Below are 72,089 nucleotides of genomic sequence, written 5' to 3' on the forward strand. Positions count from 1 at the left end.
GATCCCAGAGGCACTTGGCCTCATCCTTTACTGTTGTGCTAGCTAGAAAATCATCTCTGTGTCTCTCTATTTAGATTCTGTTCACATTTTAATCTTTGTTTCTGTAGTCTTTATATTGTCATATTCCCTAGCCATGGCTTGAGCTTGACGAGGGAGTCTGGTATTTACTCCATCTTAAAATGGCATAATCTCTTTCATTGTGGTTTGGTGCTCAGCTGGAATAAGATTGGCTGAGACAGGCATGCCTCACATGATGTGTGTGTGCGTGTAAATGTGTGTGCGTGTGTGTGTGTGTGTTGTGCTACCCACATCCACCCAGCTCTTCTTCGCACAGATGGCACAAATATGGACGCCAGCGAGATGATTCTTTCAACCCAACAGGCGGAAGAGGCTGGAAGACAAAGCGATTAAACAAATTAGACCTCTTAACGAAGGACAATGAGCATGAGACAGCTGTCTAAACCCATCTCCCTAAAGCATGTGTAATACAGAAATGTTGCGGAGATACATGTACAACAGAGGAGGCTGGTTGGAGGAGCTATAAGAGGACGGGCTCAATGTAATGGCTCGAATCAGTGTAACGGAGTCAAACACGTTGTTTCCATGTGTTTGATGTGTTTGGTACCGTTCCATTGATGCCATTCCAGCCATTACAATGAGCCCATCCTCCTATAGATCCTCCCACCAGCTTCCTCTGATATACAGATCCAACCATGACCATGTGGAAATGTACACCTCCAATGTGCTCCTGCTCTAAGCTTGCTATGCGAAGAAACGTAGTCACGTACTCAGTGGAATTCATATGTTTGTGTATAGAGCAATAGCATACTCTGTACTGACAAAATAAATAATACTGAAAGTTGATCTAGTGAATCAAAAGACCTGTGCTGGTGTTTATCATGTAATGGCTGCACTTAACTCTGTTTTATCTGGCCCATAGACACCTTCACATTTGATTAATGTCGCTGGATGTGCTGGCTCTTCTATGAAAGTCGCCTGCCAAAGCTACCAGCCATAGCCATATCACTTTGCATATCTCACACACACACACACACACACACACACGCGCACACACAAACAGTTAGAACAATGGCCCGCTCCATGACAGCTCTGCCAAAGCCATGGCGATATCACTAAGCTTTTTCAGCTTTTTGTTGTTGCTGGCCCTACCATACTGCTGACACGTCCCTCTCTCTTGGTGTCAGCAGTACGGCAGGGCCAGAAATCAGGCAAATAGGGAGGAAATCTAATGTTATTTTTCAGATGAAACCGTTTTTTAAACTGTATGAATTACAGTATGTTCCTGAGTTTAAAAAAAAAATATTCGAATCAAATGTATTTGTCAGATACACATGGCTAGCAGGTGTTAATGCAAGTGTAGCGAAATGCTTGTGCTTCTAGTTCCGACCATGCAGTAATATCTAACAAGTAATATAACCTAACAATTCCACAACAACTACCTTGTACACACAAGTGTAAAGGAATGAATACGAATATGTACATAAAAATATATAAATGAGTGATGGCCGAACGGCATAGGCAAGATGCAGTAGATGGTATGGAGTACAGTATAAACATATGAGATGAGTAATGTAGTGTATGAAAACATATAAAGCGGCATTGTTTAAGGTGGCTAGTGATACATTACATCAGGATGGCATGATGCAGTAGATGGTATAGAGTACAGTATATACATATGAGATGAGTAATGTAGGTTATGAAAACATTATATAAAGTGGCATTGTTTAAATTGGCTAGTGATACATTTAATTACATCAAGATGGCAAGATGCAGTAGATGGTATAGTGTACAGTATATACATATGAGATGAATAATGTAGGTTATGTAAACATTATATAATATAAATAATATAAAGTGGCTAGTGATTACATCAATTTTCCCATTATTAAAGTGGCTTGAGTTGAGTCAGTATGTTGACAGCAGCCACTCAATGTTAGTGATGGCTGTTTAACAGTCTGATGGCCTTGAGATAGAAGCTGTTTTTCAGTCTCTCGGTTCCAGCTTTGATGCACCTGTATTGACCTCGCCTTCTGGATGATAGCGGGGTGAACAGGCAGTGGCTCGGGTGGTTGCTGTCCTTGATGATCTTTTTGACCTTCCTGTGACATCGGGTGGTGTAGGTGTCCTGGAGGGCAGGTAGTTTGCACCCGGTGATGCGTTGTGCAGACCTCACTACGCTCTGGAGAGCCTTCTGGTTATGGGCAGAGCAGCTGCCGTACCAGGCGGTGATACAGCCCGACAGAATGCTCTCGATTGTGCATCTGTAAAAGTTTGTGAGTGTTTTTGGTGACAAGCCGAATTTCTTCAGCCTCCTGAGGTTGAAGAGGCGCTGCTGTTCGCAAGATAAACTGTTAGAACCTTTTTTTAAATGTTGTCAATCATATGAGTTACATCCCACTCACCCTTTGCTCCTCGGGGGAATCCACCCCCCACTGATGTGGTTGAAACTTGTTGTTTGATGAATCTGGACGACAACAGTACAGAGTTTGCTTCGTCTAATACAGAAATTCAAAGAGCATAAAGTCTGAATAAAAGGAAAAGCCTAATAATGAATGGGAGGGCTAATGAGTTGGTACACATTGCATTTGATTGTCTTCCCCGCATTGGTTCATTAGCCCAAGTCCCACATCGTTTTACACCATTGGTAGCTTCATTATAGCTAAAAATACAAGTCAAGCACATTTTAGGGCTCATTTGAACAGTACGTGAAGGATCTGAACCAAACGTTAGCATTTTAATGATACACGCCTGGCTCCGTTTTATTCTCTATGGCTGTGGATAACTTAAACATAATCCCATTTATATGTTCATAAATATATTTATATTGTAGCTATCTTTTCTCAAGTGCTGATTGTCTGTGATATTCTAAGTCTCGGATTTTACACTCACACACAAACACACACTCACGCATGCGTGCACACACAGGCCATTCAAACAATTGCCATTGTTTATTTTTTAGAGAGGAGCCTGGGACTGAGTATCGCCTGGTTTTAGAAAGGTGCAAATTGAAGCAGCAGTCTCTTCCTGCTCCGGTGGAGCACTCAGTTTGTTCTAATGAGGGAGAGGAGAGACAGAACTGTGTGAGCCTGCTCAAGTCTGGCCCTGGGATCAGAGCTGACCCCACAGTCTCCTGTCACATTTAATTAAAGCTGTGATTCAGCAAGCTAGACAACCTGGCTGCCTCACTGGGCCAGTGGTTTGCCGTTTACTATAGAGTTAGCAAGGAGCACTAGGTTTTTAAAGATAGCTGCCTCACGGCAGCTCTGGGTTTTGGACCAACTGTCTTTCTTGGCCCATGTGATGGAGGCCCATAATATTCAGCACATTTTCTACACGGCTAATATCTGCTGGACAGCCTCGGAGCCAGAAAAAAATACATTAATTTCCAGCCCTCAGTGCTGCTTAGCATCCAGCTCTCACTGACAATTTATGGAAAATTATAGGAGGAGGGAAGGGAAAAGATTTCATTCCTTTACTAAGTCTGACGTTCATTTGAATCCCGCATCAAGACACCATACAGCTTTTCAGTGTCATAAATCACAGGGAAGATGAGTAAAATGGCCAGAATCAAATTTATGCCTTTTTCCAACATCTTAGGGTCTGCTACCACTTAGAGACCCATATCAATCATTGATAAAGTCTTTAGCTGAAAGAAAACACGCACATATATTGTCTTTGCGAGATAAACTGGCTCCACTGAGCAATACGTGCTGAAATATATAAAACAAATCAAACCTTTTGGTATGTTGGCTGGATGTTCTGTTGTCCCGGTTTCGCCGCCCTGACCTAGATATGAATACAATAACGCCTAGATGTGTGGGCTGCACTGTGCTTAGAATCTTCAGTTCAATTCCTCTCTGGATACAATATTGAATATGAGCAAACAATCAAAATTGACAATTTAACCTCTGGTCTTCTAATAGATGCTGGATAACAATGTGACCTTTGTACCTATGGTCCTCTCTGTGTCAATACACCAATGTAGGCTGTAACAGTGAGTGTGGGCTTTTCCTTTGTTATCTTTTGCCCAAATATGTTTAATAACTATAAACTTTTGAGTGGAGCACGCCAATTCCTCATTCTATGAATACACCAATGTAGATACTTTTTTTTCACAAAATATTAATTTCTCACATACATGTATAAAACTGTAACCATGTTGGTTTTGTGGTAATATGTGATGTGTATCTGGTAGTTACCATGTGTGTTGAACTCTTTAAAGTAATTACTAGAAACTATATTTCATTTTTTATTTATTTTATTTCAGGTAACCAGGTAGGCCAGTTGAGAATAAGTTCTCATTTACAACTGCGACCTGGCCAAGATAAAGCAAAGCAGTGCCACAAAAACAACAACAGAGTTACACAAACAAATGTACAGTTAATAACAAAAAAGAAAAATAGAAAAATGTAAGTACAGTGTGTGCAAATGTAGAAGAGTAGGGAGTTAGGCAATAAATAGGCCCTAGAGGCAAAAATAATTACAATTTAGCATTAATACTGGAGTGATAGATGTGCTGATGATGATGTGCAAGTAGAGATACTGGGGTGCAAAAGAGCAAGAGGGTAAGTAATAATATGGGGATGAGGTAGTCGGGTGTGCTATTTATAGATTGGCTGTGTACAGGTACAGTGATCGGTAAGCTGCTGAGACAGCTGATGCTTAAAGTTAGAGAGGGAAAAATAAGACTCCAGCTTCAGATATTTTTGCAATTCGTTCAAGTTATTGGCAGCAGAGAACTGGAAGGAAAGGCGGACAAAGGAAGTGTTGGCTTTGGGGGTGACCAGTGCAATATACCTTCTGGAGCACGTGCTACGGGTGGGTGTTGCTATGGTGACCAGTGAGCTGAGATAAGGCGGGGCTTTACATAGCAAAGACTTATAGAGGACCTGGAGCGGTCACGACTTCCACCGAAGTCGGCTCCTCTCCTTGTTCGGGTGGCGTTCAGCAATCGACATCACTGGCTTTCTAGCCATCGCCGCTCCATTTCTCATATTCCATTGGTTTTGTCTTGTTCCATTACACACCTGGTTTTCATTCCATAATTACTGCATGTATTTAGTCCTCTGTTCCCCTCCATGTCTTTGTGTGTAATTGTTTGTTTGTTATGTGGATTATTGTCGGGTGCTTTACTTTTGCTATGTTCCGTGTTTTTGGCACGTTATTGTTTTTATGTGCTGTCATTTGTGGAACGGAATTATTAAAGTGCGCCTGTTCACTACACTCTGCTCTCCTGCACCTGACTTCGCCTCCCGTACACACCCTTGACAGGAGCCAGTGGGTTTGGCGACGGATAAGTAGTGAGGGCCAACCAACGAGAGCATACAGGTCGCAGTGGTGGGTATATGGGGCTTTGGTGACAAAACGGATGGCACTGTGATAGACTGCATCCAGTTTGCTGTGTAGAGTGTTGGGGGCTATTTTGTAAATTACATCGCCAAAGTCAAGGATCGGTAGGATAGTCAGTTTTACAAGGGTATGTTTGGCGGCATGAGTGAAGGAGGCTTTGTTGCGAAATAGGAAGCAGATTCTAGATTTAATTTTGGATTGGAGATGCTCAATGTGAGCACACAATGTCTGGGAAATGCCTGATATATCCCTGATGAAGCTGAAACAGGTATGTATAATAAACCGGTACCTATAATTTTCCTTCTTTTCATCAGATGGATGTGTTCTGAGGCGTGGCCTGACTCCCAGGCCCATTGGTAGGCCTGCTCTGTCTCAGTGTCCATTTTACCTCAAGTTGCTGGAAATCCCCCTGAAAGTCATCCTTCACTGGCAGTCAGCAGCCATTTCACAGAGACACCCGAGACTGAACACAAAATATGTCTCAATCTTTCAGGTGCTATAAAATGACTAGAATTTTTCTGGGATGGAAATACTCAGACAGGGAAAAAAAATGATGACGAGACTCAGGAAAGTGTAGTTGTGTATTAGAGCCATTGGGTTGTCAATATTTGTCCAAGCTGGAGTCAACGGGACTATAGCCCTAATCTTAAACCTTATCCTCACCTCACCACTATAAAACACTATAAATAATAAACAAGTGCACAATACAATCTCCATGAATCCTCTTCTGTCAACTTGTACTTCGGGACATACTGCCAGATTACTTTAGTTCTTGAGACACACACAGAGAGGGCGTTGTACAGTATTTTTCCTCATAATGATATCGATCTACTTGAGTGTGATGGAGTATGTAATAATGTGCTTGTGGGTTTTGGAATAATTCATTGGTAATACATCTCTTGGACTCCTTTACACTCATACTTGTATATGGATTGAAAATGGCAGATTTGGGCACTGATAAGCACCTAAATTGGAACGCAGTAGCTGTACAGTAACAGGCTATACATTAACGTCAGAGCTCAGGGTCTCTGCTTCATGTATGGGTTTTTATGGGTTTTGGGTTTTGACTGCAGCCGTTCTGAACTTGAGCACCACGTGCGACCAGAAGTTACCCCCATCCCTCCTCTAATTGGGATGGGGGGTAACACATTTTTTTGTTTTCCAACTGATGGATATGCTGTAAATTATGAGGACTTGATGTATTTTGAAAGATAAAACACTGAGGATTATAATAAATACCACTTTGATGATGTCATACAAGCAAGACAAACACGTGAGTCCAAATATGCACTTCCATATCATAAAACTTGTCATATACAGAGTCAATGTTTATTATCACTATGATTGACGTACAGTTACAATATGATGTGGCATTATACCCTGGGTTGTCCTGAACAGAATGAGTATTGTTTGTTCTATTGTGAAGAAAATTTGCAGCGGACCACACATCTGAATGAACTCATAACTCCATTCTATGTGCACCGAAATTACGATGTACTTCTCTGAATTGTCTTGTAATTTTATAGTTTAGCTAGTCATGTTGACAATAGAACAGGCTTTCAAATGATGCCCACCTGACCCAGATTGCTATTTATAATGGATCGTATTTGGATTGCATAAACAACAGTAAAGGCGGGAGGCAGGGGTGTGATCCAAAGAAAACAACTGCAAGTGTGTTTTCTCTAGTTCCTCAACGGCACAGCTAGGAGAGCTCAAAAAAGCACTTCATGGTTGACTTTTCTATGAGTCATAAAAGTGCATTGAAGTTACTTAGGAAACTGTGCACACTTTGGAGAGGTGTGGCCACTTGGAAACACCAGTTAGACCTCTCACTCAAACCCTTGTAATTTATCTTATGTTGCACCTACCCAAAATGTTTCAAGAAAATTCTTATCATGTTGCTGAATGTTTCCAGAGTATTTTCAGATTTCCTTATCAGCAAATGCAGCGAATAGTTCAGTAAGTGTAAAATGCACATAAAATCAACAGTGTAATGTTAGGATTCACTCATGTCATCTGAACTGTTCTGTCCTCACCTTTAGTCTAATCATTTTTCCATAATCTCCTAAATGTCCCCTTTAAATTGCTACCATTAGTTATACATACTGAAGAAATATGGAAAAAGTGTAAGAAATATATCAATTTAGCCTAATGCAAATAGGCCAATTCCCACGAGTGTAAGGGGTTAACATTTCGAAATGTCATTGCTACCTGTTGGTGATGGGCTTTCATAAATAGTATTGCATGGTGATAATACATTTTTTTGTCTCCCTACCCTTTCACAGTTGCCCTCACTGCACAACTATCCAAAAGTGACAGGATCGGATTTGCATAGTATGGTTTACATGAATAATCATAAGGTAGCATTGTTGATATAGGAAACATGCTAATTACCTTAGCGGATTAAAGATACAAATATGTACTTAGTTATTCTTACAGCAGAATGGTCATCTTTCCACTCTTAAAAACATGGTTGTGATTCATACACACTTTCAAACCCCACAATTTGTGTCTATCACTGTTTCACTTCTTACCACAGCATGGCAGGAGTGGGATGTGTCATATTTTAGCAATAAGGCACGAGGTGTGCGGTATATGGCCTATGTACCACAGCTAAGTGCTGTTCTTATGCACAACGCATCGCGGAGTGCCTGGACACAGCCCTTAGCCGTGGTATATTGGCCATACACCACAAACCCCCGAGGCGTCTTATTGCTATTATAAACTGGTTACCAATGTAATTAGAGCAGTAAAAATAAATGCTTTGTCACACTCGTGGTACACGGTCTGATATACCACGGCTGTCAGCCAATCAGCATTTAGGGCTCAAACCACCGAGTTGATAATATCTTCTAAATCAGTCCTGAAAGCTAACTTCCTGTGGCTACCTGACATAGTTTAAAACCACTCAAACACACAAGTACACGCACACCTCTGCTCACTATCAGAGATATCATGTGACAGTGCTACAGCTCCGTGTCACACACTGAAACTGTGAAATGTTATTTTTTAGTTCCTTACCAGTGGGCTGTAACGGTATGAAGGACGATGGGGCAAAACTTACACTGGGTTTCTATTACTGTTGTGTTGACCAATGCTAAAAAGCACTTTCATTGTATACACACACAAGAAAAATTCTGTTTTTCAAACAATGCTATGGCATTGATGCCACTTGTGCCACAATGGCTGATGCTGAAAATCTTTAACATATTTTTGTTTCTATTTTCTGTGTGATTTTCCAAATGAAAGCCACATTAGCATTTACCTGTGATCTTGTTAATGGTTACTTCCATACATGGCTATGAGCAACATCTGTTTTGAAGGAGTTACATGCCCCTGACTGACTGTGTCTATCTGAAGTTATGGACTGTATGCCCTGAGGATAGGCCCTGTGTAATGTCTGTGGAAGTAAAAACACACTGGCACAATTACTTAAAGGCCCAGTGCAGTCAATTTTTTTCCCCTGTGTTTTATATCATATTGTACAACAGCTTATGAAATGAACACTGTACAAGGGTTAGTATTTTTTAAATCAGTGTTATTTCTTGATAGTTGCTGGTTGAACATACATTCTACACAGGACCTCCTAATCAGCAGGTTTGACTGAGTGGGAACTTTGGCCTTCCATGGTGACATCACCATGCGGTAAATTGGTTAATAGACCAATAACAAAGAGAGTTCCAAACCTCTCGGCCTATAACAGCTAGTTTTCAGTTGTCCCCTCCCCACTCCCAAACAGTCGTAACAAAATTCTTGCTTGAGAAATAGGTTTTAATGTTTTAATGTGAATCTGCTACAGTAATGGACTTGATTCTTACCCAGAAATTATTTGATATTGATATAAAAACGTCTTCATTGGGCCTTTAAACGATTAAGGTTGGTTTCATCTTACACTACAACAGTGATTGAATGAATGGGCAGGAAAGGCGGAGAGGTGGGGTTAAAGGGCTAACAGGCAGTTACACTAACCCCAAACCACCGTCCAGCATTACCTAATGACTAGTTGCAAATTAGGGAACAAAGAGAAAGAAAGAGGGGACACATCAAAGCCATTACATTTTGTGTGGAAAAAAATGTGCATTCTGAAAATGCAAATTGATACCTGTTGGGAATTTTATGGCATTCTTATAGGAAATTGCTCCCAATGACATGTGGACAACACACAAACACAATATGGTGTTCATTATACATAATAGGTCTCATTCTTAACTGCACACCGTATGAAGCAGCAAGATGGCCTCAGCTTGTGCTCTGGTACTCACACGGATATGGCTTCGCATTCACAGTAATGGAAACAGGGTGCTAGTTGCAGGAGACATTTTAAGTGCACAATTTGAACCTATGTAACTGGATCCAGGGGAATGTACAGCAAGGAACTACCGCGCTTAAGCATCTACTGCAGAGCCTACTGAAATAGAACCGTGAAAACCTCTCATTTATATTAGCACACGTTATTTGTCAAACTTATTTTTGCTTTGTTTAGGGCTTTGACAATAACTTGTAAAATTGTGATCCGTTGGCGGAAAGAAGAAAATAGAACAGGTGAGTATTTTTTCACTACATCATTATAAGTAATGAGGAAAGAAAGATCACAATACCATACAACAGCAAACAACAAAGCTTTTCTCACAGTAAGTAATTGCCCTGTGATTAAATATATCTCTAACTGTGTCTCTTACAGTCGACTTTCCACCTTCCCTTTGGCTCTGTGGATGTGCGGAGCTCAGGTTTGATTTTGGGGGGGAAGGAGGCACAGTGAAATTCATTAAGTGGTCACCGTCTCCTGTTACAGTTAGCAGCTCTGGAATTAGAGAGCAGTTAGTGATCTGTTAACCAGGCCTACTGCAATCTGTTATCTGCTGCCTGCTGTATGCCTGCCCTAGCAAACTGCAGCCATAGGCACTATCAAAGCCCATGGCTGCTGAGACAAGGAGGGAGAGAAAGTGGAAGAGAAAGAGAATGAGAGAGAATGGCAGATGAAACGTGGCAATAGGAAAGCAAGCATTCCATCTACTTCTACCCTAGCTTCATGAGGGCATAACAGACCAAATTGACTATCCCACACGAAGGGTTCATATTTGGGTTGCGTGCAACTAGAAGTATCCAATGTAAATCAATCCATGTTTCCCACAAAAGTCTGAGATGTGTATGTATCTCAAGAAGAACAGAGGGGTGAAACAGAATATATATATATATTATTTTTTTAAGTTGCAAAACATTGACAAATATGTATTTCAATGCCAAAGCGTATCTGTTTCTAGTTGCAACACATAGACATGTGGCAAAGTCAAGTTAGGATTTGGCCCATAACCCATAAATGTGGAAAGCTCTACATGAGCCATAACTGAGGGTAAAGTACATTTTCATGCCTACACAGAACAGGTGTGTTAACTTCTTTGGGCTAGGGGGCAGTATTTTCACATCCGGATAAAAAACGTACCCGATTTAATCTGGTTACGACTCCTGCCCACTAACTAGAATATGCATATAATTATTGGCTTTGGATAGAAAACACCCTAAAGTTTCTAAAACTGTTTGAATGTTGTCTGTGAGTATAACAGAACTCCTATGGCAGGCAAAAACCTGAGAAGGTTTCATGCAGGAAGTGGCCTGTCTGACAAGGTGTTGTTGTTCTTGCTTCTGTGTATTGAAGAGTCAGGATCTTAGCTGTAACGTGACATTTCCTAGGGCTCCAATAGGCTCTCAGAGCCCGGGAAAAACCTGAACGATGACGAGGCAGCCTCAGGCTGAAACACATTATCGCCTTTTCCAAGTGGCCCATCAGAGGACAATGGAATTAGGCGCGTGCCCGATTCGACCCCGTGGAGTATTTTCCTTCGGCTGTTTAGCTAATTGCAGATTCCCGGACGGAATATTATCGCTTTTTTACGAGAATAATGGCATAAAAATTGATTTTAAACAGCGGTTGACATGCTTCGAAGTACGGTAATGGAATATTTAGAATTTTTTTGTCACGAAATGCGCCATGCGCACGACCGTTATTTACCATTTCGGATAGTGTCTGGGACGCACGAACAAAACGACGCTGTTTGGATATAACGATGGATTATTTGGGACCAAACCAACATTTGTTATTGAAGTAGAAGTCCTGGGAGTGCATTGTGACGAAGAACAGGAAAGGTAAGACCATTTTTGTTATAGTAAATGGGATTTTGGTGAAGGCTAAACTTGCCGGGTGTCTAAATAGCTAGCCCTGTGATGCCGGGCTATGTACTTAGAATATTGCAAAATGTGCTTCATCCGAAAAGCTATTTTAAAATCGGACATATCGAGTGCATAGAGGAGGTAATGTATCTATAATTCTTAAAATAATTGTTATGCTTTTTGTGAACGTTTATCGTGAGTAATTTAGTAAATTGTTAGTAAATTCCCCGGAAGTTTGCGGGGGGTATGCTAGTTCTGAACGTCACATGCTAATGTAAAAAGCTGGTTTTTGATATAAATATGAACTTGATTGAACAAAACATGCATGTATTGTATAACATAATGTCCTAGGGGTGTCATCTGATGAAGATCATCAAAGGTGAGTGCTGCATTTAGCTGTCTTCTGGGTTTTGGTGACATTATATGCTGGCTTGAAAAATGGGTGTCTGATTATTTCTGGCTTGGTACTCTGCTGACATAATCTAATGTTTTGCTTTCGTTGTAAAGCCTTTTTGAAATCGGACAGTGTGGTTAGATTAACGAGAGTCTTGTCTTTAAATGGCTGTAAAATAGTCATATGTTTGAGAAATTGAAGTAATAGGATTTTTAAGGTTTTGAAAATCGCGCCACAGGATAGCAGTGGCTGTTACGTAGGTGGGACGAATTCGTCCCGCCTAGCCTAGAGAGGATAAAGGAGAGTCTTGTCTTTAAAATGCTGTGAAATAGTCATATGTTTGAAAAATTGAAGTTTTTGTATTTTTGAGGAATTTGTAATTCGCGCCACGCCTATCATTGGATATTGGAGCAGGTGTTCCGCTAGCGGAACGTCTAGATGTAAGAGGTTAACCTCCCTGGGCAAGGTGGGACTTTTGCGTCAACAGCCAGTGGAATCGTGTGGCGCGAAATACAAATACCTCATAAATGCTGTAACTTCAATTTCTCAAACATATGACTATTTTACACCATTTTAAAGACAAGACTCTCGTTAATCTAACCACACTGTCCGATTTCAAAAAGGCTTTACAACGAAAGCAAAACATTAGATTATGTCAGCAGAGTACCAAGCCAGAAATAATCAGACACCCATTTTTCAAGCCAGCATATAATGTCACCAAAACCCAGAAGACAGCTAAATGCAGCACTCACCTTTGATGATCTTCATCAGATGACAACCCTAGGACATTATGTTATACAATACATGCATGTTTTGTTCAATCAAGTTCATATTTATATCAAAAACCAGCTTTTTACATTAGCATGTGACGTTCAGAACTAGCATACCCCCGCAAACTTCCGGGGAATTCGCTAACATTTTACTAAATTACTCACGATAAACGTTCACAAAAAGCATAACAATTATTGTAAGAATTATAGATACAGACCTCCTCTATGCACTCGATATGTCCGATTTTAAAATAGCTTTTTGGTGAAAGCACATTTTGCAATATTCTAAGTACATAGCCCAGGCATCACGGGCTCGCTATTTAGACACCCGGCAAGTTTAGCACTCACCATAATCATATTTACTATTATAAAAGTTTCATTACCTTTGTTGTCTTCGTCAGAATACACACCCAGGACTGCTACTTCAATAACAAATGTTGGTTTGGTCCAAAATAATCCATCGTTATATCCGAATAGCGGCGTTTTGTTCGTGCGTTCCAGACACTATTCGAAATAGTAAAGAAGTGTCGCACGCATGGCGCAATTCGTGACAATAAAATTCTAAGTATTCCATTACCGTACATCGAAGCATGTCAACCGCTGTTTAAAATCAATTTTTACGACATTTTTCTCGTAGAAAAGCGATAATATTCCGACAGGGAATCTCCTTTTCGGCAAACAGAGGAAAAAATCCCAAAGGCGGGGGCGGTCGGGGTCACGCGCATAAGCCAGTGTCCCTTGATCGGCCACTTGAGAAAGGCAATAATGTGTTTCAGCCTGGGGCTGGAATGACGACATTCTGTTTTTTCCCGGGCTCTGAGCGCCTATGGACGACGTGGGAAGTGTCACGTTAGAGCAGAGATCCTTAGTAAATGATAGAGATGGAAAAGAAGTTCAACAAATGGTCAGACAGGCCACTTCCTGTAAAGGAATCTCTCAGGTTTTGACCTGCCATTTGAGTTCTGTTATACTCACAGACACCATTCAAACAGTTTTAGAAAATTTAGGGTGTTTTCTATCCATATGTAATAAGTATATGCATATTCTAGTTACTGGGTAGGAGTGGTAACCAGATTAAATCGGGTATGTTTTTTATCCAGCCGTGTCAATACTGCCCCCTAGCCCTAACAGGTTAACCTCTATGGGCTAGGCGGGACGTAGTCGTCCCACCTACGTAACAGCCAGTGTAATCCAGTGGCGCGATTTTCAAATACCTTAAAAATCCTATTACTTCAATTTCTCAAACATATGACTATTTTACAGCTATTTAAAGACAAGACTCTCGTTAATCTAACCACACTGTAAGATTTCAAAAAGGCTTTACAACGAAAGCAAAACATTAGATTATGTCAGCAGAGTACCCAGCCAGATATAATCAGACACCCATTTTTCAAGCTAGCATATAATGTCACAAAAACCCAGAAGACAGCTAAATGCAGCACTAACCTTTGATGATCTTCATCAGATGACACGCCTAGGACATTATGTTATACAATACATACATGTTTTGTTCAATCAAGTTCATATTTATATCAAAAACCAGCTTTTTACATTAGCATGTGACGTTCAGAACTAGCATACCCCCCGCAAACTTCCGGCGAATTTACTAAATTACTCACGATAAACGTTCACAAAAAACATAACAATTATTTTAAGAATTATAGATACAGAACTCCTCTATGCACTCGCTATGTCCGATTTTAAAATAGCTTTTCGGTGAAAGCACATTTTGCAATATTCTAAGTAGATAGCCCGGCATCACAGGGCTAGCTATTTAGACACCCACCAAGTTTAGCCCTCACCAAAGTCAGATTTACTATAAGAAAAATGTTATTACCTTTGCTGTTCTTCGTCTTAATGCACTCCCAGGACTTCTACTTCAATAACAAATGTTGGTTTGGTTCAAAATAATCCATAGTTATGTTCAAATATCCTCTGTTTTGTTCGTGCGTTCAAGACACTATCCGAAGTGTAAAGAAGGGTGACGCGCCTGACGCGTTTCGTGACAAAACATTTCTAAATTTTCCATCACCGTACTTCGAAGCATGTCAACTGCTGTTTAAAATCAATTTTTATGCCATTTTTCTTGTAAAAAAGCGATAATATTCCAACCGGGAATCGGTGTTTTAGTACAAAGAGAGAGAAAATAAAAACATGGGGTCGCCTCGTGCACGCGCCTCAGTCTCATTGTCCTCTGATAGACCACTTACCAAAGGCGTTAATGTTTTTCAGCCAGGGGCTGCCTCGACATCATTCAGCTTTTTCCCGGGTTCTGAGAGCCTATGGGAGCTGTAGGAAGTGTCACGTTACAGCAAAGATCCTAAGTTTTCAATAAAAAGAGTCAAGAAGCCCAAGGAATGGTCAGAGAGGGCACTTTCTGTACAGAATCTTCTCAGGTTTTTGCCTGCCATATGAGTTCTGTTATAGTCACAGACACCATTCAAACAGTTTTAGAAACTTTAGGGTGTTTTCTATCCAAAGCCAATAATTATATGCATATTCTAGTTTCTGGGCAGTAGTAATAACCAGATTAAATCGGGTACGTTTTTTATCCGGCCGTGTAAATACTGCCCCCTAGCCCTAACAGGTTAATTACTCACGATTAACATTCACAAAATACATAACAATTATTTTAAGAATTATAGATACAGAACTCCTTTATAAAATCGCGGTGTCAGATTTTAAAATAGCTTTTCGGCGAAAGCACATTTTGCAATATTCTGAGTAGATAGCCCGGCCATCACGGCTAGCTATTTTGACACCCACCAAGTTTGGCCCTCACCAAACTCAGATTTACTATAAGTAAAATTGGATTACCTTTGCTGTTCTTCGTCAGAATGCACTCCCAGGACTTCTACTTCAACAACAAATGTTGTTTTGGTTCGAAATAATCCATAGTTATATTGAAACAGCTCCGTTTTGTTCGTGCGTTGAGGTCAGTATCCGAAGGGTGACGCGCGGTCGCATTTCGTGACAAAAAGTTTCAAAATATTCCATTACCATACTTCGAAGCATGTCAAATGCTGTTTAAAATCAATTTTTATGCAATTTTTCTCATAAAATAGCGATAATATTCCAACCGGGCGACGTTGTATTCATTCAAAGAGAGAAAGAAAAACATGGAGTCCTCTCGTGCACGCGCGCTCCAGTGTCAGTGTTCCCTGCCTGACCACTCACAAAATCTCCTGCTGTTTTTCGCCCAGAGACTGCAGAGCTCTCATTCTACTTTCTGGCGCCTTCTGAGAGCCAATGGAATCCTTAGAAAATGTCACATTACAGCAGAGATGCTGTATTTTTGATAGAGATGCCCTAGAAGGACAACAAATTGTCAGACAGGGCACTTCCTGCATGGAATCTTCTCAGGTTTTGGCCTGCCATATTAGTTCTGTTATCCCCACAGACACCATTCAAACAGTTTTATAAACTTTAGAGTGTTTTCTATCCAAATCTACTAATTATATGCATATTCTCATTTCTGGGTAAGAGTAGTAACCAGTTTAAATTGGGTAAGTTTTTTATCCGGCTGTGAAAATACTGCCCCCTAGCCCCAACAGGTTTTAAGGCTGAATTAATTTATTTCAATTGACTGCTTTCCTTATATGAATTGTAACTCAGTAAAATCTTTTACATATTGTTGAGTTTTATATTTTTGTTCAGTGTACATAACAACCCGCTAATAGATTTATGAATGGAATTATCTACTTCTAATCTTTTGCAGATCTAGCAGGAGAAAATTATAAAAATTGATCATGTGAATTATGGCAAGCCAACTGCATCAATTAACACGGGGTTGTCAGCCTTTGTGGTGGTGACAGATGCAGAAGGCCTCGTTTGGGCTTGGGTGTTCGCTATATGGAGAGACGTGGAGAAATGTGGCGAAGCGTTATAGCTTTCAACAATGTGTGGCACAGAAAGACTGATTAGGTGGGGTAGAAAGGTGAGAGAGACAGAAACAGACAGAGCGAGAGAGAGAGCTGAGCTCAGTCATGTTCGATTGCAGTGATGATAACTCTTTGAAGTCAATTGATTCATTTAGACCCTCGGAGATTAGGTTGACGAAATGTACACAATTGTTACACAGAGGAAAATGGGGGAAGGTCATGCTTTTTCAATTTCAGTCATGGGGAGGGTTTAGTATTTTATTTTTACATTTACATTTACATTTAAGTCATTTAGCAGACGCTCTTATCCAGAGCGACTTACAGGGGAGCGTCATATAATATTATACGCTGTGCGCCTGGGCTATATGAAGAGCATGCTCAGAGAAGCACAGGGAAAAGTTATATTTCTAAGAAAATGTACTTCCTTCCTAAGTTTCTGAGCTTCTGGGATGGTGTACATAAAACTAGGCTTACTGCATTACACACTGCAATGGATAGGCTATCCCAATCATGAGCCCTGGCCTGCCTTGCTATAGCTGATGTAAACCATTTTTTTGCTGCCTAAGGAGGCGAGTCAAAGGTTTCTTCCAAAAAACAAATGGTATTTGTCCAAAAAAATGCAATATCTTTGCGCTCAGACTAGGCCTACTGATGTCCTGTTCAGTTTGAGAGGGAGAGCAAAGATGATAAGAAGGACCGTAGGTAAACTTGCTACTGCTATAATTGGTTTTAATAAAACAAATGTGCCCTTAATGAAGCTATTTATCTGAGTTATTGACCTCACAATAAGCCATATTCTAGTAATGTACATAACTTACATTACTATGAAGCGGCAGCCATGGAGATGGACAGCACAGTGGTGCTGTAGGTTGGCTAACTTGAGAAGGCCTAATTCATTTAATTACGAGTCTATTGAAGCACTCTAAGTAACAATTTAAAAAAATCCCCATCAAAATCCATTGTATAAGCTAGCATCATAACACTCCTGTGACGATCTGTAGGATCATGTTACAGTGGTTCCGCTCTACAATGTGCCCTCCTCTCGTAGAGGGGGAGAGCGGAAAGTCTGCTGTTTTATGACGGTCATAAAATAAGCTGCCTCTATGCTATGTAGTGTTCAAGTTTGGAATGTAAACTGTGGAACACAGAGAGACCCTTGGACATCAAAAGTTTGAATAATTAAACAATATTTCAATTTTTGAGAATGTGGGACTGGCCCGTGGACACTTAAGGGACAGTCATGACGAAGTTGTTTCATTTGGTGACCTCATGAAAGATAGGAGACCCACATTACTGTATCTCTGTTTGTGTACACTTTTCAATTATCAGATTTACATCCAGATGTTGGATAAAATGAATGGGTAAATATGAAACTATTTGTGAAAAGATGTAATGTTAGCCTTCTAAATGAGAGTTTAACTTCTATGGGCCAGGTGGGACGTTAGCGTCCCACTCTATTCAACAGCCAGTGGAATGTCGTGGCGCGAAATACAAAAACCTAAAAAATGCAATCATTTCAATATTTCAAACATACGTCTATTTTACACCATTTGAAAGATAAGACTCTCATTAAAGACTGTAAATACACAACTTGAAGCAATCACATATTTAGCCATGGAGCATGTTCTGATTGGCCAGTGAGGGGCCAAGCCTTGACCCATCAACAATTTGTTTATTTATCTAAACCCAGCCCATTCGCACCACTGGCAGCATTGCGCCTATCAAACCTATAGCGCTACTGCCAGTGCTTATATTTACCATAGTTTTAGGTTTGTTAAAAATAGAGCCCATAGTTTAGTGTCCATAGATTTTGTCAGTCAATTCCTTCAGTGACCATGTACTCCTTCAATATCACAGTGTCAAATCAAATCAAATTTTATTGATCCCATACACATACACTGTGTGCACAATTATTGGGCAAGTTGTATGTTTGAGGATTAATTGTATTATTGAACAACTACAGTGCTCTCAGTCAATCCAAAATGTTAATAAACCTCAAACCTGAATATTTAAGAAAGTAAAAGTGAGGTTTTGGCTTTCTTTGGAGAATATCTATGTGTGCACAATTATTGGGCAACTATTAGTGTGCAGAATTATTATGCAACTAAATGAAAAATGATAAATTCCCCATCTCACTTGTTTATTTTCATCTGTTAAAGTGAGAATAATAAACAAACAACTCAAAATGTATAAATAAACATTTCTGACATAAAAAAAAAAAATCAGTGACCAATATAGCCACCCTTCTTTTCAATAACAGTCATAAGCCTTCCATCCATGGAGTCTGTCAGTTTCTTGATCTGTTGACGATCAACTTTTTGTGCAGCAGCAATCACAGCCTCCCAGACACTGGTTAGAGAGGTGTACTGTTTTCCTTCACCGTAAATCGTCCGTTTAAGAAGGGACCACAAGTTCTCAATAGGGTTTAGTTCAGGTGAGGAAGGGGGCCATGTCATTATTCTTTCATCTTTAAGGCCTTTACTGGCTAGCCACGCAGTGGAGTACTTCAATGCATGTGATGGAGCATTGTCCTGCATAAAAATCATGGTCTTCTTGAAAGATGCAGACTTCTTCCTGTACCACTGCTTGAAGAAAGTATCTTCTAAAAACTGGCAGTAGGTTTGGGAGTTGAGTTTGAGTCCATCTTCAACCCAAAAAGGTCCAACTAGATCATCTTTAATAATACCACCCCATACCAGTACCCCACCTCCACCTTGCTGGCGTCTGAGTCGAAGTGGAGCTCCATGCCCGTTACTGATCCAGCCACGGGCCCATCCATCTGGTCCGTCAAGAGTCACTCTCATCTCATCAGTCCATAAAACCTTTGAAAAATCTGACGTTTCAACTCATGTGTCTTGTTCAGTGGTGGTCGGGTTTCAGCCTTCCTTACCTTGGCCATGTCTCTGAGCACAGAACACCTTGTACTTCTGGGCACTCCAGGTAGGTTGCAGTTCTGGAATATGACAGCACTGGAGGATAATGGGTTCCTGGTAGCTTCACGTTTAATTCTTCTCAAATCTTTGGTAGTTAATTTGCGTCTTTTTTCTCTCAACATGGTTCTTGCGACCCTGTTGACTATTTGCAACAAAACGTTTGATGGTTCTGTGATCACGCCCCAATATCTTAGCAATTTCAAGAGTGCTGCATTCCTCTGAAATACTTTATACAATTTTTTACTTTTCAGAGTAAGTTAAATCTCTTTTTTGGCCCATTTTGCCTGAGGAAAAGAAGCTGCCTAATAATTATACACACCTTGATATAGGGTGTTGATCTCCTTAGGCCACACACTCCCTCATTACACAAATACACATCACCTGATATGCTTAAATCCAATAAGCATTCCAGTTTATACAGCTTGGAGTTGGGAAATATGCATAATAATGATGATATGGTCAAAATACTGACTTGCCTAATAATTGTGCACACAGTGTATTTACCAGATGTATTGCGGGTGTAGCAAACTGCTTGTCTTTCTAGCTCCAACAGTGCAATATTATCTAAAAATGTACAACAATACACACAAATCAAAAAGTTAAATGGAATTAAGAAATATATAAATATTAAAATGTGCAATGTCGGAGTGGGATTGACTAAAATACAGTAGAATATAATACAGTATAAGCATAAGAAATGAGTAAAGTAGCATGTAAAGTAAAGCAGTATGTAAAGGGCTTGGTGAGTTAAGTTAAAATCCTAGCTCGAATTGAGGGGGTATGTGAGGGTATTGTGTCTTTTGTTCAAGAAAATGGCTAAAAGCGTAGGCCTACCTCGTTAGATTAAGATTTAGAAAAAAAATTCAAACAGACCTGATTATATAAAGAGATATATAACTATGCTTTAGTCCACAATGGTTTATGTTAGAAACAAGCTGTAAAATCTTTGGTGAAAGACGTGACTTCGACTCATATGGGATATCTTTGGTTTCTCTCTGTGACATTAAGGCTGTGCTACAACCTTCTATAGCCGAGGAGAACAAAAATGTACTTTGTTTGAGAAGTAATGTGCGATTGTCACTATCAACAAAACATCAACCACAGCACATTAACAACATGACTACAGTAATTCTACAGTGCCTTTGAGTTAACTTCTGGCCCGTCTTTGTTTTGAGGATCATGTGTTGATTTATGTATGCTTAGTTTGTTAATTCAGCCTAGCAGATGCTGTCATACTCCCATGCCCTAATCACAGTCAACAAAAATCTATTTTGTCACAACAATATCATGGAATAAAATGAATCAGAAAATGATAGTTACAAGTGCATATATGCTTTCCTGTTGATATGTGGCTCCGGTGTTCAAAAAACTAATGTATTTTTCTCAAATTCATTGATGATCAGATACTTCAGTTGAACAATGTTTTTAACAGTTGATAGTCTAAGTTTGGAACAGTGCTGAAGTTGTCTCTGCTTCTTAACAACAGCCTGTATAGAAATCACAACCTCTCCAGCACTGCAGCATGCGCTCATTTGTTGTTGTGGTATTAAAAAAAGATTCTGCTTGTCTTCAGTCATGTAAAATTACATAGAATTGCATGAAATGGGTTTATAAAAGGCAATTTTTTATCAGATCGCAAATAAGATAATTATAATAAAAACACTGCATTCATTTGCGATCTTTTCACCCCTACCCTTGTCTGTGGTGGTCTGCGAATCCACAACCTTCTGGCTACTTTACCATGTAATGCTTACAAAACAAAGAACAGTTTCTAAAACTGCATATCTAAGGCTCTGGTCTATCCTAGGAGTGAGGGTAAATGGTAAGCATGTCCTCTGCTATCCACTATATTTCAATTATTATTTTGGGTATAGGGGAGGGTCACTTGTTTTGTTTTTCAAGCGTTTGAGGGTCGGGTAAAAATACATTTTACTGAAGGGAGAGCCATCCATTTTCATTTCAGAGAGTTCTAATTTTCTCCAGGTATCCCTTATTATACATGAGAACAGTCCGTTAGTGACTTCTCCATGATAGCAATGTACATGCATGTGTGTGTATGTAGGGACGTTTGTACTTGCTGTATTCTGGAGTTAACCTATAGCATAATTAAATATTTAAACACCAAAGATATGAAATCTAACATCAATGGATTAAATGTCACTTCTACACACACCCGTCTTATCTTATGCAAACCATGTGTGTTGTCAATACATTTCATTAGCATATTTTTAAACAACTGATTCAGGACAAATTATCTAGTAAAGCCACCAAATACAATAATAGATTTATCTTCACTTCAAAAAAAAATTAACTTTGTTTGGCATTATTTGTAACAAAGTTCAAAAAAGAGGGAACATCAACTTCTAGCAATAAAGACAATAAAAAAGCAATTTATCCGTTCCCCTGCTTGGTAGTCCTGTGACTGTTTCCTGGTGATATATTCAGTGCAGTGATGTGATTGTAAAACCCCATCGCGTCCTCCCCTCCAGACCCCATAAAAAGGCTGTGTGTCGGCGGCAATACAGATATAGAGCAATGGCCTTGAGTGCAGCACAGCCAGTGAATGGCCCAGAAAGACTCTGTGTGTAAGTGTGATCACATTCAGATCCCAGGGATTCTACAGCTTGGTTCTTACAATGGGGATCGAATACAGACATATTCTAGAATGGTGGCAATGTAATAGCCCTTATTTTCACGCCCTGACCTGAGAGAGATGGTTTATTTCTCTATTTTGTTAGGTCAGGGTGTGGGCATGCCTGCTTCTCGCACTCTCCCTCCAGTGCGCCTCCACAGCCCAGTACGTCCTGTGCCTGATCCTCGCACTCTCCCTCCAGTGAGTCTATTCAGCCTGGTACGCCCTGTGCCTGCTCCACGTACCAGGCTGTCAGTACGTCTCCTCAGTCCGGTGAGACCCGTTCCAGCTCCACGAGAGAAGCCTCCAGTGATGATCCATGGTCCAAAACCTCCAGTGATGATCCATGGCACGAAGCCTCCAGTGATGATCCATGGCCCGGAGCCTGTAGGGATAATCCATGGCAAGAAGCCTGTAGAGATGATCCATGGCCCGGAGCCTGTAGGGATAATCCATGGCAAGAAGCCTGTAGAGATGATCCATGGCACGGAGCCTGTAGGGACGATCCATGGCACGAAGCCTCCAGTGATAATCCATGGCACGAAGCCTCCAGTGATAATCCATGGCCCGGAGCCTCCAGTGATGATCCATGGCACAAAGCCTCCAGTGATGATCCATGGCGTGGAACCTGTAGTGTTGATCCATGGCACGGAGCCTGCAGCGACGGTCCCCAGTCCGGAACCTACAGCGACGCTCTCCAGTCCGGAGCCTGCAGCGACGCTCCCCAGTCCGGAGCCTCCAGCGACGCTCCCCAGTCCCGAGCCTCCAGCGACGCTCCCCAGTCCGGAGCCTCCTGAGACGGCCTGCAACCCGGAACCTCCTGAGACGGCCTGCAGCCCAGAGTCTTCAGCGACGGCCTGTAGCCCAGAGTCTTCAGCGACGGCCTGCAGCCCAGAGTCTTCAGCGACGGCCTGCAGCCCAGAGTCTTTAGCGGCGGCCTGCAGCCCAGAGTCTTCAGAGACGGTCTGCAGCCAGAGCCTTCAGCGACGGTCTGCATCCCGGAGCCTCCAGCGACGCTCCCCAGTCCGGAGCCTCCTGAGACGCTCCGCAGTCCGGAGCCTCCTGAGACGCTCCGCAGTCCGGAATGGTTCCTTTTCCCCAAACAAATGGGAAAAAGGAACCATATTTTGGTAATAAAACCAGTTGGAAATATGCTTTGGAACTTAAGGAGTATGGTTGTCAGTTCGGTTGTCATCTGAGACATGACTGATGACAGGACAACATAAACTGAACCTGGGAAAGTATACACCCTCTAGTTATCAGAGTCACATGGAATTCTTATGCAATTGAAATGTTTGATATTGAAATTGTGTGTTAGGAGATTAAATGTAATTTTAGCTTCCAATTGAGAGAATTGGGTTTTCATAAGGAAAGTGCCCTGCTTGATCAGTGGCCCGCCCCTGTGAAGAGACAGGGGTTATAAACGATGAAACACACCCTCCTCCCCTCGCCACTATATAAGACAATGACCAATGTTCTCCAGGGTTCCACTACGTGAGGTCTGCAGCCTCTGCGTTATAAGGACACAAATGTCAAGTACAGAACTAAGCCAACCTCGGCGTGAGCTTTGGTTGTGAATGGTATGAACTTTGAACTTATTCACTACAGAAGTGATACTTCCTAGCCGTTGAGTTAGCAGCGGCCGCTGTAGACGTGGGCTAGGAAAGGACGGCGGAAACGACGGATCCAGTCTACCACAGACAAAGATACTACCACGTATCCACTTTACCACCATTGACATTCTTCCGAGGACAGGAAGATCTGTTGGCCAACCCGGCCAGCATCTACGACCAACCTACCGAAGCGCAGCTCAGAGTAAATATTTATTGCATTTTCCTTTTCCAAATGGGCAGTAATTTAGAATGCATGAGATTCTGTATGTACGATAGCATAGCTGCTGTTTTTTGTTCCTAAGTCTTCCCGCTCTTTCATTCAAGCCCAACCCCCTTCTTTGTGTAACAAGCCGCCATGTCGGCTCCGTCCACCAGGGGCGTTTTCTGCATGACATCATTTGTATTCTGTGTATATGTAATTCTGTGTGATTAGTTAGGTATTTAGTAAATAAATAATTAAACCCAATTTTGTATTGCTGATTTAACTTGTTAGCCAGGGTTCGTGAAGATAACCAAGAATTTACAACTTTTATTATGAGACTGAAAATAAAATGAGGATTAATATTGACAGCTATCGATGTAAAATATTAAAGTCTTTAAGAGTTTATTCGGAAGATAACGGCTCTATAAACACTCTTCCGTGGTGTCCCGACTTTCTAGTTAATTACATTTACATGATTAGCGAATCAGGTGATATTAATTACAGAGAAAGGATTTTATAGAATAGCATGTCATATCACGTAATCCGTTATAGCCAAAGACACGACAGGAGGACATCCTAGTTGAAAGGATATATACTGCTCAAAAAAATAAAGGGAACACTTAAACAACACATCCTAGATCTGAATGAAAGAAATAATCTTATTAAATACTTTTTTTCTTTACATAGTTGAATGTGCTGACAACAAAATCACACAAAAATAATCAATGGAAAATCAATTTATCAACCCATGGAGGTCTGGATTTGGAGTCACACTCAACATTAAAGTGGAAAACCACACTACAGGCTGATCCAACTTTGATGTAATGTCCTTAAAACAAGTCAAAATGAGGCTCAGTAGTGTGTGTGGCCTCCACGTGCCTGTATGACCTCCCTACAACGCCTGGGCCTTCTCCTGAGAGGTGGCGGATGGTCTCCTGAGGGATCTCCTCCCAGACCTGGACTAAAGTATCCGCCAACTTCTGGACAGTCTGTGGTGCAACGTGGCGTTGGTGGATGGAGCGAGACATGATGTCCCAGATGTGCTCAATTGGATTCAGGTCTGGGGAACGGGCGGGCCAGTCCATAGCATCAATGCCTTCCTCTTGCAGGAACTGCTGACACACTCCAGCCACATGAGGTCTAGCATTGTCTTGCATTAGGAGGAACCCAGGGCCAACCGCACCAGCATATGGTCTCACAAGGGGTCTGAGGATCTCATCTCGGTACCTATTGGCAGTCAGGCTACCTCTGGCGAGCACATGGAGGGCTGTGCGGCCCCCCAAAGAAATGCCACCCCACACCATGACTGACCCACCGCCAAACCGGTCATGCTGGAGGATTTTGCAGGCAGCAGAACGTTCTCCACGGCGTCTCCAGACTCTGTCACGTCTGTCACGTGCTCAGTGTGAACCTGCTTTCATCTGTGAAGAGCACAGGGCGCCAGTGGCGAATTTGCCAATCTTGGTGTTCTCTGGCAAATGTCAAACGTCCTGCACGGTGTTGGGCTGTAAGCACAACCCCCACCTGTGGACGTCGGGCCCTCATACCACCCTCATGGAGTCTGTTTCTGACCGTTTGAGCAGACACATGCACATTTATGGCATGCTGGAGGCCATTTTGCAGGGCGCTGGCAGTGCTTCTCCTGCTCCTCCTTGCACAAAGGCAGAGGTAGCGGTCCTGCTGCTGGGTTGTTGCCCTCCTACGGCCTCCTCCACGTCTCCTGATGTACTGGCCTGTCTCCTGGTAGCGCCTTCATGCTCTGGACACTATGCTGACAGACACATCAAACCTTCTTGCCACAGCTCGCATTGATGTGCCATCCTGGGTGAGCTGCACTACCTGAGCCACTTGTGTGGGTTGTAGACTCCGTCTCATGCTACCACTAGAGTGAAAGCACCGCCAGCATTCAAAAGTGACCAAAACATCAGCCAGGAAGCATAGGAACTGAGAAGTGGTCTGTGGTCCCCACCTGCAGAACCACTCCTTTATTGGGGGTGTCTTGCTAATTGCCTATAATTTACACCTGTTGAAATGAAATTTATTGTCAATCAGTGTTGCTTCCTAAGTGGACAGTTTGATTTCACAGAAGTGTGATTGACTTGGAGTTACATTGTGTTGTTTAAGTGTTCCCTTTATTTTTTTGAGCAGTGTATAAAGATCTACAGGTTTCCAAAACTATAAGAGAGAAGGTTGACCACTTATAATTTTACCACTACTTGCAGAAGTGTCTATCTCGCACCTTAATGGATCCCCTGCATGGGTGCCAAGTTTAGTGGTTTTATGAAAAATAAGTATTGATGTTCTTGAGAAGAAATCTACAGTAGAATAGATTTGTTGAAAAAAAAATATATATATATTTCCCCCACCCCTGTTACTCATTGCCTAATTAAAGCCAATACAAGCTCCACACAAACTGATATTCACTACAACACAAATGATTGATACATGTCGTAGATGAACAAATTATTATTTTGTTGCTAGCAAATAAACACATGTACATTTACACTGGCTTGGCCTATGCTCTGGACTGGATCAGAGACGGCACAGTCCATAGGCAGCGCACCTTGTTCTTCATCCCCCTCAGTCGGAGCAGGAGGTTTCAGTCTTCTTTCCCAAACACCAGGTCTCTTTTGAATGTGCCAGTTCCACGCGAAGACAGTAGGAACAACACCTTTTTTTAGGTATTCGCGCCCCCAATTTTTCCCTCAACAATGTCACTTTCGTGTGTTTGGTGACAGTAAAGTTGTCACGACATACTGCCACCAACCACCTTTTTCTGAGCTCTATATCGACCGGGAAATGATGGAAGCTCACAATACCATTACATTTGGAAGAAACTGAACACAGAGGCACTGAACAATGTTCATTAGCACCTCCTTCGCGGGGCTGTAATTTAAACGTAGTCATTGCGAACTATTTCAGTCAGAAATGCATCGACGATAGTGTCGTGTCTTCGGCTATGCCGGATTAAGTGATATGACATGCTATTCTATAAAATCCTTTCTCTGTAATTAATATTACCTGATTGAGCTAATCATGTAAATGTAATTAACTAGAAAGTCAGGGCACCACGGAAGAACATTTATAGAGCTGTTATCTTCCGAATAAACTCTTAAAGACCTAGTAATCTTTTACATCAATAGCAGTCCACATTAATCGTCACCTTATTTTCAGTCTCATATGAAAGTTGTAAATTCTTGGTTATCTTCACAAACCCCGGCTAACAAGTTGAATCTGCAATACAAAATTGGGTTTAATTATTTATTTACCAAATACCTAAACTAATCACACAGAATTACATATACACAGAATACAAATTATGTCATACAGAAAACGTCCCTGGTGGATGTTACCTGTATGAGGCTTGTTACACAAAGAAAGGGGGTTGGGCTTGAATGAAAGAGCGGGAAGACTGAGGAACAAAGAAAGCAGCTATGCCATCGTAAATACAGTATCGTATGCATTCTAAATTACCGCCCATTTGGAAAAGGAAAATGCAATAAATATTTACTCTGAGCTGCGCTTCGGTAGGTTGGTCATAGATGCTGGCCGTGTTGGCCAACAGCGATCTTCCTGTCCTCGGAAGAATGTCAATGGTGATAAAATGGGTACGTTGTAGTATCTTCGTTGTGTGTTAGACTGGATATGTCGTCTGTCCTTTCCTAGCCCACGTCTACAGCGGCCGCTGCTAACTCAACGGCTAGGAAGTATCACTTCTGTAGTGAATAAGAGTTCAAAGTTCATACCATTCGCAACCAAAGCTCACGCTGAGGTTGGCTTAGATCTGTACTTGACATGTGAGTCCTTTTAACGCAGAGGCTGCAGACCTCACGTACCCGGAACAGGCTGGTTACCTTTTCGTCAAAGGCTTATATAGTGGAGAGGGAGAAGGGTGTGTTTCATCGTTTATAACCCATGTATCTTCACAGGGGCGGGCCACTGATTAAGCAGGGCACTTTCCTTATTTTTTTATCTTTATTTTAACAGGGAAAACAGACTGAGACCTGGATCTCTTTTACGGCTGTGCCCTGTGTAAACATGTTGACATGTACAGTTTTAGGCATACAGACAAGAACATTTCAAACATACAAAACAAAGACACAATTCAACAGAAACAATCACAGACAACATCATATTGATCCTCCATAACATTTTTTAAATGGGCAAGGGACACCAGAGTGTCTAACTTAAGTTGGATCTGCAGTTTGTTCCATAAATAAGGCGCAAAGGAACTAAAGACAGTCCTACCCAACTCTGTGGAGACCACAGGAGTCTCTAATGTAATCCACATCTGTGATCTGGTTTTAAAATTTGTATATCTAGTGGAAATTAATGATGATATATATGGAGGTAGTTTTAAAAGAAGCGCTTTATAAATACATTTTCCTTATGAAAACCCAATTCTCTCATTTGGAAGCTAAAATTTCATTTAATCTTCTAACAAACAGTTTCAATATCAAACATTTAAATTGCACAACAATTCCATGTGAATCTGATAACTAGAGGGTGTATACTTTCCCAGGTACAGTTTATGTCGTCCTGTCATCAGTCATAATGTCTCAGATTTCAACTGAACTGACATCCATACTCATTAAGTTCCAACGCATATTTCCAACTGGTTGTATTACCGAAATATGGTTCCTTTCCCCCCACTGGTTTGATGTTCCCAAACTCTCTATATTTAACAAAGGCTATTCAACAGTCCTTCAATAGGGTCAGAGAGAGAGGGGAAGGGAGAAAAGTATTTATGGGGGGATCATAAACCTTACCCACAGGCCAACGTCATGACAATAGCTAGTAAGCTAATGATAAAAACAATAGCAGAACTCGCTCCGGAAGTCATCAACCTGGTCGGAAGTAAATTAGAACGTTGGAGGCGGTATAATGCATAGAGCCTATTCTATGAATATAGCCTATGGGTTATCAGAACAAGGGACTCAATGACAAGAGCAATGGGGAAAGCATAATGCATATAGTCAGTACTCTAGCAATCCTGCACAGAGGGATAGAAAATAGTGATATTGTATTGATAGAGAGAGCAACAATGTCATGACTGCCAATGTGACAGGTTAAAGGAAATACTCATAGCCTGTTATACATTAAAAAGTATTAGTAAGTTCATAGTATGTGAGGATCTTAAAACATCTAAGGTTAAACATATCATGCATTCTGTATTAGTTGATAGAGATGGATAACATTCATATAATTGTGTTAAAAAGTTGTATTGTATTGTAAAAGGAATGTGTAAATGTTATATTGATTACTTTATTTTGTGGTGCTTAATTGAAGGGGAAAAGTGTTAATCTGTGATCTACTAAATGCTCTTTAATCTATGAGACTGAGATCGATTGCTCTGGTCTCCACCCAAGTTCGCGGGGAAATCGCGGTCTTTTCCTCATTACAGTAAAAGTTCTCATTGAGGAAACAATACCGTATCACTCTCGTGATTATTTCTCCCCTTTTTCAGGTACGTTATTGATGATAAAACAGAGTCATTTAAATGTAATAACTCGCTAACATGTCAAGAGTGTTTAAGGGGTGTCTTAGTAACATCTTGAGGAAGTTAGAGTTAAGTTTGCAGAGTAATATGAGCCCTGCTTGGTTGCAGCTAAGGCTAGCTTTGTACTGAAAGTAGCTGCCATTTTATGTCGATAATAAGATATTTTGCGGTGTTATTTGTGTAAGGGTTTTTCAAACACTTTATTGACTGTTGATAAATTGAGTTATGGTTTACTGAGGTAAAGCTTTGTGCTTGACGGTTATATTGAAATTAGTGTATGTTTCAGTGAATTACAGAGTATACTGTTGTGACTTGAATAAGCCTTGTACCCTACAACACTAGCTCTTTCCTGTAGATCTGTTGTTTTGTAAAATGTGTTACTTTTGTAAAATGTGTTACTTTGGTAAAATTATTACAGTAAAAGTTCTCATTGAGGAAACAATACCGTATCACTCTTGTGATTATTTCTCCCCTTTTTCAGGGGCGTAACATTTTTGGAGGCTCCGCTGAGATTGCTGCTCAGATGTCCAGATTCCACATCCTGGTCGCTGAATTCAGAGCCAGCTAAATCCCCACATAACAACTCAGGCAGGCTGCAGTGAGGAAAGTGTTGCTGTTCGAGGAGAGCTGGAAGTTGGTGGTTAACCTGTTGGGTCTAGGGGGCAGCATTTGCACGTCTGGATAAAAAAAATGTACCCGATTTAATCTGGTTACTAATCCTACCCAGTAACTAGAATATGCATATACTTATTATATATGGATAGAAAACACTCTAAAGTTTCCAAAACTGTTTGAATGGTGTCTGTGAGTATAACAGAACTCATTTGGCAGGCAAAACCCTGAGACATTTTCTGACAGGAAGTGGATACCTGATGTGTTGTATTGACTTTAAACCTATCCCATTGAAAAACACAGGGGTTTAGGAATATTTTGGCACTTCCTATTGCTTCCACTAGATGTCACCAGCCTTTACAAAGTGTTTTGAGTCTTCTGGAGGGAGATCTGACCGAACAAGAGCCATGGAACGGTGATGTCCCATTAGACACCTGGCGCGCTAGTTCATGTTGGGTACCCTCGTTCCAATACGTTATAAAAGAGTATGCATTCGTCCACCTTGAATATTATTCATGTTCTGGTTAAAAAAGGCCCTAATGATTTATGCTATACAACGTTTGACATGTTTGAACGAACGGAAATATATTTTTTCCCCTCGTTCATGACGAGAAGTCCGGCTGGCTTACATCATGTGCTAACGAGACGGAGATTTTTGGACATAAATGATGAGCTTTTTTGAACAAAACTACATTCGTTATGGACCTGTGATACCTGGAAGTGACATCTGATGAAGAGAATCAAAGGTAATGGATTATTTACATAGTATTTTCGATTTTAGATCTCCCCAACATGACGTCTAGTCTGTATCGCAACGCGTATTTTTCTGGGCGCAGTGCTCAGATTATTGCAAAGTGTGATTTCCCAGTAAGGTTATTTTTAAATCTGGCAAGTTGATTGCGTTCAAGAGATGTAAATCTATAATTCTTTAAATGACAATATAATATTTTACCAATGTTTTCTAATTTTAATTATTTAATTTCTGACGCTGACTTGACTGCCGGTTATTGGAGGGAAACGATTTCCTCAACATCAATGCCATAGTAAAACGCTGTTTTTGTATATAAATATGAACTTGATAGAACTAAAAATGCATGCATTGTCTAACATAATGTCCTAGGAGTGTCATCTGATGGAGATTGTAAAAGGTTAGTGCATCATTTTAGCTGGTTTTATGGTTTTGGTGACCCTGTCTTTGACTTGACAAAACATTACACACAACTCTTGTAAATGTACTGTCCTAACATACTCTAAATTTATGCTTTCGCCGTAAAACCTTTTTGAAATCGTAAAACGTGGTTAGATTAAGGAGATGTTTATCTTTCAAATGGTGTAACATAGTTGTATTTTTGAAAAATTTGAATTTTGACATTTATTTGGATTCAAATTTGCCGCTCTTGAAATGCACCTGCTGTTGATGGAGTGCACCACGGGTGGCACGCTAGCGTCCCACCTAGCCCCAAGAGGTTAAGTACGTGTCAGCTGAGGCCATTGATCGACCATCAGAGACAGTAAGGACCATCTAATTCAGAGTCAACTCCTGCACAGTAAAAGTTCCTCCTGTTCTGTCAACATGACGACCGCCTTGGAAGAACTACAGGAAGAGGTAGTAGGAGAATTGCACACCCTGACTAAAGACAAGTTACTAGAGATATGTGATTTCCTTGACATCTCAGGTGAACAGAGAAGAGATGTTCAAGACAAATCCCACATATCATTGATGACTCACATTATGATGTTCCTTGAAAGAGAGGAAGTTGCAGAGTTAGAAGATGGCGGCATGTCGGAATTGTTGCTACTTAAAGACAAAATGACAGAGATGATCAGTGGCGTAGATAACAAAACAGGGCAAACTGACCATGATATTGAAACAGCCGGAACACATCACAGAATAGAGGAACTGAGAACTGCAACCCCACAACAAGGGGTGGGAACTGAGCAGATTACTGCAGCCAAAGCCAGTGATTCTCTGTGTCAGCCCCAAACCCATGCTAATCTTCAGGTGAGCGTGCCGCTCTCACCCAGTGCACAGCCCAGCTCATACTGGCGCAAAGAGTTTAAAATTTCTGGTCAGATAGGTGAACCGGGCCAGAAAGATAAACAGATTTTTTCCAGCCTTGCCCATCAGATCGAGAATGGACTTAACAGAGGCTATCCTGAGGTAGAAATAGTAGACGCAGTAGTCAGGGCTATTTCTCCAGGCTCACGGCTACGCAGCTACTTGGAGGGTAAACCCCAGCTAACTCTTCCCACACTTAGATGTATCCTGCATTCCCACTTCCAAGAGAAGAGTGCAACAGAGCTTTACAAACAGCTAGCTTCAGAAGCACAGCATAGCAAGGAGACCCCTCAAAGCTTCCTGATGCGCGTCTTAGATTTGAGGCAGAAAGTACTGTTTGCATCCCAGGAGTCAGAATCAGGGCTTAAGTATGACCCTGCTCTAGTCCAGCGCATGTGTTTACACACAGTCCTTACAGGTCTCCAGAGTGACAGTATCAGGATAGACATGCAGCCTCTCCTGCTAGATAGCGAAACATCAGATGAGGTTTTGCTAGAGAAGCTTAACATTGCTTGTGCTAATGAGATAGAAAGACGAAACAAAAGGCGGTTTAATTCCCCACAGCCTGCTACAATGGTAAGTGTAGTCCAGTTAGAAGATACGCCATCTGCAAAGAGTCCTGTGAAGGAAGCCAAAGCTAAGATACCCGCAGAACTGTTAACAGAGTTAGCTGAACTTAAGACAGGTGTAGCTTCTCTAAAAGGTCTCAGTGCAGAGATTGCTCAGATTAAGCAGACATTACAGCAGCCTATGTTTCAGTCACCGCCTTGTGCCTATGCCCCACCTCCAGTTAGGAGGCCAGATAGGGACCCCCAGCCACCTGTTTCCCAGCAGAACTATTACAGCAACTACAGTCAGCCCCAAGCACCTGACCCTGCGTAGCATCAATATGCACCTAACCTGTATACCAACCGTTCTGCTCAAGCTCCAAGGAGGTGTTTTGTCTGCCAGCAGGCCAGAACAGATGCACGCTGCACACACTGCTTCCGATGTGGGAGTGGAGAACATTTTCAAGTGGGATGTAAAATCCGGGGAGTCAGACCATCAAGAGAGGCCCCTTTAAACGGGGAAGGGTTACCGCTGAGGGACAAGTGTTAACCGTAGCTACCAAAAAGTCCCAGAAATGTGCAAATTGTGCCAGAGAAGATTCATTTGAGAACCTGAAACAATGTTCATCATGTAAAGAGACACTGTACTGTTCCAAAGTATGTCAAAACCAACATTGGACTAAACATAAGAAACAATGCACTCACCTGAAAATTGACTCTACCAGTGAAAGGTTTTCCTGCACAGAGGAAAATGCCCACTCTTTACCATCCCTAGCTCAAGGTTGCCACCCCCGTAAGGTCACCTCGCTAGTCGGCAGACAGTGCCTTATTGAGTGTCACTTGAATCGCCACCACCTCCAAGCTCTATGGGACACAGGCTCTCAGGTATCGGTCATTGATGAACGATGGAAAGAGGAATCTCTCCCAAACGCAAGGCTCAGAGATGTTTCAGAAATCCTGGACTCACCTGATGGTCTAAGGTTGACTGCAGCAAATGGGACTGAAATGCCGTACCTGGGATGGATTGAAACAACTTTTCGGCGAGCCTCTGAAACTGACCAAACAAAGGAACTGATCATCCCAGTGCTAGTAATGAAAGGCTGTCACCTATCTCATCCCATCATAGGTTTCAATGTTATCGAGCACATCCTGACAATGACCGACAAGACTAAACAATACAGTACAGTAAAAACAGCTTTCCCAAGCCTCAAAAGAAACAAGGTGAGAGCTTTTATACAGGCTGTTAGCGCAGAACAGACAGATGAATATGCAGTGAAAACCAAGAAAGAGAAGGTTGCTGTACCAAAACACAGTAGCATTCAGATTGAGTGCCGTGTAGCTTCCCAGCCTTTCAAAGAGGACATGACAATGCTTTTCCAGCCAGACCTGAACCCGCAGTGGCCAGACGACCTTGAGTTCTTTGACACACTAGTCAGAGTCAGGAAAGGTGTTTTCCCAGTTGTCATGCTTGATGTCTCTAACCCCACTGACCACGACATTGCCCTGCTAGGACGCACAATAATTGGTACAGTACAAACCATTATGACTGTGTTACCTGCCCAGGTCTTTGAAAAAACTGTCACCCCAGCCACAGTGAATCACACAAGCGTTCAAACCCCATGTACTGCTACTGAACAGTGGGATCCACCAGTAGGTTTAAATCACCTCACCGAAGAGCAGCGAGAGGTTGTTAGGCAAATGCTTAGAGAAGAGTGTCACTCCTTCTCCTGATCAGACAATGACATTGGCTGTATTGAACGATTGAAAATGACTATTTCTGTAAAGGACTCTGAACCAGTCAAGCGCACATACATGTCAGTGCCCAGGCCACTGTATCAGGAGATGAAGGGTTACCTTTATGACCTCATAGCCCAAGGCTGGGTTAGGAAGTCAAACTCTTCATATTCTTCACCTGTCGTGTGCGTTCGGAAGAAGGACGGGACCCTCCGGTTGTGTATAGATTACAGAGACCTGAACAGAAAGACACATCCCGACCGCCAGCCTATCCCTCGGGTCCAAGACATCATGGACAGTTTAGGTGGTAATTCCTGGTTCTCCCTCTTAGACCAGGGAAAAGCGTATCACCAGGGGTTCATCTCTGAAGAAAGCAGACCACTGACAGCATTTGTGACCCCATGGGGACTCTATGAGTGGATACGTATGCCATTCGGCCTCATGAACGCTCCTGCAGCTTTTCAGCGGTGTACGGAGGAGTGTTTGGAAGGGCTCCAGGATAACATCTGCATTCCTTATCTGGACGACACGTTAGTTTTCAGTAAAACATGCGACAGCCATGTGAATGATGTGCGAAAAGTTTTGCAGCGTCTCAGAGAGTATGGCATTAAACTCAAACCAAGTAAGTGTGATCTCTTTAAACCCCAGGTCCGTTATTTGGGCAGAATAGTGTCTGCAGAGGGCAGCCGAGTTGACCCAGCCGATTTTGAAGCAGTAAGAGCATTGAAAGAAATCAGACCAGAGACTGTGGGCCAGCTCAGAAAAATGCTTGGTTTACTCACCTACTACAGACAGTACATCAAAGACTTTTCTAGGAGGGCCAGCTGCCTGTATGACCTCCTGAAAGCAGATTCAGAGAAATTACCTCACCACCCACGGAAAACAAAAACAAAGAAAGTAAGTAATGTGGTGCCCTCAAACAAGCCAATCCTGTGGACTGACCAGCATCAACAGGCACTTGAACAGCTGATTGAGTGTTTGCTTCACCCACCAGTCTTAGGTTTCCCTGATTTAACTCAGCCATTTGTTGTACACACTGATGCGTCACACCAAGGCTTGGGAGCAGTTCTGTATCAAAAGCAAGATGGGAAGCTTAGGGTCATTGCTTATGGCTCTCGAACCTTAACAGCAGCTGAGAAGAACTATCACTACCACTCGGGCAAGCTAGAATTTCTAGCTCTAAAATGGCCAATCACTGATAAGTTCCGTGATTATTTGTACTATGCTCCGACCTTCACTGTATACAGCGATAACAACCCGCTCAGCTACATTCTGTCTACTGCAAAACTGAACGCAACCACTTCCAGGTGGGTTGCAGAATTGGCTGATTTCCACTTTACAATAAAGTACAGGCCAGGCAAAGAGAACGGTGATGCAGATGCTTTGTCAAGGATGCCACTGGATGTAGAGTCACTGATGGAAGAATGTTCTGAGGAGCTTCCACCAGACACCATTGCCGCCACGATACAAGCAGTTGAGGTACAGAAAGAGGCTGTTGTACATTGGTCACTTTCAGCTGCATCTATGTCAGTATCAGCTGAAGGTGAGACAACCACTGCAACAATCAGCTCGATCCCAAAAGATGGGATAAGAGAAGCACAAGAATCTGATCCGGTCATCCGTCCTGTGCTCAATTTCAAACTGTCTGGTTCCAAACCGCCAGTTAAAGAGCAAAAGGAATGCAGTCCAAAGACAAAATGCCTATTCAGGGAATGGGACAAATTGACAATAGACAGTGATGGCATTCTGTACAGAATCACTACAGCCCGCAAGCAGTTAGTTCTACCAGAGCAGTACAAAGGTAAAGTAATGGAAGAGTTGCACAATAACGTGGGACACCAAGGTACTGACCGCACTGTATCACTAGTAAGTGACCGCTTCTTCTGGCCATATATGCAAGCTGACATCGAGCACTATGTGACTAAAACTTGTAGCTGTGTCAAGCAGAAAAAGCCAGCCCATGAAACAAGAGCTCCTCTGACAAACATTGTGACAACACAGCCATTTGAACTGGTATGTATAGACTTCCTTCATCTCGACAGATGCAAAGGGGGATATGAGTACATCCTCATGATTGTTGATCATTTTACACATTTCACTCAAGCCTACGCCACCACATCAAAGTCAGGTAAAACTGCTGCAAATCTCATCTTCAATGACTTTGCCCTGAAGTTCGGGTTCCCGTCCCGCATCCACCATGACCAAGGGGGGAGAATTTGAAAATCAGTTGTTCCATCAGTTAAAGAAACTCAGTGGCATGGCGGGGTCCAGAACAACACCCTATCACCCGATGGGGAACGGTCAAGTGGAACGCATGAACAGAACAGTGTTGCAAATGTTAAAGACACTAACTGAGACACAAAAGTCAAACTGGAAGGAGTCTCTGAACAAACTGGTTTATGCCTATAACTGCACCCGTTGCGAAGTGACTGGCTATTCACCATTTTATCTTCTGTTTGGGAGATCACCCAGGCTTCCAGTTGATATGCTCTTTGGATTGTGAACAGAGGCAGGTTCCAGTAACCAATGAGACTACGTGGAGAACTGGAAACGAGGGATGGAAGAAGCATACGCCATTGCAAGTGAAAATGCTCAGAAAGCCGCTGAAAGAAGTAAGAAGTACTATGACACTAAAGTTAGGAGTTCAGTGCTACAGCCTGGCGAGCGAGTTCTGATTAAAAACCTGACACCAAGAGGAGGACCAGGAAAACTCCGTAACTATTGGGAAGATACAATTCACACAGTAGTGAGACAAATGGGTTCAGACCTGCCGATTTTTGAATTGAGACCAGAAAAGGGTAGGGGACGCTCCAAGGTCCTGCACAGAAACCTGCTCATGTCCTGTGACCACTTACATTTTGAGACACAACCAGAAATGACCAAAGATGACAAAAGTCAGAAAAAAAGGAGACATCAGCCTGAATCAGAGCCTCTAGATTCTGATGAAGACAGCGGGGATGAATATAACCTTCATCATGAGCCGCTACAGGTTCCCACATCTCCTACAGTACCTGAGGAGAGGGATGCTGAACCAGCAAGAGAGTGGGAACACAGGCCCCCACCAGTGAAACAGACAGTTGCAGTGCCAGTCCCTGATACGCAACCAGCACAGCCTCTGGTTGAAAAGCGGCTGGAGGAGACAACAACAGTTAAAGACCTGCCTGCTGAGGAGATGAACTTGCCTGCTGAAAATGTGCCTGATGATCGTCCACCAAGTGCCTTTCCTTCATTAACTGCTGCTGCTGAACCTGAGGAACCAGCCTACCAGCTGCCACAAAGAGAGAGACACCCTCCAAGACGTATCACCTATGATCAGCTTGGTATCCCTTCCTGCTACAGTATCCAGCCACAGTTGTTCCCTGTCTACTCTGCACCAGGAATGGTTCCATGGCTGCCATCACTACAGCAATGTTACTTTCAGCCACCTTACATGTATGGGCTTCAGCAAACATGAGGCTACAGAGTTGACATGTTTGACCATGGACTACTGACTGATTTCACAGACTGTCACAAGAGACAATTTGCAGACTATGCATATAGATCATTAAAATTGATGGACCGTTAATCAATTGTATGAGAAAAGACTGCTTATGGACTGTTTATACAGCTGGTCAACAGATATGGACTGTGAAAATAACTTGTTAGTTATATTTGAACTGTGACCCTTGACCTCTGCTCAAGTACTACCTTAGAGAAGAGGATTTCCTAGGTCCAGTGCAGACAGACTGTTGAAGAAGACAATGTTGGTAATGTTGGGACAACATTTATTTTTTCGGGGAGAGTGTGACAGGTTAAAGGAAATACTCATAGCCTGTTATACATTAAAAAGTATTAGTAAGTTCATAGTATGTGAGGATATAAAACATCTAAGGTTAAAAATATCATGCATTCTGTATTAGTTGATAGAGATGGATAACATTCATATAATTGTGTTAAAAAGTTAAAATCCATCAAGTGTACAAAGGGAAAGAATTGTAAAAGGAATGTGTAAATGTTATATTGATTACTTTATTTTGTGGTGCTTAATTGAAGGGGAAAAGTGTTCATCTGTGATCTACTAAATGCTCTTTAATCTATGAGCCTGAGATCGATTGCTCTGGTCTCCACCCAAGTTCGCGGGGAAATCGCGGTCTTTTCCTCATTACAGTAAAAGTTCTCATTGAGGAAACAATACCGTATCACTCTCGTGATTATTTCTCCCCTTTTTCAGGTACGTTATTGATGATAAAACAGAGTCATTTAAATGTAATAACTCGCTAACATGTCAAGAGTGTTTAAGGGGTGTCTTAGTAACATCTTGAGGAAGTTAGAGTTAAGTTTGCAGAGTAATATGAGCCCTGCTCGGTTGCAGCTAAGGCTAGCTTTGTACTGAGAGTAGCTGCCATTTTATGTCGATCGTGAATGAACATGTGCGTTGCTAATAAGATATTTTGCGGTGTTATTTGTGTAAGGGTTTTTCAAACACTTTATTGACTGTTGATAAATTGAGTTATGGTTTACTGAGGTAAAGCTTTGTGCTTGACGGTTATATTGAAATTAGTGTATGTTTCAGTGAATTACAGAGTATACTGTTGTGACTTGAATAAGCCTTGTACCCTACAACACTAGCTCTTTCCTGTAGATCTGTTGTTTTGTAAAATGTGTTACTTTTGTAAAATGTGTTACTTTGGTAAAATGATTACAGTAAAAGTTCTCATTGAGGAAACAATACCGTATCACTCTTGTGATTATTTCTCCCCTTTTTCAGGGGCGTAACATTTTTGGAGGCTCCGCTGAGATTGCTGCTCAGATGTCCAGTTTCCACATCCTGGTCGCTGAATTCCGAGCCAGCTAAATCCCCACATAACAACTCAGGCAGGCTGCAGTGAGGAAAGTGTTGCTGTTCGAGGAGAGCTGGAAGTTGGTGGTTAAGTACGTGTCAGCTGAGGCCATTGATCGACCATCAGAGACAGTAAGGACCATCTAATTCAGAGTCAACTCCTGCACAGTAAAAGTTCCTCCTGTTCTGTCAACATGACGACCGCCTTGGAAGAACTACAGGAAGAGGTAGTAGGAGAATTGCACACCCTGACTAAAGACAAGTTACTAGAGATATGTGATTTCCTTGACATCTCAGGTGAACAGAGAAGAGATGTTCAAGACAAATCCCACATATCATTGATTACTCACATTATGATGTTCCTTGAAAGAGAGGAAGTTGCAGAGTTAGAAGATGGCGGCATGTCGGAATTGTTGCTACTTAAAGACAAAATGACAGAGATGATCAGTGGCGTAGATAACAAAACAGGGCAAACTGACCATGATATTGAAACAGCCGGAACACATCACAGAATAGAGGAACTGAGAACTGCAACCCCACAACAAGGGGTGGGAACTGAGCAGATTACTGCAGCCAAAGCCAGTGATTCTCTGCGTCAGCCCCAAACCCATGCTAATCTTCAGGTGAGCGTGCCGCTCTCACCCAGTGCACAGCCCAGCTCATACTGGCGCAAAGAGTTTAACATTTCTGGTCAGATAGGTGAACCGGGCCAGAAAGATAAACAGATTTTTTCCAGCCTTGCCCATCAGATCGAGAATGGACTTAACAGAGGCTATCCTGAGGTAGAAATAGTAGACGCAGTAGTCAGGGCTATTTCTCCAAGCTCACGGCTACGCAGCTACTTGGAGGGTAAACCCCAGCTAACTCTTCCCACACTTAGATGTATCCTGCATTCCCACTTCCAAGAGAAGAGTGCAACAGAGCTTTACAAACAGCTAGCTTCAGAAGCACAGCATAGCAAGGAGACCCCTCAAAGCTTCCTGATGCGCGTCTTAGATTTGAGGCAGAAAGTACTGTTTGCATCCCAGGAGTCAGAATCAGGGCTTAAGTATGACCCTGCTCTAGTCCAGCGCATGTGTTTACACACAGTCCTTACAGGTCTCCAGAGTGACAGTATCAGGATAGACATGCAGCCTCTCCTGCTAGATAGCGAAACATCAGATGAGGTTTTGCTAGAGAAGCTTAACATTGCTTGTGCTAATGAGATAGAAAGACGAAACAAAAGGCGGTTTAATTCCCCACAGCCTGCTACAATGGTAAGTGTAGTCCAGTTAGAAGATACGCCATCTGCAAAGAGTCCTGTGAAGGAAGCCAAAGCTAAGATACCCGCAGAACTGTTAACAGAGTTAGCTGAACTTAAGACAGGTGTAGCTTCTCTAAAAGGTCTCAGTGCAGAGATTGCTCAGATTAAGCAGACATTACAGCAGCCTATGTTTCAGTCACCGCCTTGTGCCTATGCCCCACCTCCAGTTAGGAGGCCAGATAGGGACCCCCAGCCACCTGTTTCCCAGCAGAACTATTACAGCAACTACAGTCAGCCCCAAGCACCTGACCCTGCGCAGCATCAATATGCACCTAACCTGTATACCAACCGTTCTGCTCAAGCTCCAAGGAGGTGTTTTGTCTGCCAGCAGGCCAGAACAGATGCACACTGCACACACTGCTTCCGATGTGGGAGTGGAGAACATTTTCAAGTGGGATGTAAAATCCGGGGAGTCAGACCATCAAGAGAGGCCCCTTTAAACGGGGAAGGGTTACCGCTGAGGGACAAGTGTTAACTGTAGCTACCAAAAAGTCCCAGAAATGTGCAAATTGTGCCAGAGAAGATTCATTTGAGAACCTGAAACAATGTTCATCATGTAAAGAGACACTGTACTGTTCCAAAGTATGTCAAAACCAACATTGGACTAAACATAAGAAACAATGCACTCACCTGAAAATTGACTCTACCAGTGAAAGGTTTTCCTGCACAGAGGAAAATGCCCACTCTTTACCATCCCTAGCTCAAGGTTGCCACCCCCGTAAGGTCACCTCGCTAGTCGGCAGACAGTGCCTTATTGAGTGTCACTTGAATCGCCACCACCTCCAAGCTCTATGGGACACAGGCTCTCAGGTATCGGTCATTGATGAACGATGGAAAGAGGAATCTCTCCCAAACGCAAGGCTCAGAGATGTTTCAGAAATCCTGGACTCACCTGATGGTCTAAGGTTGACTGCAGCAAATGGGACTGAAATGCCGTACCTGGGATGGATTGAAACAACTTTTCGGCGAGCCTCTGAAACTGACCAAACAAAGGAACTGATCATCCCAGTGCTAGTAATGAAAGGCTGTCACCTATCTCATCCCATCATAGGTTTCAATGTTATCGAGCACATCCTGACAATGACCGACAAGACTAAACAATACAGTACAGTAAAAACAGCTTTCCCAAGCCTCAAAAGAAACAAGGTGAGACCTTTTATACAGGCTGTTAGCGCAGAACAGACAGATGAATATGCAGTGAAAACCAAGAAAGAGAAGGTTGCTGTACCAAAACACAGTAGCATTCAGATTGAGTGCCGTGTAGCTTCCCAGCCTTTCAAAGAGGACATGACAATGCTTTTCCAGCCAGACCTGAACCCGCAGTGGCCAGACGACCTTGAGTTCTTTGACACACTAGTCAGAGTCAGGAAAGGTGTTTTCCCAGTTGTCATGCTTGATGTCTCTAACCCCACTGACCACGACATTGCCCTGCTAGGACGCACAATAATTGGTACAGTACAAACCATTATGACTGTGTTACCTGCCCAGGTCTTTGAAAAAACTGTCACCCCAGCCACAGTGAATCACACAAGCGTTCAAACCCCATGTACTGCTACTGAACAGTGGGATCCACCAGTAGGTTTAAATCACCTCACCGAAGAGCAGCGAGAGGTTGTTAGGCAAATGCTTAGAGAAGAGTGTCACTCCTTCTCCTGATCAGACAATGACATTGGCTGTATTGAACGATTGAAAATGACTATTTCTGTAAAGGACTCTGAACCAGTCAAGCGCACATACATGTCAGTGCCCAGGCCACTGTATCAGGAGATGAAGGGTTACCTTTATGACCTCATAGCCCAGGGCTGGGTTAGGAAGTCAAACTCTTCATATTCTTCACCTGTCGTGTGCGTTCGGAAGAAGGACGGGACCCTCCGGTTGTGTATAGATTACAGAGACCTGAACAGAAAGACACATCCCGACCGCCAGCCTATCCCTCGGGTCCAAGACATCATGGACAGTTTAGGTGGTAATTCCTGGTTCTCCCTCTTAGACCAGGGAAAAGCGTATCACCAGGGGTTCATCTCTGAAGAAAGCAGACCACTGACAGCATTTGTGACCCCATGGGGACTCTATGAGTGGATACGTATGCCATTCGGCCTCATGAACGCTCCTGCAGCTTTTCAGCGGTGTACGGAGGAGTGTTTGGAAGGGCTCCAGGATAACATCTGCATTCCTTATCTGGACGACACGTTAGTTTTCAGTAAAACATGCGACAGCCATGTGAATGATGTGCGAAAAGTTTTGCAGCGTCTCAGAGAGTATGGCATTAAACTCAAACCAAGTAAGTGTGATCTCTTTAAACCCCAGGTCCGTTATTTGGGCAGAATAGTGTCTGCAGAGGGCAGCCGAGTTGACCCAGCCGATTTTGAAGCAGTAAGAGCATTGAAAGAAATCAGACCAGAGACTGTGGGCCAGCTCAGAAAAATGCTTGGTTTACTCACCTACTACAGACAGTACATCAAAGACTTTTCTAGGAGGGCCAGCTGCCTGTATGACCTCCTGAAAGCAGATTCAGAGAAATTACCTCACCACCCACGGAAAACAAAAACAAAGAAAGTAAGTAATGTGGTGCCCTCAAACAAGCCAATCCTGTGGACTGACCAGCATCAACAGGCACTTGAACAGCTGATTGAGTGTTTGCTTCACCCACCAGTCTTAGGTTTCCCTGATTTAACTCAGCCATTTGTTGTACACACTGATGCGTCACACCAAGGCTTGGGAGCAGTTCTGTATCAAAAGCAAGATGGGAAGCTTAGGGTCATTGCTTATGGCTCTCGAACCTTAACAGCAGCTGAGAAGAACTATCACTACCACTCGGGCAAGCTAGAATTTCTAGCTCTAAAATGGCCAATCACTGATAAGTTCCGTGATTATTTGTACTATGCTCCGACCTTCACTGTATACAGCGATAACAACCCGCTCAGCTACATTCTGTCTACTGCAAAACTGAACGCAACCACTTCCAGGTGGGTTGCAGAATTGGCTGATTTCCACTTTACAATAAAGTACAGGCCAGGCAAAGAGAACGGTGATGCAGATGCTTTGTCAAGGATGCCACTGGATGTAGAGTCACTGATGGAAGAATGTTCTGAGGAGCTTCCACCAGACACCATTGCCGCCACGATACAAGCAGTTGAGGTACAGAAAGAGGCTGTTGTACATTGGTCACTTTCAGCTGCATCTATGTCAGTATCAGCTGAAGGTGAGACAACCACTGCAACAATCAGCTCGATCCCAAAAGATGGGATAAGAGAAGCACAAGAATCTGATCCGGTCATCCGTCCTGTGCTCAATTTCAAACTGTCTGGTTCCAAACCGCCAGTTAAAGAGCAAAAGGAATGCAGTCCAAAGACAAAATGCCTATTCAGGGAATGGGACAAATTGACAATAGACAGTGATGGCATTCTGTACAGAATCACTACAGCCCGCAAGCAGTTAGTTCTACCAGAGCAGTACAAAGGTAAAGTAATGGAAGAGTTGCACAATAACGTGGGACACCAAGGTACTGACCGCACTGTATCACTAGTAAGTGACCGCTTCTTCTGGCCATATATGCAAGCTGACATCGAGCACTATGTGACTAAAACTTGTAGCTGTGTCAAGCAGAAAAAGCCAGCCCATGAAACAAGAGCTCCTCTGACAAACATTGTGACAACACAGCCATTTGAACTGGTATGTATAGACTTCCTTCATCTCGACAGATGCAAAGGGGGATATGAGTACATCCTCATGATTGTTGATCATTTTACACATTTCACTCAAGCCTACGCCACCACATCAAAGTCAGGTAAAACTGCTGCAAATCTCATCTTCAATGACTTTGCCCTGAAGTTCGGGTTCCCGTCCCGCATCCACCATGACCAAGGGGGAGAATTTGAAAATCAGTTGTTCCATCAGTTAAAGAAACTCAGTGGCATGGCGGGGTCCAGAACAACACCCTATCACCCGATGGGGAACGGTCAAGTGGAACGCATGAACAGAACAGTGTTGCAAATGTTAAAGACACTAACTGAGACACAAAAGTCAAACTGGAAGGAGTCTCTGAACAAACTGGTTTATGCCTATAACTGCACCCGTTGCGAAGTGACTGGCTATTCACCATTTTATCTTCTGTTTGGGAGATCACCCAGGCTTCCAGTTGATATGCTCTTTGGATTGTGAACAGAGGCAGGTTCCAGTAACCAATGAGACTACGTGGAGAACTGGAAACGAGGGATGGAAGAAGCATACGCCATTGCAAGTGAAAATGCTCAGAAAGCCGCTGAAAGAAGTAAGAAGTACTATGACACTAAAGTTAGGAGTTCAGTGCTACAGCCTGGCGAGCGAGTTCTGATTAAAAACCTGACACCAAGAGGAGGACCAGGAAAACTCCGTAACTATTGGGAAGATACAATTCACACAGTAGTGAGACAAATGGGTTCAGACCTGCCGATTTTTGAATTGAGACCAGAAAAGGGTAGGGGACGCTCCAAGGTCCTGCACAGAAACCTGCTCATGTCCTGTGACCACTTACATTTTGAGACACAACCAGAAATGACCAAAGATGACAAAAGTCAGAAAAAAAGGAGACATCAGCCTGAATCAGAGCCTCTAGATTCTGATGAAGACAGCGGGGATGAATATAACCTTCATCATGAGCCGCTACAGGTTCCCACATCTCCTACAGTACCTGAGGAGAGGGATGCTGAACCAGCAAGAGAGTGGGAACACAGGCCCCCACCAGTGAAACAGACAGTTGCAGTGCCAGTCCCTGATACGCAACCAGCACAGCCTCTGGTTGAAAAGCGGCTGGAGGAGACAACAACAGTTAAAGACCTGCCTGCTGAGGAGATGAACTTGCCTGCTGAAAATGTGCCTGATGATCGTCCACCAAGTGCCTTTCCTTCATTAACTGCTGCTGCTGAACCTGAGGAACCAGCCTACCAGCTGCCACAAAGAGAGAGACACCCTCCAAGACGTATCACCTATGATCAGCTTGGTATCCCTTCCTGCTACAGTATCCAGCCACAGTTGTTCCCTGTCTACTCTGCACCAGGAATGGTTCCATGGCTGCCATCACTACAGTAATGTTACTTTCAGCCACCTTACATGTATGGGCTTCAGCAAACATGAGGCTACAGAGTTGACATGTTTGACCATGGACTACTGACTGATTTCACAGACTGTCACAAGAGACAATTTGCAGACTATGCATATAGATCATTAAAATTGATGGACCGTTAATCAATTGTATGAGAAAAGACTGCTTATGGACTGTTTATACAGCTGGTCAACAGATATGGACTGTGAAAATAACTTGTTAGTTATATTTGAACTGTGACCCTTGACCTCTGCTCAAGTACTACCTTAGAGAAGAGGATTTCCTAGGTCCAGTGCAGACAGACTGTTGAAGAAGACAATGTTGGTAATGTTGGGACAACATTTATTTTTTCGGGGAGAGTGTGACAGGTTAAAGGAAATACTCATAGCCTGTTATACATTAAAAAGTATTAGTAAGTTCATAGTATGTGAGGATATAAAACATCTAAGGTTAAAAATATCATGCATTCTGTATTAGTTGATAGAGATGGATAACATTCATATAATTGTGTTAAAAAGTTAAAATCCATCAAGTGTACAAAGGGTAAGAATTGTAAAAGGAATGTGTAAATGTTATATTGATTACTTTATTTTGTGGTGCTTAATTGAAGGGGAAAAGTGTTCATCTGTGATCTACTAAATGCTCTTTAATCTATGAGCCTGAGATCGATTGCTCTGGTCTCCACCCAAGTTCGCGGGGAAATCGCGGTCTTTTCCTCATTACAGTAAAAGTTCTCATTGAGGAAACAATACCGTATCACTCTCGTGATTATTTCTCCCCTTTTTCAGGTACGTTATTGATGATAAAACAGAGTCATTTAAATGTAATAACTCGCTAACATGTCAAGAGTGTTTAAGGGGTGTCTTAGTAACATCTTGAGGAAGTTAGAGTTAAGTTTGCAGAGTAATATGAGCCCTGCTCGGTTGCAGCTAAGGCTAGCTTTGTACTGAGAGTAGCTGCCATTTTATGTCGATCGTGAATGAACATGTGCGTTGCTAATAAGATATTTTGCGGTGTTATTTGTGTAAGGGTTTTTCAAACACTTTATTGACTGTTGATAAATTGAGTTATGGTTTACTGAGGTAAAGCTTTGTGCTTGACGGTTATATTGAAATTAGTGTATGTTTCAGTGAATTACAGAGTATACTGTTGTGACTTGAATAAGCCTTGTACCCTACAACACTAGCTCTTTCCTGTAGATCTGTTGTTTTGTAAAATGTGTTACTTTTGTAAAATGTGTTACTTTGGTAAAATGATTACAGTAAAAGTTCTCATTGAGGAAACAATACCGTATCACTCTCGTGATTATTTCTCCCCTTTTTCAGGGGCGTAACACCAACATAATGAGGGGAGGGCCTTCCTGTTCGACCTTGGGCTGCTTCTGTCATATTGCAAACCAGGGGCACAGAAAAAGAACGATAGAATGACAAAGCCAGAGGAATGAACCAAAGCCTGAAGTCAGACTGTTAGTAATCTGTTCAGAGAGAGAGAGAGAGAAAGCGAGAGAGACAAGAGGGGGGGGGGTGACTGAAAAGGAAGGCAATGAAAATGCTAAATGTTCCCCCTAATAAAAACTCAACAGACCTCAATTAGCTGAGCACTTTGTGGAGAAAGGAGGAAACACTGAGTGAGAGAAAGAAAAAGGGAGAGGGAGCGCCTAAAAGCAGCTGAAGTGCTTCATGTGAAGAGAAATTGGCAACTTAAAGACATTTAAATGGTGAAACATGAGGTAGTGTACAGGCCTTTGAAACAGGGGAACCAGGTTGTACTTGGAAGGCTAGGATGCTTGTTTTAAGGCTTGATGTGGGCTCTGAAAGCTTTTCCAATGGCACAGGAAGCAGATTCCATCGTAAGAACAGGAGTTCCATAATCAAACCCACATTACTGCCATGGCAACTGAGGAACCAAATTAAGATACACTACATGATAAATAAAAAAAAATTGAGGACAATCTCATCAAGAGGAAAGGAAATCAAGACAATGAACTGTGATTGAACTGTGTATTATCAGACGGTGAATACTAGTTTCTGGTCTGTGGAAGGAGCGCTGTGAACCCTAAAGGGGCTTATTATCCACATATAGACACATCACTTTCCTACTGAATGACAGATTAATGGTTTGAATAGGACACACACATACACAGCACAAGGAAACCAACACTTCATCTGAGGGTGGTCAAACATGGAAACTTTCTCTACTTCTGCTGTCGGACACCGTGTGTGTGTGTGTGTGTGTGTGTGTGTGTGTGTGTGTGTGTGTGTGTGTGTGTGTGTGTGTGGATCCATCAAATAATTGCCTGACTTTCTCACCCCACAGAGTACCTTTCTTGAAGTTTTAGTGAAAGGTTTCAAATTAGCCTCAAACAGTTAGCTTCCGTTGGAATGTGGATCTGGGAGTGTTAGTGTGTTCTGGAAATGCTGTTCTAACGTGTGACCTTATGCACAGAGGTCTTAAGTATTTTGGCAACAAACACCAGCACAGTTGTCATTATTTGGCTATCATGGAGAGGCCCGAAGTACTGCCATTTCATTTCACTTTGGAAACATTTTAGTCATTTAGCAGATGCTCTTATACAGAGCGAATTGCAGGAGCAATTAGGGTTAAGTGCCTTGCTCAAGGCACATCGCAAGTTCAATTTCAGTCAGTCAACTTTGGTAAACATACGATTGGGAGTCGCACTCACGACTTCAGCTAAAGATTAGTGCAATACCAGTCAATTTTGTCAGAATAAGACAAGTGAGAGTTTGTTTCAAATTCATGATCCAATGAGAATATGTTGACAATTATGACTTATTTACTTGGTTAAAAAATTATATAGCAGACACGCCCCCAAGTAGCTCCACATCATGCGTGCCATTAGTCACCTATGACACAAACACACATATGCACAGGTAAAGCTTTTGATTTTTAAAGAATGTTCCCACTTCATTGGATAGTCGCATATATTGTACACAAACACTTGCTAGAATTACGGTTAGGTTTACGAGTAGGGGTAAGGTTAGCCACAAACCTTGGCTGTCTTTGATGCTGGGCCTGCATTCCCATCAGAACCCTTTTTCTGTGTAAACTTAGCTCTGATGATTGAAAACTTGGTTGTCTTTAATTTTTATTTTATAATTTTTTTTCATCCCATGCCATGATTCCTTAGAAAAGGAGAATGGAGATTTAGTTATTAGTAAAAAATATATTAAATAAATACTGAAAGATAAAATACATCGACATTTAATTGAATGCAAAATAGAAGAACATATTGAAGAAATCACTAGCCAATACAGTACTGTCATACAGTAAAAGTACTGCCATACAGGCCTAATATCAAATTTTAAGCTATTTTTGTGACAAATTGTTCAATATTTTATCAGGCTGACTTTAAAGATTATACGCGACATTTTGCTGCGTGGCAATACCGGGCATGCATTTATACAAAAGAGGTAGTCTAGTCACTGTATTAACACCAATATGCATTTGAATCCCATCTTTAGCTACCATCTAAGCTATTATTTTCCCTCCACAATGGGGCATACATGTAACATTTCCAAAATGGGATAGTATTGTACATGTAATGTTATGCCCCCTTGTGAGTTCATAATAGTAGTGCATATTGTAGCAGGCTATATAAAGAGGAAGCCCTCCATTGACTGATTCAGTTAGTTGTGACATCTTGTCTGGACAGATGTCCCTCGGTAGGTAGGTAGGTAGGTAGGTAGGTAGGTAGGTAGGTAGTTAGCTGGCTAACGTCAATGAAGCTAGCTAGTTCATTCTCACAAAAGTGAGACAACTGCTCTAGATTGGAAACTTATGTCAATGAGTGTGAAGCCATGTTGGCTTTATGGAAACGATATACAATATGGGACAGAATATAGTTCAGTAAATAATACAAACCTAGTTGTGCCTAGTTAGGACATAAATTTGGCTAACGTTAACTAGCTAGCTTCTGTAGCTCATACAACTGTCAACCCCGGCTTTCTAAAATGTACATTCATTCTTCTGAACTAAAGTAGTTAACGTTAGCTAAAGTGACAGCTAACATTATGGAAGCTGTTCACAGAAGACCATAATTGTCTTCATTATTAATTTGTATTTTATATTGTTAAATAAATTATTTCGATACATATTCAGAGCCAAACATCAACTCAACTTTTTAACTGTTGGCACAAGCATTTTCAGTTGCATTTGCGAAGTTCCCCGAAGAACTCCTGCAACAATGGGGGTTCCTCGGTGAATCCAACCTCCTAAGAAGTTCTTTAAAGAACCTTTTGGGGCTGTTTTTCATTGTCAAGAACCCTAAGGTTCTTTGAGGATCTTTGAAGAACTCCAGGTGAACCCCTACATTTTAGAGTATGTAGCCTAATTTCGTCTGTCAAACAGGTAGGCCTATATCTTATTTCTAAATAGGAAGAAATAGGCTTCAACACAAAGCCAGTTATTGGTAGTAAAGTCTAATTCAAATGAAGACGGTTGAAATTAATTATGCTTACTTGAATTTGCCTACTTCAGCTCCATGGTTTCAGCACCATGAACTGGTGCTGAAATCAATTTCCAATTGATTGTGCCACGGCTGCTGCATCAAGTTTCAGCACCACAATGTAATTTACCCGAATCTGGTTTATTGTGAGGTCAATAACTCTGATAAATAGATCATGTGCAAGAACCATATCGTTTTTAAGATTTTTTTTTATTGTAGCAAGCTACCAAAGTCGTCATTCAGGCCTCATCTTTGCGCTCTCCTTCTCAAACTGAACAGAACATAGGCTATAGGTTAGTCCCCGTGCAATATAATGCGTTTTTTGGACTAGGCCAAATAAACAATTATTTTCAGAAGAAGCCTTTGACTCCAGAACTGCTGCCATAGGCCTATACAACACAGCCATTGGTTTGGTAGCACAGAAAAACGTGTTTATTCAGCAAGAACAGAGGAGGCCAAGGCTCAGGGTTGGAATATCCATTGCAGTCTGTAATGCTGCCTAGTTGTGTTTACACCATTTCAGCAGCTATCTTAGAAATATACCTTTGCTCTGTGCTTCTCGAGCATGCACTTAGAAGCCTAAAGGTTATGGATCATTTGATAGAGACCACACTAAATAGCCCACTTGATATTGCGCGCCCAGCTGAGAATCAGAGACGACTGGCGGCATCAGGAACACATTGCTTGATATATAGCCTAATAAGCAACTAATTCTAATACACTGAGAAATATTGAACTGTAATCAATTACAAATTACATGATCCTCCCCTGGACTGATTAAAAAGAAAATACTAAACCCTCCCCCAGTCTTAAATTGAAACCTCCCCGATTTTCCTCCAGGTAACAATTCTGTAAATGTCTACAGTCTATAGCCCTTCAGATAATTAATAATGACTCCAGTTGATGGCCTTATATACAGTGCATTCGGAAAGTATTCAGAACCCTTGACTCTTTCCACATTTTGTTACATTACAGCCTTATTCTAAAATGGATTTAAAAAATAGACAGTATATTCCCCTCATCAATCTAAAACAATACCCCATAATGTCAAAGCAAAAACAGGTTTTTAGAAATGTTTGCAAATGTATTAAAAATAAAAAACTGAAATATCACATTTACATAAATATTCAGACCATTTACTCAGTACTTTGTTGAAGCACCTTTGGCAGCGATTACAGCCTTGAGTCTGCTTGGGTATGACGCTAAAAGCTTGGCACACCTGTATTTGGGGAGTTTCTCCCATTCTTCTCTGCAGATCCTCTCAATCTCTGTCAGGTTGGATGGGAAGCGTCACTGCACAACTATTTTCAGGTCTATCCAGAGGTCGGTTTCAAGTCCGGGCTCTGGCCGGGACAATCAAGGACATTCAGAGACTTGTCCCGAAGCCACTCCTGCTTTGTCTTGGCTGTGAGCATAGGGTCGTTGTCCTGTTGGAAGGTGAACCTTTGCCACAGTCTGAGGTCCTAAGTGCTCTGGAGCAGGTTTTCATCAAGGATCTCTCTGTACATTGCTCCGTTCATTTTTCCCTCGATAACTGACTAGTCTTCCAGTCCCTGCCGCTGAAAAACATCCCCACAGCATGATGCTGCCACTACCATGCTTCACCGTAGAGATGGTGCCAGGTTTCCTCCAGACGTGACACTTGACATTCAGGCCAAAGAGTTCAATCTTGGTTTCATCACAGAGAATCTTGTTTCTCATGGTCTGCGAGTCTTCTGGCAAACTCCAAGTGGGCTGTCATGTGCCATTTACTGAGAAGTGGCTTCCGTCTGACCCCTCCACCATAAAGGCCTGATTTGAAGGAGTGCTGCAGAGATGGTTGTCCTTCTGGAAGGTCTCCCTTACACAGCCTGGAGGTGTGTTGGGTCATTGTCCTGTTGAAAAACAAATGATAGTCCCACTAAGCGCAAACCAGATGGGATGGCGTATCGCTATAGAATGCTGTGGTAGCCATAATGGTTAAGTGTGCCTTGAATTCTAAACAACTCACAGACAGAGTAATGCACCCCCACACATCACACCTCCGCCTCCATGCTTCATGGTGGGAACCACACATGCTGAGATCATCCATTCACCTACTCTGCGTCTCACAAAGACACGGCGGTTGGAACCAAAAATCTCAAAACCATCAGACCAAAGGACAGATTTCCACCCGTCTATTGTCCATTTCTCATGTTTCTTGGCCTAAGAAAGTTTCTTATTCTTATTGGTGACCTTTAGTAGTGATTTCTTTGCAGCAATTAAACTATGAAGGGCTGATTCATGCAGTCTCCTCTGAACAGTTGATGTTGAGATGTGTCTGTTCCTTGAACTATGTGAAGCATTTATTTGGGCTGCAATTTCTGAGCCTGGAAAATCTAATGAACTTATCCTCTGCAGTAGAGGTAACTCTGGGTCTTCCTTTCCTGTGGCGGTCCTCATGATAGTCAGTTTCATCATAGCGCTTGTTGTTTTTTGCGAATGCAATGAAGAAACTTTCAAAGTTCTTGAAACTTTCCACATTGATTAAACTTCATGTCTTAAAGTAATGATGGATGTTTCTCTTTGCTTTTTTTGAGCTGTTCTTGCCATAGAATGGACTTAGCCCTATTTGGTGAAAGACCGACTTCAATATACCACCCCTACCTTGTCAGAACATAACTGATTGGCTCAAACACATTAAAAAGGAAAGACATTTCACAAATTAACAAGGCACACCTGTTAATTGAAATGCATTCCAGGTGACTACCTCATGAATCTGGTTGAGAGAATGCTAAAAGTGTGAAAAACTGTCATCAAAGCAAAGGGTGGCTACTTTGAAGAATCTCAAATATAAAATATATTTAGTTTTGTTTAACCATTTTTGCTTTCTACATGATTCCATATGGAGTATTTCATAGTTTGACGTCTTCACTATTATTCTACAATGTAGAAAATAGTACAAATAAAGAAAAACCCTTGAATGAGTAGGTGTGTCCAAACTTTTGACTGGTACTGTACATTTCAAGGATGATCAATGGAAACAGGATTCACCTGAGCTCAATTTCGAGTTTCATAGCAAATGGTGTGAATACCTAGGTAAATAAGGTGGTTCTGCTTTGTCATTATGGGCTATAGTGTGAATTGATGAGGGGGAAAAAACGATTTAATCAATTTTAGAACAATGTTGAATGTAACAAAATGCGGAAAAAGTCAAGGGTTCTGAATTCTTTCCGAATGCTCTGTACTTCTAAATTACAGTTGCTTTTAAATGTTAATGGAAAAACAAGCCTCCAATGTTATTGTCCCCAATCAACATTAATGCTGTCCAGTTTTAAGATTATCAGTGAAACCATTGTCTATCCAGTATTGAATACACTTAAAAAGTTTGGCTTTTTCTATTAACAATACAGACTTCATGTGGATTATTACTGAATCAATGGCTACAAAATACAGATTTTTTTGTGTGTATGGGAGAGAAATGAGATGAGGAAGAGAGATGAAGAAAGAGAGAGAACGAGAGAGAGAGAAAGTAAGAAGAGAGTGTGTATGTGGCAACCCACCATTGAGTGAGAAGTCTAAGGCCACCTACGGACATGTTTGGGGCATTCTATCAATGCTCAGCTATATTCTGGAATCTCCCTTAAACAGCCCAGTGGTGTGGCAGACATCACACAAAACACACCACCATTTCAGAGAATTTTTATTGGGCTCCATGAAAAAAGCCCAAATTAAGATTATCTTGGAAGTCGCTGAGCGCTGATGGAAACTCTCAATAAAGTGTTTAATCACATTTTTACATTTACAGTTTAGTCATTTAGCAGACGCTCTTATCCAGATGCTCTTAAGATAACTAGGTGAGACAATCACATGTCACAGTGTTCGTAAGTCGATTTTTACTCAAATATCTTAAGGATGCCGCCCCTTTTTAAATTTTTAATTTTTCGCCTGAAATGACATACCCAAATCTAACTGCCTGTAGCTTAGGCCCTGAAGCAAGGATATGCATATTCTTGGTACCATTTAAAAGGAAACACTTTGAAGTTTGTGCAAATGTTAAAGAAATAGGAAAACATAACACATTAGATCTGCTAAATGATAATACAAAGAGAAAAACAACCGTTCTTTTCTATTTGTTTTGTACCATCATCTTTGAAATGCAAGAGAAAGGCCATAATGTATTATTCCACCCAACGTACACTTTATATTTTGGCCACAAGATGGCAGCAGTGTATGTAAAAAAGTGTTTGGCTGATCCAATGAATCATTGCATTTCTGTTCAAAATGTTGTATCAAGACTGCCCAAATGTGCCTAATTTGTTTATTAATAACTTTCATGTTAAAAATGGTGCACTCTCCTCAAACAATAGCAATGGTATTCTTTCACTGCAATAGCTACTGTAAATTGGACAGTGCAGTTAGATTAACAAGAATGTAAGCTTTCTGCCAATATCAGATATGTCTATGTCCTTTGAAATTGTCTTGTTACTTACAACCTCATGCTAATCGCACTAGACTATGTTAGCTCAACTGTCCCATGGAAGGGACACTGATCCCGAAGAAATTCCAATACCGGATAAAAACAATGCGAAGCGTGCTCCAGTTCACGCACATCAACACAGTAGTCTACCTGGAGTGACACTTACAATGAATAGCACTACATTTCTCAAAAGAAAAACATTGAACAATTTCTAAAGTCTTGACATCTAGTGGATGCCATAGGAACTGCAACCAGGTTCCTAATAATAAGGGTATCCCATAGAAAACAAATTGAAAATCCTATGACCTCAATTTTTTTCCCTGGATGGTTTGTCCTCGGGGTTTTGCCTGCCATATCAGTTCTGTTATACTCACAGACATCATTTTAACAGTTTTAGAGGCTTTAGAGTTTTCTATCCAAATGCATATAATTGGTAGATATCCTAGCTTCTGGGCCTGAGTAACAGGCAGTTTATTTTGGGCACGCTTTTCATCCGGAGATGAAAATACTGCCCCCTACCCAAGAGGTTAATCCTGTTGTGCAAGCTCAAGAATTGTCAAAACCTTTTAGTACTGATTATTCACTGTTTTTCAGAGGGTTATACTTCACTTTTGGGAAGTGATGTGCCAGTAAAGATTCTGTGAGACACTGGTGTCTCTGAATTGTTTGTTTTGGAGTCTGTTCTGCCTTTTTCTCTGGAGACAGATACAGGAACCAGTGTCCTGATTCAAGGCATAGGTTTGAATATATTGTCTGTACCCTTGCACAACGTCACTTATATCTGACCTAGTGCAAGGTGAGGTTTCCCTTGGGGTGCATCCCTTTCTGCCCCTTGACGGTGTTCATGGGATTTTGGGGAACAACTTAGATGATAGTCATGTCTGGCGTGATGTATCTCATACCCATACCCTCATAATCCCATGTAGGGATATTGAGGAAAATATACAGAGATTCCCTGAGGTATTCTCTGCATGCGCTGTGACTCTGAGCCATGCTGACACTACGGTCAAAAATAATTTACACAACACATAGCTGAACAGTTTGATAATCCATTAAATTATTTACCTTTGCCTATGTCCCGTAGTGATCTTGTGATGGAGCAGTCCGCTGATCCTACCTTAATGTTTATTTGATCAAGTACTTCCGATTGAGGAGGTAAGGAGTTCTGCCCAGTGTTACTACATACAAGATCAGATGTTGGTGAGGAAATGGACGCCTCACAGCAAAAGTTGTGGGTGACGCTATTGTTCAGATCGTGGTTCCTTCTAAGCTTCGGGATATAGTTGTGAAAACAGCTCATGACGTTTCTGGTCAGTTAGGGGTTAGTAAAACCTATGATCAAATGTTGCGTTAATTTTATTGGCCTCATTTTAAAGAAAGACATTTCCGCTAACATCAAAACATGCCATGTTTGTCAGCTCACTGGGAAGCCTAATCGGATTAAGGCCAGTCCCGCTACAACCTATTCCTGTTACAGGCCAGCCATTTGAGCATTTATCATTTATTGTGTTGGACCCTTACCCCATTCTAAAGCTGGTAGCACGTACATGTTAACTAATGTGTCAGGCTATGAGATATCCTGCAGCCTATTCACTTTGCAACATTACCACTAAGTCTGTTGTGAAGGCTTTGTCACAGTTCATATACATTTTTGGAATACCTACGGTGATTCAGAGCAATCAGGGTTCCAACTTCAGTTCGCACATATTTGCACAAGTCTTGCAACAATTGTGTATAAAACATAATCAGGCCAGCTTATGTGCAGAGTCAAGGGGCTCTTGAGCATTTATATGACTTTGAAGTCACTGTTACGTGCGTACTGCACTGAATGAGAACGTGACTGAGAAGAGGGGTTACCCTGGTTGCTACTCGCTGTTAAAGAAGTATCACAAGAGAGCACTGGGTTCAGTCCTAATGACTTTGTTTTTGGTCGTAATGTGTGGTCCTCTTGCTGTATTAACCTGTTAGGGCTAGGGGGCAGCATTGACACGGCTGGATAAAAAACATACCCGATTTAATCTGGTTACCACTCCTACTCAGTAACTAGAATATGCATATACTTATTACATATGGATAGAAAACACCCTAAATTTTCTAAAACTGTTTGAATGGTGTCTGTGAGTATAACAGAACTCAAATGGCAGGTCAAAACCTGAGAGATTCCTTTACAGGAAGTGGCCTGTCTGACCATTTCTGGAACTTCTTTGCCATCTCTATCATTTACTAAGGATCTCTGCTCTAACGTGACACTTCCCACGTCGTCCATAGGCTCTCAGAGCCCGGGAAAAAAGAGAATGTCGTCATTCCAGCCCCAGGCTGAAACACATTATCGCCTTTCTCAAGTGGCCCATCAAGAGACACTAGCTTATGCGCGTGACCCCGACCGCCCCCGCCTTTGGGATTTTTTCCTCTGTTTGCCGAAAAGGAGATTCCCTGTCGGAATTTTATCGCTTTTCTACGAGAAAAATGACGTAAAAATTGATTTTAAACAGCGGTTGACATGCTTCGACGTACGGCAATGGAATACTTTGAATTTTATTGTCAGGAATTGCGCCAAGCGCGACACTTCTTTACTATTTCGGATAGTGTCTGGAACGCACGAACAAAACGCCGCTATTCGGATATAACGATGGATTATTTTGGACCAAACCAACATTTGTTATTGAAGTAGACGTCCTGGGTGTGCATTCTGACGAAGACAACAAAAGGTAATGACATTTTTATAATAGTAAATATGATTATGGTGAGTGCTAAACTTGCCGGGTGTCTAAATAAGCGAGCCCGTGATGCCTGGGTTATGTACTTAGAATATTGCAAAATGTGCTTTCACCAAAAAGCTATTTTAAAATCGGACATATCGAGTGCATAGAGGAGGTCTGTATCTATAATTCTTAAAATAATTGTTATGCTTTTTGTGAACGTTTATCGTGAGTAATTTAGTAAAATGTTAGCGAATTCCCCGTAAGTTTGCGGGGGGTATGCTAGTTCTGAACGTCACATGCTAATGTAAAAAGCTGGTTTTTGATATAAATATGAACTTGATTGAACAAAACATGCATGTATTGTATAACATAATGTCCTAGGGTTGTCATCTGATGAAGATCATCAAAGGTGAGTGCTGCATTTAGCTGTCTTCTGGGTTTTGGTGACATTATATGCTGGCTTGAAAAATGGGTGTCTGATTATTTCTGGCTTGGTACTCTGCTGACATAATCTAATGTTTTGCTTTCGTTGTAAAGCCTTTTTGAAATCGGACAGTGTGGTTAGATTAACGAGAGTCTTATCTTTAAATGGCTGTAAAATAGTCATATGTTTGAGAAATTGAAGTAATAGGATTTTGAAGATTTTGAAAATCGCGCCACAGGCTGGCAGTGGCTGTTACGTAGGTGGGACGAATTCGTCCCGCCGGTCCCATAGAGGTTAAAGGAGGATTGGATGGTGGTTGAGCCTACCCCAAATATGTTAGTGGTTTCTGACAAAGGTTGTATGTAGCTTGTGGAAACTAGCCTCTCTAGGCTAGGCGGGACGAATTCGTCCCACCTACGTAACAGCCACTGCTATCCTGTGGCGCGATTTTCAAAACCTTGAAAATCCTATTACTTCATTTTCTCAAACATATGACTATTTTACAGCCATTTAAAGACAAGACTCTCGTTAATCTAACCACACTGTCCGATTTCAAAAAGGCTTTACAACGAAAGCAAAACATTAGATTATGTCAGCAGAGTACCAAGCCAGAAATAATCAGACACCCATTTTTCAAGCCAGCATATAATGTCACCAAAACCCAGAAGACAGCTAAATGCAGCACTCACCTTTGATGATCTTCATCAGATGACAACCCTAGGACATTATGTTATACAATACATGCATGTTTTGTTCAATCAAGTTCATATTTATATCAAAAAATAGCTTTTTACATTAGCATGTGACGTTCAGAACTAGCATACCCCCCGCAAACTTCCGGGGAATTCGCTAAAATTTTACTAAATTACTCACGATAAACGTTCACAAAAAGCATAACAATTATTTTAAGAATTATAGATACAGACCTCCTCTATGCACTCGATATGTCCGATTTTAAAATAGCTTTTGGTGAAAGCACATTTTGCAATATTCTAAGTACATAGCCCAGGCATCACGGGCTCGCTTATTTAGACACCCGGCAAGTTTAGCACTCACCATAATCATATTTACTATTATAAAAGTTTCATTACCTTTTGTTGTCTTCGTCAGAATACACACCCAGGACTGCTACTTCAATAACAAATGTTGGTTTGGTCCAAAATAATCCATCGTTATATCCGAATAGCGGCGTTTTGTTCGTATGCTCCAGACACTATCCGAAATAGTAAAGAAGTGTCACGCGCATGGCGCAATTCGTGACACAAAAATTCTAAGTATTCCATTACCGCATTCCAAGCATGTCAACCGCTGTTTAAAATCAATTTTTACGACATTTTTCTCGTGAGAAAAGCGATAATATTCCGACAGGGAATCTCCTTTTCGGCAAACAGAGGAAAAAATCCCAAAGGCGGGGGCGGTCGGGGTCATGCGCATAAGCCAGTGTCTCTTGATCGGCCACTTGAGAAAGGCGATAATGTGTTTCAGCCTGGGGCTGGAATGACGACATTCTGTTTTTTCCCGGGCTCTGAGCGCCTATGGACGACGTGGGAAGTGTCACGTTAGAGCAGAGATCCTTAGTAAATGATAGAGATGGAAAAGAAGTTCAACAAATGGTCAGACAGGCCACTTCCTGTAAAGGAATCTCTCAGGTTTTGACCTGCCATTTGAGTTCTGTTATACTCACAGACACCATTCAAACAGTTTTAGAAAATTTAGGGTGTTTTCTATCCATATGTAATAAGTATATGCATATTCTAGTTACTGGGTAGGAGTGTTAACCAGATTAAATCGGGTATGTTTTTTATCCAGCCGTGTCAATGCTGCCCCCTAGCCCTAACAGGTTAACATCCTCTCAGGTGAGGATGAAAATATTGTTTGACCAGTGAGCTGAGCCGCAACAATTTAGTCCAGGGGACCAGGTTCTGGCCCTGCTGCCCACTGTCGATTCTCCTTTTCAGGCAAAATTCAACGGCCAATACACTGTGGTTCACCAATTGTCCAAACTTTCTGATTGCTATCCTTGAGCACAGAAAGGCAACTCCGCTCTGCCATGTCAATTTGTTAAAGCCCTATTATGCTCGTTTGTCTTCTGAATTGGCTAAATCAGACATGTGCTAAAACTGTGGTTAGTCTTGTTCTTTGGTGGAATCCATTGATCTGAGGTCACCCACTCCACATTCACATACAGTGGCAGAGTGATGAAGACGGGGTGCTGGCCCTGATGGTATTTTGCAGGGTAGGTTGATGAATTCAGAGTCCCTTGCAAACTTGGGGAGTTTGTTGGGTCACCTGTTTGATGATTGCCAAGCAGGGTTAACTGATTTTCAGTCTGTTTGCTGACAGACCTTCTCGTACACATTTGGGAGTACACGATATTGATGTTGGGGATGCTGTCCCTATTCAAATCAGATTTCAAATGTATTTATATAGCCCTTCGTACATCAGCTGATATCTCAAAGTGCTGTAGAGAAACCCAGCCTAAAACCCCAAACAACAAGCAATGGATGTGAAAGAAGCACGGTGGCTAGGAAAAACTCCCTAGGAAAAACTCCCTAGAAAGGCCAAAAACCTAGGAAGAAACCTAGAGAGGAACCAGGCTATGAGGGGTGGCCAGTCCTCTTCTGGCTGTGCCGGGTGGATATTATAACAGAACATGGTCAAGATGTTCAAATGTTCATAAATGACCAGCATGGTCAAATAATAATGATCATAGTAGTTGTCGAGGGTGCAACAAGCATGTCCGGTGAACAGGTCAGGGTTCCATAGCCACAGGCAGAACAGTTGAAACTGGAGCAGCAGCACGGCCAGGTGGACTGGGGACAGCAAGGAGTCATCATGCCAGGTAGTCCTGAGGCATGGTCCTAGGGCTCAGGTCCTCCGAGAGAAAGAAAGAAAGAGAATTAGAGAGAGCATATTTAAATTCACACAGGACACCTGATAAGACAAGAGAAATACTCCAGATGTAACAGACTGACCCTAGCCCCCCGACACAAACTACTGCAGCATAAATACTGGAGGCTGAGACAGGAGGGATCAGAAGACACTGTGGCCCCATCCGATGATACCCCCGGACACGGCCAAACAGGCAGGATATAACCCCACCCACTTTGCCAAAGCACAGCCCCCACACCACTAGAGGGATGTCTCCAACCACCAACTTACCGTCCTAAGACAAGGCCGAGTATAGCCCACAAAGATCTCCGCCACGGCACAACCCAAGGGGGGGGGGGTCAACCCAGACAGGAAGACCACGTCAGTGACTCAAGTGACGCACCCCTCCCATGGACGGCATGGAAGAACACCAGTAAGCCAGTGACTCAGCCCCTGTAATAGGGTTAGAGGCAGAGAATCCCAGTGGAGAGAGGGGAACCGGCAAAGCAGAGACAGCAAGGGCGGTTCGTTGCTCCAGCCTTTCCGTTCACCTTCACACTCCTGGGCCAGACTATACTTAATCATAGGACCTACTGAAGAGATGACCTTTAAGTCTTTATTGAAGACTTGAGACTGAGTCTGCGTCTCTCACATGGGTAGGCAGACCATTCCATAAAAATTGAGCTCTATAGGAGAAAGCCCTACCTCCAGCCGTTTGCTTAGAAATTCTAGGGACAATTAGGAGGCCTGCGTCTTGTGACCGTAGCGTACGTGTAGGCATGTACGGCAGGACCAAATCGGAAAGATAGGTAGGAGCAAGCCCATGTAATGCTTTGTAGGTTAGCAGTAAAACCTTGAAATCAGCCCTTGCCTTAACAGGAAGCCAGTGTAGGGAGGCTAGCACTGGAGTAATATAATCACATTTTTTGGTTCTAGTCAGGATTCTACCAGCCGTATTTAGCACTAACTGAAGTTTGTTTAGTGCTTTATCCGGGTAGCCGGAAAGTAGAGCATTGCAGTAGTCCAGCCTAGAAGTAACAAAAGCATGGATTAATTTTCTGCATCATTTTGACAGAAAGTTTCTGATTTTTACAATGTTACGTAGATGGAAAAAAGCTGTCCTTGAAACAGTCTTGATATGTTCTTCAAAAGAGAGATCAGGGTCCAGAGTAATGCCGAGGTCCTTCACAGTTTTATTTGAGACGACTGTACAACATCCAGATTAATTGTCAGATTCAACAGAAGATCTCTTTGTCTTGGGACCTAGAACAAGCATCTCTGTTTTGTCCAAGTTTAAAAGTAGAAAGTTTGCAGCCATCCACTTCTTTATGTCTGAAACACAGGCTTCTAGCGAGGGCAATTTTGGGGCTTCACCATGTTTCATTGACATGTACAGCTGTGTGTCATCCGCATAGCAGTGAAATTTAACATTATGTTTTCGAATGACATCCCCAAGAGGTAAAATATATAGTGAAAACAATAGTGGTCCTAAAACGGAACCTTGAGGAACACCGACATTTACAATTGATTTGTCAGAGGACAAACCATTCACAGAGACAAACTGATATCTTCCCGACAGATAAGATCTAAACCAGGCCAGAACTTGTCCATGTAGACCAATTTGGGTTTCCAATCTCTCCAAAAGAATGTGGTGATCGATGGTATCAAAAGCAGCACTAAGATCTAGGAGCACGAGGACAGATGCAGAGCCTCGGTCTGACGTCATTAACCTGTTAGGGCTAGGGGGCAGTATTGACACAGCCGGATATAAAACGTACCCGATTTAATCTGGTTACTACTCCTGCCCAGTAACTAGAATATACATATAATTATTGGCTTTGGATAGAAAACACACTAAAGTTTCTAAAACTGTTTGAATGGTGTCTGTGAGTATAACAGAACTCATATGGCAGTCCAAAACCTGAGAAGATTTCAAGCAGGAAGTGAAGTAGTGTTTCATCTTGGCTCTTTTTATTGAAGACTCAGGATCTGTGCAATAACATGACACTTCCTACGGCTTCCATAGGCTCTCAGAGCCCGGGAAAAAGCTGAAAGATAGAGGCAGGCTCTGGCTGAAACACTTTATCGCTTTTGGCAAGTGGCCACTCAGAGTACTATGGGCTTAGGCGCGTGCCCGCGTCGACCGAATGCTTTCATTTCCTTTGTCTGTTTACCTAAATGCAGATTCCCGGTCGGCATATTATCGCTTTTTTATTAGAAAAATTGCATAAAAATTGATTTTAAACAGCGGTTGACATGCTTCGAAGTACGGTAATGGAATATTTAGAATTTATGTGTCACGAATTGCGCCATGCTCGCCACCCTTATTTACCCTTTAGGATAGTGTCTTGAATGCACGAACAAAACGCCGCTATTTGGATATAACGATGGATTATTTTGACCAAACCAACATTTGTTATTGAAGTAGAAGTCCTGGGAGTGCATTTTGACGAAGACAACAAAGGTAATAACGTTTTTCTTATAGTAAATCTGACTTTGATGAGTGCTAAACTTGCTGGGTGTCTAAATAGCTAGCCCTGTGATGCCGGGCTATCTACTGAGAATATTGCAAAATGTGCTTTCACCGAAAAGCTATTTTAAAATCGGACATATCGAGTGCATAGAGGAGTTCTGTATCTATAATTCTTAAAATAATTGTTATGCTTTTTGTGAACGTTTATCGTGAGTAATTTAGTAAATTCACCGGCAGTGTTCGGTGGGAATGCTAGTCACATGCTAATGTAAAAAGCTGGTTTTTGATTATAAATATCAACTTGATTGAACAAAACATGCATGTATTGTATAACATAATGTCCTAGGGTTGTCATCTGATGAAGATCATCAAAGGTTAGTGCTACATTTAGCTGTGGTTTGGGTTTGTGACATTATATGCTAGCTTGAAAAATGGGTGTCTGATTATTACTGGCTGGGTACTCTGCTGACATAATCTAATGTTTTGCTTTCGTTGTAAAGCCTTTTTGAAATCGGACAGTGTGGTTAGATTAACGAGAGTCTTATCTTTAAAATGGTGTAAAATAGTCATATTTTTGAAAAATTGAAGTAATAGCATTTCTAAGGTATTTTAATAACGCACCACAGGATTCAACTGGCTGTTGAGTAGGTGGGACGCAAGCGTCCCACCTAGCCCATAGAGGTTAAAAGGTAATTTACCACCTTCACAAGTGCAGTCTCAGTGCTATGATGGGGTCTAAAACCAGACTGAAGCGTTTCATATACATTGTTTGCCTTCAGGAAGGCAGTGAGTTGCTGCGCAACAGCTTTTTCTAAACTTTTTGAGAGGAATGGAAGATTCGATATAGGCCGATAGTTTTTTATAATTTCTGGGTCAAGATTCGGCTTTTTCAAGAGAGGCTTTATTACTTCCACTTTTAGTGAGCTTGGTACACATCCAGTGGATAGAGAGCCATTTATTATGTTCAACATAGGAGGGCCAAGCACAGGAAGCAGCTCTTTCAGTAGTTTAGTTGGAATAGGGTCCAGTATGCAGCTTGAGGGTTTAGAGGCCATGATTATTTTCATCATTGTGTCAAGATATAGTACTAAAACACTTTATCTCCCTTGATCCTAGGTCCTGGCAGAGTTGTGCAGACTCAGGACAATGGAGCTTTGGAGGAATACGCAGATTTAAAGAGGAGTCCGTACTTTGCTTTCTAATGATCATGATCTTTTCCTCAAAGAAGTTCATAAATGTATTACTGCTGAATTGAAAGTCATCCTCCATTTGCTAATGTTGCTTTTTAGTTAGCTTTGCGACAGTATCAAAAATAAATTTTGGATTGTTCTTCTTTTCCTCAATTAAGTTGGAAAAATAGGATGATCGAGCAGCAGTGAGGGCTCTTCGATACTGCACGGTACTGTCTTTCCAAGCTAGACGGAAGACTTCCAGTTTGGTGTGGCGCCATTTCTGTTCCAATTTTCTGGAAGCTTGCTTCAGAGCTCGTGTATTTTCTGTATACCAGGGAGCTAGTTTCTTATGACAGATGTTTTTAGGGGTGCAACTGCATCTAGGGTATTGCACAAGGTTAACCTCTCTAGGGTATGTGGGACGAAATCGTCCCACCTAGTCAACAGCCAGTAGAATCGATTGGCGTGATATTCAAATACCTTAGGAATGCTATTACTTCAATTTCTCAAACATATGACTATTTTACACCATTTTAAAGACAAGACTCTCGTTAATCTAACCACACTGCCAATTTCAAAAAGGCTTTACAACGAAAGCAAAACATTAGATTATGTCAGGAGAGTACCCAGCCAGAAATAATCACACACCCATTTTTCAAGCTAGAATATAATGTCACAAAAACCAAAACCACAGCTAAATGCAGCACTAACCTTTGATGATCTTCATCAGATGACACTCCTAGGACATTATGTTATACAATACATGCATGTCTTGTTCAATCAAGTTCATATTTATATCAAAAACCAGCTTTTTACATTAGCATGTGACGTTTAGAACTAGCAAACATACCGAAAACTTCCGGTGAATTTACTAAATTACTCACGATAAACGTTCACAAAAAACATAACAATTATTTTAAGAATTATAGATGCAGAACTCCTTTATGCAATCGCGGTGTCAGATTTTAAAATAGCTTTTCGGCAAAAGCACATTTTGCAATATTCTGAGTAGATAGCTCGCCATCACGGGCTAGCTAATTTGACACCCACCAAGTTTGGCACTCACCAAACTCAGATTTACTATAAGAAAAATTGGATTACCTTTGCTGTTCTTCGTCAGAATGCACTCCCAGGACTTCTACTTCAATCACAAATGTTGTTTTTGTTCAAAATAATCCATAGGTATGTTCAAATATCCTCTGTTTTGTTCTTGCGTTCAAGACACTATCCGAACGGTGACGCACGGACGCGTATCGTGACAAAAAATTGCAAAATATTCCATTACCGTACTTCGAAGCATGTTAAACGCTGTTTAAAATCAATTTTATGCAATTTTTCTCGTAAAATAGCGATAATATTCCGACCGGGAGACGTCTTTTTCGTTCAAAGACTGAAAATGTAAAATGGCCTCTTCACGTGCACGCGTGCGCCCGTCTCATTGTTCTCAGATCGACCACTATCCAAATGCGCTATTGTTTTTCAGGCAGGGGCTGCAAAGTCATCATTCAACGTTCTAGCGCCTACTGAGAGCTTATGGGAGCCTGAGAAAGTGTCACGTTACAGCAGAGATCCTCTGTTTTGGATAGAGATGACAAAGAAGGCCAAGAAATGTTCAGAGAGGGCACTTCCTGTACAGAATCTTCTCAGGTTTTGGCCTGCCATATGAGTTCTGTTATACTCACAGACACCATTCAAACAGTTTTAGAAACTTTAGGGTGTTTTCTATCCAAATCAAATAATTATATGCATATTCTAGTTTCTGGGCAGTAGTAATAACCAGATTAAATCGGATACGTTTTTTATCCGGATGTTAAAATACAGCCCCCTACCCTAGAGAGGTTAAATTGAGTTCCTCGGTTAGGTGGTGTCATGACTGTCCTGATCAGGTCAGGGTACAGGAGACCACCACCCTACAGATTATCACCCAAAACCCCAACAGAGGAGGAGAGATCTAGGGGTCTGAAGATGTGGGGGTTTTATGACCCCTCACGCCATAATAAACCTTAGGCCACAGAGAAATTCCTTTGTCCTCACAATGGAATTCTGGCCTCAGAACATTAAACATGCAATAAAGGGACTTTGGAACAATGGTTTCCGTCAGCCACAACGGTGGTCATGACGAGAGGTGGAATATGAAAATGTATGTGACTTTTGAATTGTTATTAAAGGTTAAGAGATGACGTTATTATGAAAACATTGTACCTTTAAGAGTTTTCCCAGTATATGCCTGATGTTTATACATTGTACGTTGTGTGGAAAATATCCAAATCAAAGAGAATGTTTTGGTAAAGATGAGATGTGAAGGTAGTGTCTAAAATAGGATTTTAGTCAAATCTAGGCCTTGCCCTTTAACTTGGTCCGTCACAGAGAATTGCCCTAAAGCCGGTTACGCCCACTTCTGACCCTAGGGTATAAGACAGGAGAGTGAAGAATTAACATATCAGACTAATTGACCCCAAGCTGCAGCGAAGGTCTAACAAAGTCAACGAACCCCAAAACGAAACACAAGGTTGAAGACAAAGAAATATTTTTCTACACGAGCTACGGACGAGTAGCTGTGTCTAAGCAGGTGAATTCAAGCCGAACCACCCAGCCTCCACTCTCCATTGAATCGTGGTATATACACCGTTCGAGTCCGAAGCTGTGAGCTCTGAGCTACAGAGCTGTCTGTCCTCAGAAGACCCCTTTCAGATCAAGGGCGAGGGATCAGACCACTTAGCCAAGAAGGACACTGACATCGTGAGGACAACCAGAGAGTTGCGCCGGAGAAGTGCGTCATTGAGAAGCCTAAACGACACACGCGGAGCTTCCCACCTGAGACCTCCAACACGTAATTACATCATTATATTCTGACCCATAAGAGCGGCAGTTCAGGGCAAGGCTAGGTTTAAATAAGCATGGCTGACAAATGAACCCAAATGTATATTTCTCTCATGTACTTTCTTGGTTTCTCTCTCTTTTAAATCCACATTTTGGGTAACACGCGCCATAGTGTGTTGGCCCGTTATACTAAGTCCTAATCAATAGCTAGACTGTGTTTTGTGTATGTGTATTTTTATCATCATTTTAGCTTGCTAGTAAATAAATAATCAACTAAGATTGGTGTGGTAAACTCATTGGTGAAGCCCGGGTCCGTGCAGATTCCCGGATTATGCGACGTTCAGAATGAGACTGTAGAGGAAATTGATTAATTTAGCGACTGTTGTAAAATCGATATTCTGATATCCTTTGAGTTAATTTGGGAAATAGAAACTCAATCAAAATACTGTTCCCATGGTGCCCCAGGTTGATGAGTTAATAATTGCTTGATTCATTGCTTAATTCATTTAATCACGCAATTATAAACCGTTAATCATTCGCTGAGCAACAGTCGTCACATTAACTAATACAACGTCACGACAGTGGTTAACTGATTTTTGTCCTCTGACGTCCTTGGGTAGGCAGAGGGAGAGTGGAAGGGCATCAAGGAATCTTTGGGTTGTCTGAGAATTTATGGCATGACTTTTAATGCTCCTTGGTTGGGGTCTGAGCAGATTATTTGTTGCAATTGCAAACGCAATAAAATGGTGGTCCGATAATCCAGGATTATGAGGAAAAACATTAAGATCCACAACATTTATTCCATGGGACAAAACTAGGTCCAGAGTATGACTGTGGCAGTGAGTAGGTCCAGAGACATGTTGGACAAAACCCACTGAGTCGATGATGGCTCCGAAAGCCTTTTGGAGTGGGTCTGTGGACTTTTCCATGTGAATGTTAAAGTCACCAAAAATTTGAATATTATCTGCTATGACTACAAGATCCGATAGGAATTCAGGGAACTCAGTGAGGAACACTGCATATGGCCCAGGAGGCCTGTAAACAGTAGCTATAAAAAGTGAGTGAGTAGGCTGCATAGATTTCATGACTAGAAGCTCAAAAGACGAAAACGTCATTTTTTTTTTTTGTAAATTGAAATTTGCTATCATAAATGTTAGCAACACCTCCGCCTTTGCCGGATGCACGGGGGGTATGGTCACTAGTGTAACCAGGGGGTGAGGCCTCATTTAACACAGTAAATTCATCAGGCTTAAGCCATGTTTCAGTCAGGCCAATCACATCAAGATTGTGATCAGTGATTAGTTCATTGACTATAACTGCCTTTGAAGTGAGGGATCTAACATTAAGTAACCCAATTTTGAGACGTGAGGTATCACAATCTCTTTCAATAATGGCAGGAATGGAGGAGGTCTTTATACTAGTGAGATTGCTGAAGCGAACACCGCCATCTTTAATTTTGCCCAACCTAGATCGAGGCACAGACACGGTCTCAATGGGGAAAGCTGAGCTGACTACACTGACTGTGCTAGTGGCAGACTCCACTAAACTAGCAGGCTGGCTAACAGCCTGCTGCCTGGCCTGCACCCTATTTCATTGTGGAGCTAGAGGAGTTAGAGCCCTGTCTATGTTCATAGATAAGATGAGAGCACCCCTCCTGCTAGGATGGAGTCCGTCACTCCTCAAGTCCGTCACTCCTTGTGGGTGAGTCCCAGAAAGAGGGCCAATTATCTACAAATTCTACAAATTCTATCTTTTGGGAGGGGCAGAACACAGTTTTCCACCAGCGATTGAGTTGTGAGACTCTGCTGTAGAGCTCATCACTCCCCCTAACTGGGAGGGGGCCAGAGACAATTAATCGATGCCGACACATCTTTCTAGCTGATTTACACGCTGAAGCTATGTTGCGCTTGGTGACCTCTGACTGTTTCATCCTAACATCGTTGGTACCGACGTCCTGTCTGGGCTAGGGGGCAGTATTTTCACGGCCGGATGAAAAACGTACCCAATTTAAACAGGTTACTACTCTGGCCCAGAAACTAGAATATGCATATTATTAGTAGATTTGGATAGAAAAGACTCTGAAGTTTCTAAAACTGTTTGAATGGTGTCTGTGTATAACGGAACTCATATGGCAGGCAAAAACCTGAGAAAAAGTCAACCAGGAAGTGGAGGATCTGAGAATTGTAGTTCTTCTTTCTAGTCCCTTTCGAACCTACAGTATCTGTGGGGTTACGTTGCACTTCCTAAGGTTTCCATTGGCTGTCAAAAGCCTTCAGAAAGTTGTTTCAGCCTTCTCCTGTTACTGGGCAGATAATAGGAGCTCAGTTACTGAGTGGACTGCCTGTGGACAAAGGGATTGGATATGTGCAGTCACGCGAGTGCGCCGTTCCTTCTTTTTCTCCTTGAATGAATACGCTATTGTCCGGTTGGAATATTATCGCAATTTTACATTAAAAATACCATAAAGATTGATTTTAAACAGCGTTTGACATGCTTCTAAGTACGGTAATGGAAAATTTGGACTTTTCGTCTCTGGTTCCACGCTGGCACGTTATGCCTTTGGATAAGTGATCTGAACGCACGAACAAAACGGAGGTATTTGGACACATATGTATTATTTCGAACAAAAACAACATTTCTTGTGGAAGTAGCAGTCCTGGGAGTGCATTCTGACGAAGATCAGCAAAGGTAAGAGAATATTTCTAATTCTGAGTTTAGGTTGCCTCGAACTTGGCGGGTGTCTGTATAGCTCTCCGTGATGGCTGAGCTATGTACTCAGAATATTGAAAAATGTGCTTTCTCCGTAAAGCTATTTTAAAATCTGACCGAGCGGTTGCATCCAGGGGTAGTCCATCTATAATTCTTTCAATAATTGTTATATATTTTGTCAATGTTTATGATGAGTATTTTTGCAAATTGATGTGCACATTCACCGGACGTTTTGGTGGGAATACATTTTCTGAACATCACGTGCCAATGTAAAATGCTGTTTTTGGATATAAATATGAACTTTATCGAACAAAACATACATGTATTGTGTAACATGATGTCCTAGGAGTGTCATCTGATAGTCAAAGGTTAGTGCTTTATTTAGCTGTGTTGGGTTTTATTGACACATGTCCTTGCTTGGAAAATGTTTTGCTTTCGCTGTAAAGCCTTTTTGAAATCGGACAATGTGATTACATCAAGGAGAAGTGTATCTTTAAAATGGTGTAAAATAGTTGTATGTTTGAGGAAGTTGAATTGTGACATTTTGTTGTTTTTGAATTTGCCGCCCTGATATTTCACGGGCTGTGTCCCGCAGGTGGTAGCCCATAGAAGTTAACCTCTCTGGGAAATGTGGGACGCTAGCATCCCACCCGCGGGACACACTATTCAACAGCCAGTGAAATAGCAGGGCACCAAATTCAAAACAACAAAAATCTCATAATTCAAATTTCTCTAACAAAACTATTGTACACCATTTTAAAGATTAACTTCTCGTTAATCCAACCACAATGTTCGATTTCAAAAAGTCTTTACGGCGAAAGCATAGCATTAGATTTTGTTCGGACAGCACTGAGACAAGGAAAAACCACACAGCTATTTTCCAAGCAAGGAGAGGCGTCACAAAAACCAGAAATACAGCTAAAATTAATCACTAACCTTTTTCTTCATCAGATGGCACTCATAGGACTTCATGTTACACAATATATGTATGTTTTGCTTGAGAAAGTTCATATCTATATCCCCAAAAAACATTTTACATTGGCGTGTAATGTTCAGAAATGTTTTGCCTCCAAAAACTTCTGGTGAATGAGCACATCAATTTACAGAAATACTCATCATAAATGTTGATAAAATATTAAACTGATATTCAAAGAATTATAGATACACTTCTCCTTAACGCAACCGCTGTGTCAGATTTCAAAAAAACTTTACAGCAAAAGCACACTTTGCAATAATCTGAGTACAGCGCTCAGACGAAACAAAACTCAGAAATAATATTAGAAATATTCACCTTTGATTTTCGTCGGAATGCACTCCCAGGAATCCCAGTTCCCCAATAAATGTTCATTTGTTTCGATAAAGTCCAAATACCTCCTTTTTGTTCGGTAGAGTACTCCAAATGCACTTGGCTCGCGCAGTTAAGTTCAGACATAGTCAAAGTTATATTAGACGATGTATAGAATGGCAAACGATGTATAGAATCAATCTTTAGGATGTTTTTCTCATAAATCTTCCTTAATAATCCAACCGGACGATTCCTTTATCTTCAAAAAAGAAAAGGAACACAGCTAACTCTCACGGGAGTGCGCACCACTGAGCTCATGTCATTTTCTCACTCATCTACTTCCAGGAGCTCTTATTCTCTCCCTATTCACAGAAGCATGAAACAACGTTCTAAAGACTGACATCTAGTGGAAGCCTTAGGAAGTGCAAAATGAAACCTAAGTCACTGTGTACTGGATAAGGAATCACTTGAAAAACTACAAACCTCAGATTTCCACACTTCCTGGATGGATTTCTCGGGTTTTTGCTTGCCATATGAGTTCTGTTATACTCAGACATCGTTCAAACAGTTTTAGAAACTTCAGAGCGTTTTCTATCCAAATCTACGAATAATATGCATATCCTACCTTCTGGGCCGAGTAGCAGGCAGTTTAATTTGGGCACGTCATTCATCTGAATTTCCGAATACTGCCCCCTGTCACTAAAAAGTTAAACAACATTTTTATTGTGTCTCATTGGAGAAGCTACTTCACTTGGACTCAGAGATTAAGTACATGCTAGTTAAGGATGTCACTGCACCATCATTCTGTAGTTGGGCCTCCCCGTGTATCTTGGTGAGCAAGCCAGATGGCTCTCTTAGATTTTTTGCACTGACTCCCAGAAGTTTAATAGTGTGACAACCTGACTGTTAACCACTCCCACGATGGAAGATTGTGTTGACCAGGTTGGTGCTTCCCGGTTTGTCAGAAAGTTTGATTTGCTGAAGGGTCACTGGCAGGTGCCTTTGTCATCAAGAGCTCGTGAAATATCTGCTTTTATTACTCCTTCAGGTTTTTGACACTTGGGAGTGACATCTGGTGAGGACACGGACTCTGTTTGAGCGTTTGGCTGTGGCCT

The 72,089-nt window shown here is 41.8% G+C and overlaps 1 protein-coding gene across 1 annotated transcript; it reads left to right on the forward strand.

The window, feature by feature from the left end:
• The first annotated feature begins 30,017 nt into the window (after positions 1 to 30,017).
• Positions 30,018 to 41,010, forward strand: LOC123729167 (uncharacterized). The gene is made up of 3 exons (XM_045703370.1): positions 30,018 to 30,100; positions 31,539 to 31,583; positions 39,161 to 41,010. Exon 3 carries the CDS (start codon positions 39,427 to 39,429, stop codon positions 41,008 to 41,010), a length of 1,584 nt encoding a protein of 527 aa, XP_045559326.1. The 5' UTR covers positions 30,018 to 30,100; positions 31,539 to 31,583; positions 39,161 to 39,426.
• Positions 41,011 to 72,089: the final 31,079 nt, after the last annotated feature.

The sequence above is a fragment of the Salmo salar genome, chromosome ssa20, assembly GCF_905237065.1.
Source record: "Salmo salar chromosome ssa20, Ssal_v3.1, whole genome shotgun sequence".
Taxonomy (NCBI): Eukaryota; Metazoa; Chordata; class Actinopteri; order Salmoniformes; family Salmonidae; genus Salmo; species Salmo salar.

Excerpts from the sequence above, each read along its gene's own strand:
- LOC123729167 (XM_045703370.1), top strand. The coding sequence starts at position 39,427 with ATGACGACCGCCTTGGAAGAACTACAGGAAGAGGTAGTAGGAGAATTG.